This window comes from Apteryx rowi, unplaced genomic scaffold, assembly GCF_003343035.1.
Source record: "Apteryx rowi isolate R43461 unplaced genomic scaffold, aptRow1 scaffold_146, whole genome shotgun sequence".
NCBI lineage: Eukaryota > Metazoa > Chordata > Aves > Apterygiformes > Apterygidae > Apteryx > Apteryx rowi.
Window position 1 is genome coordinate 109,474 of NW_020447708.1, and position 52,368 is coordinate 161,841.

At 37.6% G+C, this 52,368-nt stretch overlaps 2 protein-coding genes across 6 annotated transcripts in view; both read right to left on the bottom strand.

The window, feature by feature from the left end:
• The window catches only part of CUNH3orf38 (chromosome unknown C3orf38 homolog), a 13,531-nt gene extending 7,892 nt beyond the window's left edge, over positions 1-5,639 (bottom strand). Inside the window, exons 1-2 of the mRNA XM_026058335.1 lie at positions 5,474-5,639; positions 3,337-3,557 (exon numbers count right to left, since the gene is read on the bottom strand). Coding sequence (XP_025914120.1) covers positions 3,337-3,557; positions 5,474-5,606 — 354 coding nt within the window. The 5' untranslated portion in view covers positions 5,607-5,639. The remainder of the gene's footprint in view (positions 1-3,336; positions 3,558-5,473) is intronic.
• A 6,024-nt stretch (positions 5,640-11,663) lies between these two features.
• ZNF654 (zinc finger protein 654) lies at positions 11,664-40,251 on the bottom strand. Of its 5 annotated transcripts, none has more exons than XM_026058344.1 (8): positions 40,110-40,251; positions 33,691-33,772; positions 30,128-30,263; positions 25,666-25,868; positions 24,747-24,886; positions 19,648-19,789; positions 15,565-17,875; positions 11,664-15,135 (listed from the first exon to the last, which is right to left on the bottom strand). In XM_026058344.1, the coding sequence occupies exons 3-8, from the start codon at positions 30,228-30,230 to the stop codon at positions 15,128-15,130; spliced, it is 2,907 nt and encodes a 968-aa protein (XP_025914129.1). In that variant the 5' UTR covers positions 30,231-30,263; positions 33,691-33,772; positions 40,110-40,251; the 3' UTR covers positions 11,664-15,127. The 5 variants fall into 5 exon arrangements, with proteins under 5 accessions (XP_025914129.1, XP_025914126.1, XP_025914127.1 ...); XM_026058341.1 differs by lacking the exon at positions 40,110-40,251 and adding an exon at positions 34,449-34,467; XM_026058342.1 differs by lacking the exon at positions 33,691-33,772 and having other exon boundaries at positions 40,110-40,191.
• Between the last annotated feature and the right edge of the window lie 12,117 nt (positions 40,252-52,368).

The window sequence follows — 52,368 nt, forward strand, 5'->3', positions numbered from 1 at the left end:
GGGCACAAACTGAAACACAGACACTTCCATCTTAACATGAGGAAAAACTTTTTCACTGTGAGGGTGACAGAGCACTGGAACAGGTTGCCCCGAGAGGTGGTGGAGTCTCCTTCTCTGGAGATATTCAAAACGCGCCTGGATGCAATCCTGTGCAATGTGCTGTAGGTGACCCTGCTTGAGCAGGGGGGTTGGACTAGATGATCTCCAGAGGTCCCTTCCAACCTCAGTGATTCTGTGATTCTGTGATTCTGTGATTCCTTATTGCACCTTTTAAACTTGCAACTTGTGTTGTTCTCTGCACCCTTATATAGCTGGGAATAACAAATAGTACTTATCAGGAAGTCACCTTTTGAATATGCATATCCTAATACCTGAAGCTGACAGGATATTTCCAATTTACCTAGATATTTTACCCATGTCAGTGCAATACGCTAACAAAACACACAACTAATCCAGGAAGAATTGAAACTTAAAGAATTACTGTGTTCCATACCTTTCTCACCACCAGATCATGTGCCTGAATTTATCTCAGTTTGGTGGTAAAACTGCTGAAATTATCCAAAAGATGGTTGGTCGCTTTCATGAGTGATGTTTGTAAGTCTTCACCACATGTCTAACAGAAGAAGTGCCCAAATAAAAGAAAATTATAGCTAATGTTATCTTTGCTACTGAAAAAAGTCTTGGGCAATCGCAGATACTTTTCTAATTCTACAACTGATTGTTTAAAACAAACAGTGGTAATACRGTGGGATAGGAAGGTTGCAGTCATTTTCACACAGAAGCATAAACTTACTCTGGAAATAAAGAAAAACCTCATTCAGATCATCATAAAATCCTTCCTTCAACACTGAATCTGCCGAGAAAGTATTTTACAGTAGTGAACCAAAGCAAATGTTAGCATGAGTCAGCAAAACCTTCAAAGAACAATCTGCAAAGGCTCACTCAGAGATTCTTTGTGTCTAGAAGCCTTGGGAAAGAATGGGCCCATGAAAGAAAGCATTAAACTGTTTGAAATAGATCTCCCACTAATTGCCTAGAGACACGGACAAGCCACTTGTGCTCTTGTTTTCTTGTTTTACAGAAAATGACACAAACACACCTATATAATACAGCTAAGATATAGGGACAAGAAATACTTCAGAGTAGTATTTAAGGTTAATGCTGGGTGGCTGAGGCTAGCAACTGAGAGTGAAGGGTGCCAAATTTTGAAGCCAAATTCACAGCAAGTAGCAAGGGCAAATATAAGTGAGGGATTAATGATCATATTATTAAATATATACCAGGCAAGGATGGCAAACCACCTTAAGAAGGTCTTGTTACTAAATATGTATTGCAACAAAGTAAACAATAAGAATTTTTAAAGATTATTTATTATGGGTCAAGCTAAAACAAAAAATATATTCTTGATTTGAATTCTTGTTGTGAATTCTTGAATTGAATTGGCAGTTGTATTCTTGTTATGTGTACAACTAGATGTAGAAGAATGGCAAAAATTAAGCAAAAATATTCAGGAAGCAAGTTGTTTCGCACTTAAATATTTGAGAAAGGCTTTTAACTTGCTTTTAAAAATGAACTTGGCTTAGAAGACACTTCTTTCTAACAAAGGAAGTGTCACCATGTGAAAAGCATGCATGCAACCTGGTGCCCAAGTAACAGTCCTATGAGTCTATTTATTTCCTACATGCGTACTTTGTTTATCCTTTGCTTTCTCTTACAGTAGATAAGATTTAAGTTACTTAAGACACACCATTCAAGCTTTCCCACATAATGTTACCTGACCTCYAGCTGTTGGGTGAAATGTTTTTTGAACAGAAATTAGATGTGCAGGCTTTTTTTTTTTTTGTAAGCATCATCAATATTTGTTACTTTACAACAAGACTTTTAGAAGCAAATCAAACAACATCATGTTTGCTAGCATCAAAGTCTACTTCTGGAATCAAGTATTAAAAATGTGGAGACTTTTACACAGAAGTTATGAATTATAGTTTACTGCAGAACAAACATATCTGTGCTGGTAAGTGGATTCGCACTACCTATTTTTTCAAAATGGAGAGGGCCACAAGGGTTAAGGGAAAATAAAGGCAAAGAAATATRTATGAGATAAGTAAGGCAGTTGAACTTCTTATTCTTTATGAATGTGTTTCAAGTACTTCAGAAAGTTTAATTTACTTACCTTTGGTCTCGGAACTTCAACATAGGTTAATACTTGAGAAGTATTCTTGCAAGAACAATTTTTTTTTGTTCGTTTTCCCCCCCAAAGTATACAAAAAATAGTTTAAAACCAATTTGTAGCTAAGTCATACAATCCTCATGTATCTCAGTTAATACCCGAGAGAAAGCTCAATGCAATAGTTTATGCAAAACTATAAGAGCTGCAAAGCTCTGACAGTCCAGCTGGTGGGGCTGTTGCCTATTTATGTCTCTGAGCACAACACACCAAAAAGCTGAGGTAGCTATTTAGAGTCATATGGTGAAGAACCAAGACTAATAAAACACTGAAAGTTCATTACACCACTATAATTTTGCTAAATGTCATAACTTTGAACTTCAAAATAACCCATAATTGACAAAACACATCCAGTTACACTGCTTTAAGCAAAGAGTGGAGGGAAATGGTAAATGGCATGAAACTGGTACTGCTACAAACTTTACATTTCAACTTTATAACAATGTTTAAAAATCCATTCTGCACCATACTAGCTACAAGGAATAAGAATGAAAACGGTTTACAGAAAGTGCTATTTTGATTGCACTGTCTCTAAAGGTAGACCAAGGCCCTTTACAAAAGGGCAATTTTTTCTCCACTTCCTTCACAACATTTCAGACCAAAGTCTGGCAGGCTTTTTTCCAGATGATCTACCACCAGCACCACACCTCTGCTCTGCACTGGGATGCTCCCTGCTAATGGTACTGTTAAAGGTATGCCTCCTATGGCTGGAGGAAGACTGGTAATCCCTGGTCCATACCAAAACTTCTAAGAAAGTTCACCGCACTGAAAAATGACAAGGAGCTACTCTGAGTTTCCATACCATTAACACTGTTGTTTTCAGTTGTCTTTGAATCCACAGAATTATTCCAAACGCCTTTGATTTTAACTTACAGTACAACTTAAAAATTAAAAGCCTGAAGAAGACCCCACACATTAGGAGTTCAAGTGCACTAATATACTTTATCAGACAGCAGAAGACTGTCCTGCAGTGATGCCTTGGCATAATATGCTTCTAAATGGTGGCACTAAGAGATTTAGCGTCTTCCTAAACAGCAATATTTATCACACTGATTAGCCTGCAAAGAGAATGCTAAATATTCTCAGGTCTTTCAGAAAGTAGCACTCACCGCTCTGTGTGTTTTTTTGTCCTCCAATTCTGAGGAGCTTGCTGTGAGCTGCCCATTCCAGTATTGTTTTGCACGATCAATGAGTTGGTGCTTCTCTGAGGAAGGAGGCACTGGAATTCCTTGTATTGCCAAATACTTAAAAATTATTTCTCGATAGACTTTCCTTCGTTTCAAAAGTTCTTCTGCACTTTGACTGTAAACCAAAATTGCATGAATGGCTTCTGCAAGTGAAGAAATTACAGTTAGCAGCTGCTTCTCTCATGATTCATAGCCAAACTTATACCATTTCTTACACTTCTGACTAACGCCTCCTGATGCTGCACAAGATTAAGTGAAATGCAAAGAGTTAAAAGAATATTTGTAAACTGAAGTCTGATCTATTTTCTGCCAAATAAAATTAATAATATTCTCCAAGTGGGTTGAAATGTTCAAGCTGCTTAGAAACTCCAAGTGCTTCAAGAAGAAGAAAGACTCTTGTACACAATACACTTGTACCCATACTCCTTGACAAGCAGCTAAGTCTTAACTTCAAAATAAACTGATTTGGTTTTAACGTGAAATTGTTCATAGCTTTCTACTTCCGTTACCTTACACCAAAAGCAAATCTGAGCTTGCTTTCTTCATTTGAAAAGCTCTGGGATATTTCAAAACAGGCCAGAGAGAGGCTCATCTTAGAGGCAAGACTAYACTGGGAAAGAAGAACTGCACAAATTCTTTATGGTCCTTCTGAATATGGAATTTTAATCTAAATTTTTGAATCAAATGGGTAGTTTGTGTGATTTCAGACAGAAAATGTATTGTTATTTTCAAAAATATGAGGTCTTCTACGTTTGCTGTGAACAGAAAATTGACAAAAATGCAGATAGAAGATATTTAAGGTAACAGCCTGATTTCTTGTATGCTAAACAAAAATTCTAGAACCAAAACTTGGCAGATTTTAGACAACACATAGTTATTTGTCCATCCAGGCTTCTATAGATTGATGGAAATAGAATTAAATCCATTTAATCTCCACAACAACCACCTGAAAACTCCCAAGTTCATAAGGAAACACCATGCACAGTAGTATGAAGACAGTGCACTGAAACGTAACTTCGGAAAATCTTCAAATGCAAGGCTCTGTGGCAAAATTAGGAAACATGATAAGATGAAATTCAGTTTTGAAGTAGTTGCGATAGCTAATTCGCATTTGAACAGAGGTCAGCTGCCTAACGTTTCAGCTGTAGAAACTGTAGGCTTAAACAAGAAGAGACTAATAATTGGGGTAGAAAATAAATACATCTTTTAGCTTATTCTACAAGCACTACAAAAAGCAGATTAAAAAAAAAAACAAGAAAAAGTAGAGACTATTTAGCGCATGAACTTTCAAAGAAGTGCATTTAGCAAATGCTCTGAGTTATGTCCCATATGAAACATATTCAAGGTTTTGTATGAGTGTATTCAAGGCGATATACTGAGTGGCCTCAAGTAATACACGTGCAAATTTAAGTTTTATAGCACAGATCTCAACACCCACGAAGGCCTGGGGGATGGTCACACCAAACGGCGTTACCGTTCTACAAACGAGTAAGCTCAAGACTGGATCTGCATTTTACCCTCTCAAAAGCTGAAAGCAGAGATGGTTAAGGTAGAGAGCAGCAGACGCTCAGCTTCTACATAAAGTTGTAAGCACGAACGAGATATAGCACCGCATGAAGTTCCGGGGGGGAGGGGGGGAAGGAAGGAGGAAGAAGAAGAAAAAAAAGGCGTTTCGAGGAACTAAAAACCTAGCAGAAGGCACTAGTAGCCGCACGCTCCTGCGCCTACACACACGAAAGCGCTCAAGAGCCAGATACCGGCGCTATGCGGAGGCTACCAAGCCCGACAGCCCCGCAGGAAGATGCTCTGACCGGGCACACGCGAATAAAAGGCAGCTTCCGATGCCGCCCAGGCCGCTGCCCTCGGGCACGGCGCCGCCAGCTCGCCGCCGGCCTCCGGGGCAGCCCCGGCAGCTCGCACCGGTTGCAGGGCGGCCTGCTGTCAGCAGCAGCGCCACCACCGCCCCGGCCTCAGCGCCCCCGGCCAGGCCGGGGGGGAGGGGAAGGCGCCCCGGGCTGCCAACGGCCTCGCCGAGGTCGGGCCCCCGGGCCCCGCGCACCTTGGCGGCTCTCGGGGTGCACCAGGCGGTTGGTGATGGTGTCGGTCAGCGCTAGCAGCTCCTCGGTCTCGAGAAACTCCAGGAGCTCGCGGCAGCCGGCTTGCTCCCGCTCGCTCAGCCCCAGCGACGCCATGGCGCGGCGCGGCCCTTTCCTCCTCCTCCTCCTCCTCCTCCGCCGCCGCCGCCGCCGCCGCCTCCTTCCTCACTGGCACCCTAGCAACGGCGCGCCCTGGCGACCGCGGCTTCCCGCGCCACGCCGCCAGCGGCCCCTCCGGGAAACAGCGCCCGGCACCGAGGTTCCGGGCGGGAGGCGAACGCGAACAAGCAGCGCGCCTCAGCATTTCATAAGCAAATACCACCATCGCCCTTCGTAAGGTCTCGCATTAAAGGGTTGTGCTAATGTCCCAACATAATCGTGACCAGCCACGTGTTTTTTATGCTATGGAAGTATTTTCTTGAAGCTACTCCACCCTCATCCATCATTTTCTGTTGACATCCAAGCATAGCATTTGGAGCCTGTTTCCTTACTTATCCTTCCTCTTCACTCACTGCCATCTTTTCTCCATCCTCCATACAGAGTCCATGCACTCTGGTAAGGCCAAGCAGCTCTCCAGCATCRCAGTTTACATGGAGATGGTGCCTTTACGTGAATAAGGTTCCTGAGCAGATGGTGCTGAGCGCAGTAGTGACTGCGGGCATCACAGCAAGGGCTCAGTGCCTCTGCCGAGCTCCTGGCAGCCACCCGACGGGGAGTCAGTCCTTGGAAAGTGGCTGACGTGCCCCAGCCTTTGGTAACGTGTGCCATAATCGGGGTCRGGTGGCCTGCCTGACCTTGGCCAGCCTCCCACCCATGACTCAAGGAAGTCTTTGGCACCCTGGGAAACTAATGCTACGCTACACATTTGCAAGAGTGGGAATCAGACAGGGCAGCAACTGAAATTACTAACGCTGCTTTTCCACCACCATGAGGCTTGAAGCACCTGCTGCTCCTGCACTGGGCAGTTTTCTCTGCCTCAAGGGCAAAATAACCAGTGATGGTTATGGGTGAGGGAGAAAAGAGCAAAAAGGAGAAAGGAYGAACAAAAACAAAAGGAAAAAGAAGCAGAAGGCTCAGGTGAGATAAAGACCATAAGGCCCAGTGAGGCCTGGTGCTGAGAAAAATACAGATACAATGAGTGCTCGATCTCACTGTGGCAGAAAAAGCAGGGAAGAGGCACTCATCAAACCCATGCTTTAATATGGATAGCTTTTGGTGCTAAAGCTGTCTCTGGTTTCAAAAATTGGAAAACCCAGGTTCTGTAAAGACTCAGACTGTCACTTGAACACAGAAGTTAAAAGCACTAGTGATGTTTTTGTCACTGAACACCTTCATGGTAGACTCTGTTCAGATCTATGGTAAAGAAGGCCATCCCTGAAGATCTTTTAGATCTAAGACCAAACAACTGAATGAACAGAGAAGATGGTCCTGCCCCTCATACCATGCATACAATTAATGTTTTAGATGTTCATTTGCTCTTTCAGGTCTGGAAAAGCTGTTCTTCAGATCTCCCAGGCTGATTAGGACAAAAAAAAAAAAAAAAAAAAAGGCAGCTGGAATAATGACTCTTCTCTTAAGCTAAACCAGAAACAGCTGAACTAATTTTGCTCACAGATTTTCAAGTTCAACTTTCAGATAAAATTCAGCCCTGATTAAAGCACTTGAAGAGATTCTACACAATAATGCTTACTGTATGCTGTGCCAAATTTCCCCTTAAATGTACATCCATTTAAGATCCTTTAGGCAGCTAGAGCAACATGTAAATACTTCATCAAGAACAATCACTCTACTGTATAATATATATGCCCTCACCATAGAGCTAGTATACATTTTGTTAGACTACTTAATTAYGCACTTGCCATGTAAAAGAAAGACCTCCCACCACAATATTAAGTGATTCACTTTGCATATCTATTAGAGTTTACAAAACAAAATTGGACGACAAAAACAGGACACCTTACATGCCACCGATGTAATTTTGTTGCTGAAATGTAGTTTTTTGCATTTCTTAAAATTAATTCTGCAGACTTAAAATTAGAAAAAGCTCCCTAGAAATATGAATGGCCTTTGCTTCAATTTGCTGATGTTTCAACATGCCTAATTAGTTTTGCAGTCTTCAGGGGAACAAGATCTAACTCAATATTATAGAATTCAGGAAAAAAAGGTTAAGATGCCATTTTTAAGATTAAATTTTGTTGAGAGGCTTGCTGTGTTTTCACCGAATGTATTTTTAAAGTAGATTGCTTTAGCATCATTACATTCCTATTCATCCAGAGAGAGAAGTGCATCGTCACCATAGAGATTGAAGAGCTTCTTTAATATTCAGAACTGATCACAATTTTTTTTTCTCTCTCTTTTTAAACCAAGGCCAGCACTTCTAGTAGGATTATGCCTATAGCTTGTTTGGTACCTGAGCTGGTTCCCCCCCRTTCTGTAGCCTTTTAAAGTAGGTGCTTCGTCGAGGTGGGGGGAGGCAAAAGAGTTGTGGGTCCCCCCTCTTCATTTCCCAGAACTCATTGCCTACAGGGCTCAAACTTTCAGTTACAAATGCCTTTGATCATTGCCCAGGAATGCAAACTAGAGTTCCTAAAGGTGAAGGAATAGGAAAGTTATTAAACTATAAAAATAAAAGGAGGTGAATAGAACTGTTGTAACATTAAAATCCAGCTGTAATCCATGGAGTGACTAGAAATGATCCCCTCTCTTTTTCATCAGAATGAATGTGTTTATTTCAAATTATATCCTTAAAATGTCAATTATCCCCTATTTCTATGAAGACAGTGCAAAAGTCAGGCACTGAGACATAGCAGGACTGGGTTTAATCATACTGATGCATATGAATATAGGTTCAGGCAGTACTAGATACTATTCTGAGTCACATATGCACAGCTATAACATCGGGAAGGCAGCACAAAATATATCTGAGGTTATATCACAATATTTGGATAGATAAGAGCCAAGCTTAACTGAAATACTCATTACAGACTTTTTTTTCTCCCTGTCCTTTGAAAACCAAGCAGAATGGATTAGAAATTACTAACTAGAATACAAACATAAGTATCAGTTTTACCATCATCTATAGAAGTAGTTATTTTACAGGTGGGTGCAGTCAGCAACTACAACTTAAGGATACTCATGCTTAACATACTTAAATGATACTGGCCACAGTATTAGCTCTTTTCACCCATTGCTATCCTACACTACGTTTTCCAACAAGTTAGTTTACATAGTGTTGATTATGCTGATTGATGAAGACACCACGTATGAACTGAAACAATGTTTTATAAAAACGGACCACAGCTTAACTAGTTACCATATGAAGCATTTTCATCTTTTAACTGCACTTCCCCTTCAATTATATTTCATAATAGCTTTGAACCGCTATTTTATACCTCCTATCTGCCATCGCTAGTATTTTTAGKTTTTTTTCCTTGCATAATTCTAAAACTTCAGAAATTGTTTCAGGTACAACCTTTCAACTTTCAAAATATAAAATCAAGTGTGTACAATGTCATTTGCGACAGCCCACCCAACACCCTCAGAATTGATATTTGTCTTTAACTTATGTGGACTATTCAGCAAGCACTCTTGAACATTTCTTTGATCTATCCAGCCACATCTAATCATTAGGCGCTTCATTCATCTACACCCCTCAACTCCCTTTTGGGCTCAAAGCTCAATATTTTCCCTTCACAATCTAGATGCTTAACACTGGAAATCAGTCATCAAKTTTTTTCTCGCCCCATTTATCAGCCATACTAATCCATTGTGAGGTAGGCCATTGACAAGAATGCTTACATGATTACATTGGGTTATCAATTAAGGATACCATTCTTTTGAGAAATTTTTACTTCTGCCTGAAATGTCAGCATATCAAGGGAATTAAAACAAATCAGGGCAAAAAACTTCACATTTGGAGTATGAATATAATTTGTAATGAATTTATCAAATGACTTGTGTATATATTGCAAATCGGATACTCATTTTGCCTGCTATGTGTATATGCCACAGTACCAGAGATTTGAGACCCCTTGTCCTTATGTCCAAATTTAGTAATTTTTTTAGTCAAAGACTTTGTCAAAATTATACAAAGTAGAAAAAGATAAATTTGAAGTTTTAAGTTACACAGAAATCACCATTCAAAAAGTTACCAAAGACAGTCAAAACCCAAGATGAAAACACTTAAGAATTTACAGAACTATAAATAATAAATGTAATAATCCAGCATTTTCAGATGACAGTCAGTATTAAGCTTTTTGAAGTAAAAGAAACAGCAATTAGATTATCCTTAATCTTGGGACTATAGAATTCAAAAAAGTGACTTAAAAAAAAGCAATGAAAACAAGTTTATCACACCAGAGGTGTGACACTCCATTAGCAGTATTATACTCCATTAGTAGTATTATCAGAAATGAACATAAGCTTATAAACTGCAACAACTGAGACTCAGCTCTCTATATTAGCACACATCAACCTTCATATGCAGTCTAAACTAACACTTGTTACTTGTAACACAGAGCCATTGAAGAATTTTGACAGCTGCGTGATGGAGAAAGAGTGGACGCAGCGGTATCTTACTACTCCTACATCCAGACCAGCTCATGGTCCTACATTTGTATTTCAAGCCCTACACAAATGGCTAAAGAGTGGTTAACACACACAGCATTTTCAAACCATTGTCCCCCAGGGCTAAATATCATACAAGCCATTAAAATGATCATGATTTGGCACATTTCTTTAAACACCGCATAAAATCTTTCTTTGCGAGCCTTAATACATTCCTTCCAACACTACTATCTCCATCTCTGGTTTGCCAGCTTTATGCTATTCTCTCTGCATGTTATTGAAAATTCTTAGAAAATGCTACATTAACTTCCTCTTCCTACCAGGTCAGTAGCTTTGAAGGCCTATGAGTCCCCTGAGATCCTAGACTAACTAACTTAACAAAATCACATTTTCCCATGCTATTGTTTGTTTGTACTTTTTCTGATTGATTCCCTGTATCACACAGTATATCACCCAAATGATACATGATGCTTTAAGTTATTTATGTATATATAGTAGTTAAGAAGTCTGGTTCCCAAGGGATTTGGTTGACTATTTAAATGACTTAAAAGCTGCCATTGTTTTGAAGATGGTTTGACCCAGTCAGCTCTGAGGAGTGGATTGCCTGGTGTCTTAAGTGTCAAATGCCAACTGAAGCTTTTTCTGTGTAGGTGCGTTCATCATGCATCTCGGGCTCTGATGACCAAAAAAGCTATTCCTCCCCTTGACATACACACATGCTTCTTTCTCCAAGAGATTATATATTTTTAAAGAATTTGTAATAATACCATGACTTTTTGAAGATTTATTGAAATAAATAGTAATTAAGAGGTCCCAAATTTACTGGAGTGGGTGATTAACAGCTAGAAGGACAAAACAGACAGGAAGTCTATTTTAATTTCCTTAGGAATCCTGGATAGTCTTGGGGAGAACTGAATAGACTTAGAGTCTATTGAAATCCAAATATCTGCAGACATGGAACGTCAAGAACTGACAGCTTTACACTGGTGCTACGCAACACAATCATATACCCAACACAGCACGGTAACTATTAACACTGCAGCAATATTTTCAGAGTGATCCCCCAAAAGACAAGATCAGTTTCTATTAACAACAAAGACAATGTTTTATTGAACAAATCTATGTACAGTACAAAAAGTTTTCAAAATGAAACACTACTGTTGATTTATTGCAGTTTGATGGCTCAGTTTTTAATTTGTACTCTTATATAAAATGCAAAGTAAAATAATTTAACATTCAACAAGGAAGCACAAATTTCCTTTCTTGCTGAACCTGTAACAGCTTTTACAAATTAACAGAGTCCCAAAATGCATACACTGCATTTAATCAGAAAGGTGTTATACAGTACCAAATAAATTAAGAAAAAATAACACTACCACCCTGTTGAGTCTTTCATCCATACCACTGGTGTTAAAGAATAAAAGAAATGAGTACAGCTGAACCTTCAATGTGATATTAAAATCACAAAGTTTAATGTTATAAATTATCCAAACTATACAATTTATGTAGTTTTAATGAATATGGCTAAATAACCAAAGTACCAGTGACCTTTCCCCACAGATAAGACCATTTTCAACCTACTTTCGATTTTTTTTTTTTTTTTTTTTTTTTGGTGAAAGGTGCCTTCCAAGCGGCAACTCTGAAAATTATAACTTACATGACCCTTACAGTGAACCATGATCAGGTTAGAGTAGACAATCTTAAAGGCAAAGTCTAAATCCAAGTTATATCCACCTGGAGGAAACATGATTAAAATATGATTATCAGCATGAAATGCACAAACTTTGATCCAACAAAGCTCCTAAGTTCATGTATAACTTTGGGCAACTTTAACAAATTTGCATGCTTACATTACACATGCACTTCAGTATTCATTGAATCAAAGCAATATATCTCGATGAAGTCTTTACAATTACACCATACAATGCTTAATGCCTGGGAAAAAAAAAAACTTTCAATTCTAGACTTGGAACCCTTTTCAGCCCTAAAAAGTTGCAGATTCAGTATAGGATAATATCCTACATACTACAGAATCCTAAAAAAGCATGTAGAATAATCCCACACATATTAGAAGCATCTTTTTGCTCCTAATTCAAGTTGCTTAATACTGCAACTAACTGAGTACACCAACAGGTATTAGAGAACAGTTTTTAAAAAAGATGATTAAAGTCTTTTGAAGTAAAAATCATTACTTAAAACAAAAATGTTATCACCCACTTCCTACTTCAAGTCAATTTAACATATTTCTGGTATCCGTTAGGTGATAGCTAATGTTCACCTACATAAGAATTCAGTTTTTCAGTTCTCCAAAGTACATATACGGAACACGTGTTATAAACAAATGGTGGTGTCCAAGAAAAGCATCTTTGAACAAAAGTGAGTTTAATGCAGGTACAAAAAATTATGGTCACAGTTTATGCATGTACATAGATGCATTTATCTACACACTTTAAACCAAAGAAAATACAAGTTTCAATCATGTTTTAAAGCATCTTCAAACACATGGAGCTCCAGAAAAAGGCAAAAAAGCACCAAAGATTAAAAGTACACTTAAAGATTTTACACATAAACATTTTTGTCATATCTGCTGACCAAGGTTTTAGATTTTTAAAAACTTAATACTTTAAAATTAACCCTTATTTTTTCCAAATGTATTTAAGCAAATTTAATTAGATTAACAATGTTAAGCAAAGAAAGGGGAGCCTGGGAACAGTCAAGATGATAACTGGGTCCTTAAAAATTAGTTGATAACTTCAAAGCAAAAAAACCATGAAAGTGCATTTGGCTGATAAGGTCCCCCTTGATTTCATGTTAAAACAACTTTTAATGTATTTATATATGTAAATATATATGTATGCGTATATATGTGTATATATATATGAATGATGCATTTAAATCTCTTTTTGCAACTGCAAAAAAAAATTCTTTGGTGCCTCAAATGTCATACAGATCTCTCAAAGTGGGCCAGTCATTGGTATTAATGTAATGCACACATACCTGTGATCATAATTTTATAACCCTTTACTTTAAGCCAACTCAAAGTTAAGGCATGATTTTTTAGAATTCAAAAAAAGTACAATTTTGAATCTGTGTTCTTTTTACCTCCTAGGAAGGGAAAAAGAAGCAGAATTAATGCAAATATCTGTTTGATTTCACAGAGGATTATTAGCAGAGGCATTACTGAACTATTATGTTTAAGTTCCAGAAATACTTAACAGCGTATTTTACGATGAAACCCTTAGGTCTGCAAGTGTGAGTCACTGCTACAATGAAGAGATCTTTTATGTACCTCTTGATTTTTTACTTTTTTTTTTTTTTTTTTTTTAACATATCTGTCGATTTAAGCAAGTTCTTAAAGATCATCTTACTATAGCATACACACATTGTCATGAACTATTCAGTAAGCAAACTAGCTGAGCAGGAACAGTTGGTCTTTACTGTCCTACATTTCTGTGATGACTCCATCTGTACACATTGTTTTTCACAACTATACCTTCTGCACCTATGAGCACATTAACATTTTCAGCTAATGGCATAGAACAGGATCCAAAATAAACATTTTTAAGCTGCACAGACAGTATAACATAGTTATTAGAGGGTAAATTAGCACAGCAAATAGACAATCTGTATATTTGCCACACTTCTGTTTGGGGTCGGAAGTCCAAAAAATACAACAGCTTCTTCATGTCCTGTCTGTTAATGTGATATACAGAGGTGAAGGACTGAAATTTCCTATCTTCCCAAACTCCTTCTAGTTCTTTTTATCAACAGCCAGCTGCTGGATAAAGTGCTTAGCATCTAAGTCCAACACCTTCACTAGTCTCTGGGAAGGACTACCTTTTCAAGAGATGGTACTACATAGGGTTGTAATGTTTCTTAAGGCTGAATTGTTGCATGTTTTCTCCCTTCCTTTAGACAGTAGATAATTACTTACAGCACTGAGTTGTGATCTACCACCGCTAAGCAATATCACATAGGTGAAACGGGCTCTTCCTGATCCGTTTTTCTGAACTGGCATTTCTAATTCGACATGTGCACTGGTTTTGTCTGTCTTCATTTTTTTTTTCCTCCACGAAGCCATTTTCCAAGTTCTTTTCAGTCATATCAACAGCTGAAAGACTTCTCTCTGTATCTGCATCAAATTAGCTTAACTCTGCCCTGCTGTGCAAGTTCACCCCTCTTCACACTGTGTATTTGTTTTAGTCTGCTTCTGTTAGTATCCACACAACTTGTGCAGTGTTCTTGCATTAGTCTTCCTGCACCTAAAACAGATGTTCTATATGACATTTCCCAACAGTCTTAAYATATACTTGTACCATAGCCTTGAAAAGGACTTCTCTTGCATGCATCTGATTTCCACTGTGTATAACTTACACACTTAATATCATACCAACACACTTTGCCTTGCATACTCTGTAGTTTTTGGCTATTAGAGCTGCATTCTATCTCTCTTAGATTTCTCTCTACATTCCTCTTTCTGGATTCTCAGTACAAATTTATTGAATGAGTGCCATGCTTTTCAGCAGAAAATGGAATCACATACTCAAACTCTGAAAAAGAATGCCTGGTTCCTCTATCCATGTCTTATATCATAATTACTGCAATACTTTAAGTGATGGATGGATAACCTCTAACCACACATGAAACCGTTCCCTAATTAAAACAGCTTAAGGTATCAGCTGTTTTTCTTTCCATAAGGCAATTACCATATCTGCTCTCTGTTTGCTCAACTGAATGCATTATTTTCCTTAAACTTTCATGTTAGAAAGACTGTGCCGCTAAGCTTCAATCACATTTGAAATGAATGTGGCTTTTCGGATTACTGGTACTTTGGGGATTTTGTAGCAACCTTTCTGGACACAAAACCTGCACAGGTCCTATTATTCCTCTGTGAGTTCTATCTAGAAAATGTGCTTTGTCTTTATCATGTTTCTCTTTAGTAATTTGGGACTGCTTTGTGATTAAGGCCAACTGGGAAACAAACTGATGCTTCTTCATGTAGTGTTTTCTTACACCACTCCTCATTTGATACATTTTCCCACAACATTTAATCAGGCACCTGTAAAACAGAATATGTTGGTTATTCATTCTTCATTTTGATCCCATAAAAATCATTTTTTAAACTGGAACATTGCTTATGTTTTTCAACACTACTAGTTTCAAACATGCAAGGAAACATAGATAATTATTACAATCTGTTTCATGAGAAGTCTTTTCCATTAAAGYTGCCTACCAATTTTCACCACCTCTTTCTTATTCTAAACAGGAAGCATGACTAAACTTATCTTCCAATTTAGAGCAATATTGTGATTCAATGTTCAGGTCCCTAGTGATTTCAGTGACCTTCCTCTTTTTAAAATCTGACATACTACAACTGCTAAGGAGTTGTGTGTGTCACATCTGTTCCATCAGGTTGCCTATTTCAAGAGCCATTTTTGGTTGGTATTTAACTCTAAACAAACACTCCCAAAAGAACCATAAGACTTACTTTCATCATCTGAATCGAATCCAAAGAGCGTCTGACATTTCTTTTGTGCAAGGTGAGCCTCAAGTGCTTCTGAGTTACAGTAGATGGTCAAGCAGTTGCCACATCTAAATCTTTCTGTTGATTTGCTACAAACTTTATCTTGCTCAGAATGAGAATCTACTTTATCAGTCAAAATTTTTCTACGTTTTGGCATGCTAATGTAACGTTCATCAAGATAACTTGGAGGCAATGGTCTGACATAAGGTTTTGTTAAGATGACACCATATGAAGTATTCTCTGTTGTCTGATTTGGTTTAGAAGGTAACTGCGAGGCAGCAGCATTATTTTGGGGTGTATCATGACAATTCTGTAAAACTGGTAACACTGACCCATTTTCTGTCCTTGTTTCATCTGCCACTCTGTCCAAAGCTATTTCTGATGACTTTGATGATGTCTGCTCCAGGTCACTGTGCCCATTGACTAGTTGGTCACTAACAACACTACAGTTTTCAGAATTTGGCTGTAACACAGGTGTCTTTTGGTCTGTTGAGCTTAAAACTGTAGCACTACCCTCAGATGAGCTTTCATTTCCATTCTGAATTACATTATTTGCTTTCTTCTCAACACTTTGAATGTAAGTCTTTGGTTCTGTAGAATCCTTCCTTGACTTCCAAGTTGGAATCGGTAAATCTACAGTTTCTGTTTCGTTAATGGATGCATCACTTTCTTGGTAGCTACAAAGCAGTTCTGAAGAATCATCTGAAGAATCTTTTTCACTTGCATCTTCTGAACCTTCTGGTGTTTTATTTAAATAATGCTGAGCCTCATGTTCATACAGCAAAGGGAGCTCTTCAAATAGCTCACAACACTCTGCAAAATTGCATTGAGCTTTAAAAACACTATGACTTTTTGTATGTTCTGCCAGCTCAGTTGACAGCTTAAATCTCTGATTACAATTAAAGTGTAAACAAAAGTAAACATTCGGATACACATGTCTCTTCAGGTGGTCTATAAAATGTTGGGAATCAGCAAATTTTCTCTGACAGAACCGGCATTTTCCTTTATTCCATTTCATTATATGTTGCTGCACCTTCAAATCAGTTGGATGAGCTTTTCTTGCATGTTTATTGAGGAATCTTATCTTTTTAAACACCCTTGCACAACCATTAGCAGGGCACTTAAAGCTTCCTTCTTGATCCATAGCATCCATGTCTTTTTGAGGGCAAAAAGCTCCATTTACTTTATGAAGGACTGGTGACTCTTTACTGGAGCTTTCATCATCTTCTGGCAAGCTTTCTGTATTTAAAGCGTCAGGGACATTATTAAAACAGCTGTCACAACTGCTGTTTTCAGTAACATCATCCTGGTCACTTAGATGATTTTCTACTATATCAAATATCTGTTCAGTATTCTCTTCTTCCACATCAGCACTTGGAACTATTGCAGTCACTGGTTTGTTATCTTTAGAACCATCAGAATTCCCATTCTCCAGAGAGACAGAAACCTCGGAACATTCTAGTTCATTAAAAACAGGAGTCTCCTGCCTGTCCTCAAGAACTGCAGCAAGATGTTGCCTTTCTATTTTTCTGACATGGTTTTTTAAGTGCTTCAGCATAAGTCCTCTTTGCCTGAACTTTCTGCTGCAAAGTACACAGGAAAAACTGCCCTTTTTCTGGTGAGCTTGTGCATGTCTCACAATATGACCACCAAGAAATTCCTTGTTGCATATCACACAGCGGTGCTTCGGTACAGTATGATCTAACATTTTAGACGTCTCAAGAGCTGCATGGTTCTTTTTGGCATTACCTTTGGACTGGGCTTCAGACAGGTCTTCAGTATCAAGCTCCCCATTACTTACATCTGTTAGGCAGACGTGTTCTTCACTTAAGGCCCTATACTCTGTTATCCTCTCTGTATTTGCAGTAGAGTTTTCCAGTGTACTTTCACTTAAACGAGCAAAGGCTTTATCCCCCAATAATGCTAAGCAATTCTGCTTGATCATCAAGAAATTCCAAAACTCAGGATCAAAAAAMAGACCTTTTTTTAAAATTGGAAGCAATTCAAAACGTACACGGTTTTGAACAGAACTAGTGCACTCATTGTATTCTTCATCTGCACATTTATACAAATGTTCAACAGTGTAGTATGATTCCAGGGTGCGCTCAAGAAAAAAGATTGAAAGTGCACAAATTCTGAGGATCTCCAAGTCATTTGGCAAAAAATGAGCTATCGCTTTATATATGAGACTTTTCATGTTGGGATCTTCACGGAGGTCCAGTTGTAGGGCACATCCACATATCTCAACACATATCTGAAGACCATCTTCACCAACCTGCAGAAAGGAAATTACAGTACATAGTATTGTATAATGTTATTTTCCTTATGGGCTTGCAGAAGTCTAAAGCTTGAAAGTATTTTCCTTATGGGCTTGCAGAAGTCTAAAGCTTGAAAGTCGAATAATAAAAAAAAAGATCAGACCCAGGGAAAAAAAATAACTAGTATAAACAGAGCTCAAAATGTCAACATTCCATGTATCTATATTCATCTACTTGCAAAATACTTGGAAGTTCAGGAAACTTCCTGCTAGTTACAGAAAAATTGTCAAAAGTAAACCCTGTCTAAAAGCATGTATATTTTAAAATAATGCTAAACAAGACCATAAAATACAGATAAGGAAATGCCCACAAATAACATTTGGTTTGCACTGAAGGCTTTGCAGCTACTGTCAACAAAACTAGATATTTTTGCCACGTGCAGCTCTGTAGTTAGAGACAATTAATTATTTGGGGATACCTTAGTGCTTATAAAACAAAACAGCAGCTAATATTATCTGATCCAGCACTATCTTCTGTCTGCATCCTGATTAACTACGCTGTTTCACTATAATTGGACAGTTAATCCAAATTTTGTCCCTGTTCTATCTCATTTAACTTGCATTGCAGAAAAATACAAGCTATAAATAGTACCCTCAATTTTCAGTGATGACCACTAAGGAAAACATAACAACCCACAGCCAAGCACTCCGATTCCTGACTTCTCAGCACTGAGTTTCTCCTTCTGATGAGCGGAATTTCCTTTCTACACTTTCGGTTGGGGGCTCAACCATGAAACTTACAATTGGGAGGAATGGTCACACTGCCCAATGTATCACTGGTTCAAGTAAAAAGAACCACAGCAAAGTTTAGGAATGATTAATACCAACTTATATTCCAATATGCGTTAACAAATATATATATACACAACGTCATATTTAGTGGGCTATTAAAAACATTATCATTCAGATACAAATAAAAGCTAAACTTTTCTAAGACTAATACATCAGGTTATTCAAGTCACCAGAAGTATTTTAGAATACATACTGAAATTAAAGTCTTGAATAACAGCAAATCAATGCATTTACTTATAATTGTACAGTAGCACCTTTGATAAAACAAATTTATGGATTTGTGTAGAAGTCAGTACACTCCTTATATTTAGGGCATAGAATATGAAGGAGCTCCGTTCAGTCAGGTTAATGATGAAAAGCAACATTTGCCTTGAAACAATCAGCACACCTGTGTGTGAAGAATTGCACATTACACTAATTTTTTGCACTGTTTTGTATAGGGTTATAACATGTTAAGCATGAAATATACTATACTTCCCTGAAGCAAAATTGTGTCTTCTATTTTAGTTCAACTCTTGCTTCCTTTATGTTATCTCAGAATATATTGGAATTGGTCAAAGTTCAGAATTTAACAAGGGAGAAAGGCAGATGCAATGGCATTACACAAGTCCTATTTCCTTAAGAAACCAGGCTAAAAACAGCAGGTATCTTTCACATTTACTTCAAACACTTATTACCAATTTCCCCATTTATTTATACAGGATGACATACTCAAACTTACTGCAACAGATAGAAAGAAAAACTTATGCACAACAGAACAAGGACTGTCATAACATCGAAGCTCATTCTGGAACTTGACAAAATTTCAACTTCTGTGTCCTTCCCTGCCCCCTCTTCACTTTCCACAAAAATGGCAACTATACAATATAACCATTACTTCTCTTCAGTTTTACTAGTAATAAAAAGAAGAGGGGGGAAAAAGAAAAACCCAAACTTACTTCATCCTTAATGACTTTCATGAAAGGGAAAATTACTCTGACATTTGTAGCAATTCTTAAAAGCTGGTAGCATTGGTCAACAAATACTTGTTTTGATGGGTTAGATTTAAGCTGCAATTTACTCCAAATGAAGATCAGGTCCCTATAAGTGCAGAACAAAATATTTTGATTAGGTTGAGTTTTAAAGAACTCTATTGCTAAGCAAGATGCATTCTTACAAACAATTATTTGCATTTCTGTAACTAAGATCTTATTTTTGATATGTGATTAATACCAGTCTAATTAACACCACAACTGTACACAATGTGCACAATGGAAAATGTAACATAAGCATTCAGGGTATCTTCTATCACTGAGCCAATTAAATATGCAACTGAATATTAATGGATTTAGTTTAGTATCAGAGAATGGCATAACAAAAGCAAATGCTACAGCATCTAGCCCTTAACATCATGTGCAATAAATGGCAGACTGAAGAAGCAAGCACTGTGTGYACTCCAAATGTATTTTGGGATTAAACTACTTTCAGTGCCATGAGGAGGAAAAGAATTCTCTGAATGTGGAAAACCAGAGCATAGTAGAAAATTAGTCTCTGATACATTCTATTGATAGGAAATATTGATGTTTTCCAGTTATACACATTACAACACAATTGTCTTTTTTGACTGCTGATATCATTGAGCTTTCTAGTCCCAGCAATTGTATGAAAGTATTAGCCCCTGCTGCTAAATACTCATATATCTCTACGATCAAATAACATTTCTGAGTGATACAAGGAAGCATAAGAGAAGAATGGATTGCTAGCCTCCTGCAGAGGAGCACCTTGCGCACAAGTAATGCATTTAGTTTATAAAATATAGCTGATAGAAGTCTACAGCCTGTAAAAAAGTTCTATGCTCTTTAATTCAGAGATTCTGCAAGGTAACTGGACCTTTATTTAATTAAAACAATGTCAAGATTTGCCACCACATCAAAGATTTTACTCAGAAGTAGATATGGTCAGGACCAGGCTGAAATCCCACCACAACAATACAATGCAAGCAGGGGCCCACTCAGACTTTCATCTTCTGAAAGAACACACTTTTTCTTCCATCAGTCTCCTCCCTCAGAAAACCCAAACCCAGTTACTGAAAAAATATTTGGCTGACCTTCCAAAATCTCTAGTCTGTGCCAGGTACAAATCAGGCAAACCTTTTGTGACTAAGCTTGTCTAGTCATGYCAATGTCTGCATGAAGAGAAATGACAGAACTGACTGTGTCACAACACCAACTTCACTTCTAAATTTAGGACAGCTCAATAATTCCACATAACTCTAAGTGCTAATTGGGCCACATATGAGATCTTGATTGTTTTCTTTTATTCAGAACCCAAGAAAACTGAAGTCAGGAGAAGCCTCAAGCTTACATGGGGCAGACAGTTAAGAAGGGAAGCGCTACAAGCCACTCTACACATAGCAGATTAGTCCTAAAGGTTTTCTACTTTCACCAGGTTGGAAAACTAAATGTTTGAAGGCTCTTTGCAAACTTCATGTGGAAGTTTGAAACTAACCAGTGTCTCCATGCACCCATTCATTTAAACCATTCATAAAAATCCAATACAATTTTCAGCCTAAAGTATGAAAGAAAGAACATTTTTGCTAAGGATGCTGTTAAATAATACAGCTATTTGAACTCACTGCATGCTGCCGTTGAACAGAATAGTAGATACTGCTCTTTCTTTTATTCTGCTTTGTCTCATACTATTTCAGAGCAAGCTGTTTCAATGCTAACCCCAGAGGAAACTCAAATTATTTTCCTGTTGGATTAGCAGCTCAGTGGCTTACCATGGGTTCAGACAAGTGCAAAGGCTGGCACAAGAAAAGAGCAGAAAAGAGAATGGGGAAAACTGAAAGCAGAAGGAACAGCTCCATGGGTGAAGAGAAAGCCATTAAATCACTTTAACCACTATCTGACTAGACCCTGAAGTGAAATGTTTTAGTCTTATTCCTCCATGTAGCCACTGAGGCTCCTCCTTCTCAGGAAGATTTCTGACTGATAATCATTAAGGGTTAAAGCATTTTCAAAGAACTGATTAGATCCCACTTTAATCATTTACATGCTTCAGATACCAACTTTAATTACCATTGAAGTCACCTGCATTTGGGACATTTGTGTGTCACTCACCACAAGACAGATAATATTTGAGATGATATAGCCAGGGGTAGCTTTCTAATTGCTAGCATAGTATGATATAGAAGTGTACTGCTCCGTGACGTTTACTCAACTTCTTGAATAGAATAACTTAGTTTGTACTCAGCCCTGTGCTTAACTATTATTGACAGGTCGAGGGCAATTTATATTGGTATGCTAAGATCAGAGAATTGGGTACCTCTTCATCACAGGCAACCACATAGTCCAGCCTGTTAACTGCCCTTCCCTCTCCCCAAAATTGCCACAACATTGTGTGCCTCCATCAGCAAACTATGAAGATAGCTTAGTCTGTCCTACCTTACCCTAGATCTAAAATTTTTGCTATTATTGAAAAGGAAAAGCCTGTCTTTCCTTAAATATAGATAGCACACTACCAAAATGCACATGCTGAATAATTATCCAAATCAATAACACTACCTAAAAAACAAAGACTGATCAAATTTGTGGGAAAAAAAGTTCTTGATTTATTGACATAAGAACTACCTGAAAACAGCTAAAACTGCATTTAAAGGCTGCCTGGCACAGAAGGCAAGCCATTCTGCTAAGCCTGTTCCATAAAAATTCTTGTCTTTCTGAAGAGAGTTGACTGACACAGGAAAGTCATTAATCACATCATTATGGACTGATCTCCTATCAATACCTGTTACACATATTATTTATATAYGCACAGTATTTCTAGCAAGACTAAACACAGCTTTTTTGTGATGCAGGCGTAAGGGGGCTTCACTTCAGAAAAACAATGATAATTTGGATCATCTGAATCTAGGATTTATTCCTCACACCAATGAAAAGAGCTTTGGAACAGAGCTGCTCAAAGTCCATCCTTCACTGAGATAACATGAGAAGTAATGGTTTCAGTTCAAAGAACTACTTAATATAGGCTGCTTCACATGAAGAGATAACAACTATCTACTGTTTGCAGCTTCCTAATCTGTTATCTTTGCTGGTAGATTTTGACTTAGCAAGTCTCTGCTAGGTCTGCAAGATCCTCAGTCCTCAACAAGGCTACATGACTTTTGCTGTGCATAGCACTGAAGAAAAAACAAAACAAAACAAAACAAAACCACTTCTCTGGGGAAAAAGTCAAAATTTGTGCTAATTAAACCTGACTCCAAATTCTTCCAAAACTTGAATGCTGTTACAGTCATTCCTTTTTGCTTCATAAGATTTGTCCTGATTTGCTTTATCTTAAGCATTATGCAGATTTCTCCTCTTGCTGCATATGTAATTGTGACTGCTAAGCATCTGCAAAGAATCAAGCAATGATTCTAGCTGCACAGACATAACTGCTCTAAATTCTTTAAAAGATCCTCAAGTTTTATATTCTGAACAGAAATTAAATATTAAAAGATAAAAATGCTTCCATGATGAACAGATAACTAACAGTGCAATAGGCATGTCTGGAATTTCATTGTTGACATCCATTTTGCCAGAATATTAGGACAGACATCTTGTTTTTAATAACAGTTTTTTACATTGGATAACACAGAACTTAACGTTATCAACTGGATAACAGCAAGATTAACATGCATGTTATTACTGCAGAAGGTATAAAAAGCAAGCTTTACCTCTAATATTTAAAATGCACTTCTTAAAAGACTGAGACCCTGAAGCAGAAAGAGCTATCCATATAACTGATTTTTGTGGGCTACATCTGGAAATTTCTTGCTAGATAAGAATTCAAGTGATACAGCATTTGGGCAGGAATCAGCAGAGCTGCATTCCAGTCTGAAGTTGGTCCCTGGGCCTCAGACAAGCCATGTACCTTCTAATGTTGAGCTTCTTCACCTGTATTATGGGCACAGTCATGCCCACCTTTTTCTGGGCAGACTATGGATGAAAAATGCTACAGAATAACTAGGTATTGCCAATACTCTGTATTATAAGTTTATTTCATAATCAGATTTCCAATGGTTTTCATTCAACAAAATCAGTTACTCATCTAATAGCTAAGACAATTTTATTAGAGGAAACAAAACATTGTGTCCAACCTTCATTACTTCCTCTTAAAAAAAGTGAGAGAAGACATCTTACTTTTTGATTCCCTGAAACTGGGGAACAGGGAAATGCTTTCTAGATTCCAAACTGAAGTTAGTTTTAGAACTAAGCAGGTCAATAATTTCATCTCAAATAATTGAAAAAAATTCAAAGCTTTGCTGACTGAGCCTTTTTGCCTCAACTACATAATTAGACCACTTAAGCATACTTTATCAAGGCAGGTATACATTACTTTACGTACAAAAGTTATATCAACAGAAGGATTACCTTCCTTAGACATCTTTCAGAAGTCAGAATGAAGCTTGTTCTGACAACTCGCTTTAGAAAATATGTATTAAAACCATAAAAATGTCCAACTATCTGTTTGACTGTGTGTACAAAGACAGTCTCATTTAAATCTTTTCTAGAGAGATACCATTTACCTTGTGGCTCTGTTTATGAAGTAATAATTCACATAATTCATAGCATATATTCAAAAGCATAAATTCTCTTTCTAGATACATTTCTAACATGAAACAGTTTGGTTATTATGAGTACAGCCATCTAGCTGCACAGCAAAATATCTGCAGTGCCAAAGAGTCTACAGGCAGCTTATTGTTACACTTTGCTAATAATAATTACCATATTTATAGGCATTCACAGCCTAAAGAATCTAAAGGCTCACCCTTCTGTTACTTTGAAACAGTTAAGTGTCGAAACAGTTAATRAGCACTATGTAGGCTGCCACTGTACAGGATTGTGTAAAAGGTAACAGGCATAACAGATGTATTAGGAACATTTAAATGTCATGTTAGAATGTTTTTATCTGGTATTTTAAAGTTCAGCTACATCTCAAAGTTAAGATTACTTTCTTTTTTGGCAATAAGCACTTATTATCTGCTAAACTGCTTCACCAGAAAAAAAGTATTTACCATATACAATACATGTCCCCATTTTGGAGCTGTGGGACTAGGAACGATTCACATAGTTGTAAGGCTAAGGTAGTCTTCCCTTCTTTTTCAGTGTTGCAGATGATCTCAATTCCACTCTTGCAATCAGTCCTCAACAAGTGCTATACAATTAAAATAAAATCAACTTAGATAAATTTGCTAACATGAAATAAAAAAACCTATCAGACATTGCTATATTAAAGAAGCCACTGAAAACTTTAAAAATTGCTAGTAACAGGACTTTCTTTGGCACAACTTTTGTGTAGGTTTGTAAATAGATACTTTGGACAGATGAAGAGCTCTTCAGTATTTCTTAGACTAATGACAATCAGCATAATTGTCTGAGAAATTAAACACTAAGCATACACAAAAACCTTTTTTGTACAAAGGTAGCCTGTTCTTAAAACAAGGTTAAGAAAAGCACTGTTTTGCAGTAAGTGCTATCAATGATAAAAGTATGACCACATTTAGCTATAGGGTGCCATTTTACATACTGGGGCAACATTAAAGAATCTTTGTTTAAGGCTAACAAGACTAAATAGTGTACAAAACACTAGACTGACATCAAGTATGTTTAAGTGCTTTTGCTAGCCCCATTGTAAAATAATAGTCATTACACTGAAGTTAGAAAGTATCAGTGACTTAAGTTACTTAGGGAATATACTCATAGGCAAACTTGACCAAAAAAATTGCATTTAGGTCAACAAGATTTGTACTTACTTACATTTATCTTTCCAAAGCTTAAGTGAGCACTGAGTTAAGCAATACCAGTCTAGTTGCCTGATTTTACGACATTTGGTGCTACAAAAATAGAGTTCCATATGCTCCTCTTGACAATTTGTATACAGTAAGTATAATGTATCACTTCATTAAAAAAAAAATGTATACTGACAAACAATACCTCCTGGAATAGCTGATCTTCTAATGGTGACATATAAAGACAGGTGAAAAGAGCTTGATGGAAATACAGATCTTTACTGATATCTGGATGATTTATGCAAGATTTGATAAGAGCCATTGCCTCAGGGATGCGTTCACAGGCAATAAGGTATCTGGCACGTAGTTCAAAGAACAGTGGATTTTCAGAGCTTAAATATTTGTTAACTGTACAGAAAAGAAAGATTTAAAGGCAATTAGAATATGAAGTCCAAGCAACAAATATACTTAAATTTAATGTTGTTTTTATAGTGTAATGTCAACAAATAATATATAAAACAAAAGTCTCTGCCAAAGAAGCTATCAAATATTTAAATAAATACCATCATCAAGAATCTGTCTTTCTGCTTGGAAACAGAAATTGTTATTTTTCTTACACCAGTCATCTAACTAATTCAGTATTTTGTTTCTAACCGATCAACAAAAGATGCTGCAAAAGATTAGTAAAATAAATACTATTTAGAAGCAGATATGAACAATCTTCAGAAAGAAAGTCCAGTCCTTTCTCAGCACTGGAGTCTGGCTGATTGTCTGAAGTATAGGATCTACATCGCTTCCAACACTATAGACACAGATGTTCAAAACAGCTCAGGATACTCCTTACCCATTAGAATGGAAGAACTCAGAGTGGGAAAAGTTATCTACAATTCACATGCTGTTGTTTTAAGTAGCATTGAACACCTTGATTTTGCTTGAATAAGAGGAAAGTGTCTCCCCTGCCCCCCCCAAATCCTGCTGGATACACTTCTAAATCTTAAATACCTAAATATCTTTAAATTCTAGCCCCTGGTTTTGGAAATCTGCTTTTCAGATCTACAAATTCTAATCTTAAACTTAGAGCTAGAATTTTAATGAAACTGTTGCAACTGAAAGATAGATGCTCATAAAATACTTAGCAATATTTATGTAATTGGGAAGTAATGGACTATGTAGATGATGATATGCTTTAGATCTCTAGTTGAAAAGAAATGATACAGATTCTAGTATCTCTAAGGATTAACAGCTAAAATATAACTCAAGGCTATTAAATTTCAGGATGATGCTTATATTTTGAGAATCATTTGCATCCTGTCAAGTAAACGCACACTCTAAGGTATTAATAATGTGTTAATATTTATGTAATGCATTGGACAATATGGCCTGATCTTCYGCTTATATTCTCAATAGCTACCTCAAGACAGAAATAGTCAAAAAAGACAATTTTTAGTGTATACACTGAAACATTGTGTAAGTGTTCCATATGCAAAAAAGGAGAGATTTCGATTTAAAGTCAATGAAGGCTAGGAGCAAGAATGTGAAGTTTATATGTTAAAAAGAACCTGTATAAAAAAAGTTCCAAGCAACTGAAAGCGACAATTAAAAGAATTCAAATAAAATAAATGAAAGGGGTTATTGAAAACCATAATTTGAACAGCCAAGAGTAAAATTTCCTCTGAAATAAAGAGATTACTTGTGTAACAAGCTTTTGATTAAAAATGTATATCTATTTTCAGAGGAACCATGGCTTGAAAGACATTCCCTATACTCAAACAGGATTTGTCTCTGTGCTGTCTGTATTTTTATGATGGCTAACAATATGATGTGCAAGTGAGAACAGGGAATATTATTCAAGGTGATACAAGATTTTAGATTTCTTAATGGATGTACCACAGACTCCACCGTAAGAGAAGATCTTATTTCCCACTATCCACCAGCACTTCTGAGTACAAACACAGCAAAGAGTAAGACTAAAAGAAAAGCTAGCATTTAACAGCCCCTCCTTTTTTGAATTAATATACTTAGAATCATAAACCCAATCATCAGTTTCATAAGAAAACTCTATCCAACAGTTTATAGGATATTCATATCATTAAATTAGGCCAAGAATATTTATCTCTTGTATCTGTTAAGGTTTAAAAAGCAGTACATATAACAGTTGACTGTAACATCCTTTTCCCTTAAACGAAGAGGGGAAAGACTGCAATTCACAATACTGCTTGACTTGTTAACTTATTTCCATTTTCTGGGTTATAAACTCTTAGGACAATATGCCCCTTCACTCCTTAAATGAGAATTCCACTTCTGACAGCATGAATTTCCAGTGAATGGGTCTCCTCTACACTCCAAAACTGTTTTTAAACAGACCTTGAGTTTCAACTAAACAGCTCGCAGGATTCTGCTCCCTCTATAGCGCAATGCTTTCTTTTTCCAAAGAGACTTTTACAGCTCTTCTAACCCTGCAAAGCAGAAGACAACTTCCAACTGTAGTAGCACTTAGACAAATCTGCTGTACGTTAAAAACATCTTGGGGAAAACAACATCTATTCTTGTCCTGGTAGAGTGTGCAGTGCTTTGCTTTAAGGTAATAGATATCAACCATCAACTCGGAAACTAATTAACTGCTTACATCTGAATTTTTCCTCAGTTTACTATATTTGCTTCCTGAAGTTCACAGTAGGCTCTCGCATGATGTATTCCCCCTAATCTGTTAGAAGTTTATTGTTTCTATGTTTCAAGAAAATTAAGGGGCACATCAAACCCCGATATTTTCCTTTAAAACCAGACTGCCTTCCTTTCCAGCCTTCTCAAAATATGCTGCAATTCATGTAAGGACAAGCTTTGTCTTGGCCTAGCCTTCTCTGTGTAACTAATGAATCTAAGATAGGATAATGTAGTTCATACGGTACATATCATCAATCTGACTTTCACAGGTAATGGTTGGTGATTCAGCAATAAGTTTTCCTCATTTAAAATAGCATCCCTGAGAGAACAATATGGCCAAGTTTTAAAATATACACCAAATACTGTCAGCTGATAAAGCAGCACAGAATATTTTCTCTGAGTCCAATTTCACAAGAATCACATTTTAGAGGAAGAGACAAAAACAAAGCTTCCAAAAGATATCATCTATAATAAAATGTTTGTCATCACAGGTGAGATATGACAAAGGTGCGTGTGTGCGGAAATCTGAAGATAAAAGGAGGAAGAATACCTCAGCAGAGGGGAAGGAGATGTAGCCTGCAACAAAAGGAAACAGAACGATCATCTAATGATTACAGGTAGTCTCATTCTTACTCTGCCAGGTTAAAACTAGGTAAAGATCCTCAAACTGTTACTCCCTGTATAGAGGCCCCATGCTGATCAAGACAGTCAACAGTCACAAGGAAAAGGACTAAATTACTCCTTGCTGGAGACATGGAGACTGAACAGAACAGTTCTGTTTACTACCGAGTCATAAGTACTTTCTTTCTTTCCTGGGACATCCTCTCATTAGTCTTTTTGGATTACAACTCAATCTTCCATTTGAGACCCAGCTTTAGAACATAACCACCAAAACTTCTAGAGTTAATAGTGTGACATAGAGCAAGACAAGGATGATCTTTGTTTTCATTGTGATTCTATACGTATTTGACTCAAGTTTATAACATCTACACAAAAATACACAGGCAAACTGTGTCGCTTGGGTGATTACTCCACAAGAGACACAAAACAGCTATCAAGGATTTCCCACTTAATCATGTTAATTTGTTATTAAACCACATTCTGTAGTTAAGGAGGTGCCTCATTAAGCTTTTCTGACTTYATAGGCCTCTTCCTCCCACTGTAGCATGAACACGTTGTCATAAACGCACAGTAATGAATTTGAATCATGCATTATACAATGCTAACTAGAGGAGAATAGTTCAAAAAAAGTATTTTCTGTCACTATCGAGTGGAGACAAATTTAAAGAGGTCCTCTGTTAACATTACTAACCTCTCATAATATAAATCACTAGCAAAGACTTATTTACTATAGTTTGGTTATACACCATTTTACTCCTAGAAACTTCCATGAACAATCAGGCTAGCTTTATTTTAGTGCACTGTTAAAAATACTGTTTTACGCTGAAGCCCTAACAGAAAATTAAGAGAGCTCCTTCTCATAGTCCCAAATGTAGGAATTACACATACTATAGTAATAACAATAATAAAAAACATGCCAGATGCAGTCACAGGCCTCATCCTAAATAGACCAGGAAAATAAAAGCCCCGAACGCAAGTATTTACAATTTAAAAACAAGAAATAAATGAGTCAGAGTACCATGAGACAAACTTAAACATCAGGACCTTCACTCACCACAATACTTCAGCAGCCTAACCACAGTCAAGTCTTTCTGTGTACTCTTTCAGGGGGTAAATACCTTGATCTGGTAATTCATTTTATAAGTGACAGCTCAATAGTCTCTTGTATCGTAGTAATCTTATTGCTATTCTATAAAAGTAAATTTAAACTACTGGCAAAAAAAATTTAGTTTCTTTTTAATAAAAAAGGGACTGGTAGCTACTACGGGAGGAAAAAAAAAGTTAATGTGCAATGCCATATGACAACACCTGAACCCAATATGAATAATGCATAATGTAATCACATTTTTCAGAACTCTAAAAAATTACTGTGGTAAATGAAGTACCTAATTCCTGTGATACAGGCTTTGCTTTAAGAATTGCTTGTAATACTGGATCCTCCCATGGTCCACCATCTCGGATAATTCGAGTCACTAGTTCCAGGTTCATATTTCTGTATTTATTTAGAAGATTCTGACATTCCTATGAGTGAAAAGAAAAGTATGAAGTTAGAAAAGAAAGATGCCTAACAATAAAGTTAGCCCACACAAAAGACTTTAAACAAGAAAACCCACATATGTTTACATATTTCTCAGTCAACAATTCAACATTTGAAGTCTTAAATTGATTAGGTCTATAAAAAGTCCTAAAGCAACAACTCACATTCTCTAAAAACAGTAAAATGCAAACTCCTCTCCTTGAATTTGGAGGTATTATTGGCATACTCTGTAGGAGAAATCTTTACCTGATGCTAGTCTGCACTGATTTACGCATATTGACATTGGGAATTGGGATCTGGTTACTGAGCCCAAATTCTACCAGGTTTTAAGGGGAAAATTTGAATTAATCCATGTGAGTCACCAGGCCTCAGGCAATCTTTTATCCAAAGCTCTACATAACATAAACCACATATGCCTTCCAGCGCTTGCTTAAAATAATCTGGAAGCAGTTCTATATATATATATATATATATATATATATGTACACACACACACACACATATATATATATAGTGTGTGTGTGTGTGTGTGTGTGTAGATATATATATAGTGTGTGTAGATATATAGTGTGCGTGTACACACAGTGCGTGTATATACATAAACAGTGCGTGTATATATACAGTGTGTGCATGTATATAAATAGTGTGTGTATATAGTGTGTGCGAAATAGTGTGCGTGTTCGAAATACAGTGCATATATATATATATATATATATATATATATGTACACACACACACACACACATATATATAGTGTGTGTGTGTGTGTGTGTGTAGATATATATATAGCGTGTGTAGATATATAGTGTGCGTGTACACACAGTGCGTGTATATACATAAACAGTGCGTGTATATATACAGTGTGTGCATGTATATAAATAGTGTGTGTATATAGTGTGTGCGAAATAGTGTGCGTGTTCGAAATACAGTGCATATATAGAGTGTGTGTAGTGCGCGTGTAGTGCGTGTGCATGCATATATTTGTGCATATATATAGATATAGTGTGCATGCGTATACATAGCGTGCGTATGTATACAGTGTGCGTATGTGTGTGTATAGTGTGTGTTTGTGTATGTGTGTGTATAGTGTGTGTTTGTGTGTGTATAGTGTGTGAGATATATATAGTGTGTGTGTGTGAGACTGTGGGGGGTGATATATAGCGTGTGCATGAGAGATATACAGCATGAGCGCGTGAGATACACACAGCATGAGATACACACAGCATGAGAGATATATAGCGTGTGCACGCGTGAGAGATATATAGCGTGTGCGAGATATAGCGTGTGCACGAGATAGTGTGCGAGAGATATATAGCGTGTGTGCGCGAGATATACAGTGCGAGATATACATAGTGTGTGAGAGATATATACCGCGCGCACGAGAGAGACATAGTGTGTGTGGGAGAGATACATATAGCGTGCGATAAATAGCATGTGCACGAGATAGTGTGTGAGAGATATATAGCGTGTGTGCGTGAGATATACAGTGCAAGATAATACATAGTGTGAGAGATATATATAGCATGTGTGCGAGAGACAGCGTGCGCGTGAGATATATAGACAGCGCGCGTGAGAGAGACAGTGTGTGTGGGAGAGATACATATAGTGTGCAAGATATAGCGTGTGCACRAGATAGTGTGTGAGAGATATATAGCGTGTGTGCGCGAGATATACAGTGCGAGATATACATAGTGTGTGAGATATATAGACAGCGCGTGAGAGAGACACATATAGCGTGCGCGGGAGAGACGCATAGCGCATGTGTGCGAAAGTGTGTGTGAGAGTGTGTGTGCGCGAGAGATACAGAGCGTGTGCGCGAGAGATCTATAATGTGAGAGAGCGAGCGCGTGTGTGAGAGAGATCTATATAGAGTGCGTGTGTGAGAGAGATCTATATAGAGTGCGTGTGTGAGAGAGATCTATATAGAGTGCGTGTGTGAGAGAGATCTATATAGAGTGCGTGATACACACACACACACACAAAGATTTCTTCTGTTGTTATTTGCTGGTGAACGTGTCAACATTAATGCTAATCAACAGCAGAATTGTAATCAGCACAACCTAAGTTTCAAAGGGAAATAAAATAGCGTTTTAATTTTGTTTTAATTGTTTCTTTTCGGTTATTTTAATCTGTTCTTTCCAAAAGGGCTAAAATGACTGCTTCTATTCACACACAGCTTCAGATACCCTTTTTTGCTGTAAATTTTTACCTTTGATTTCTTCTCAATTTCTTCTATTATGTTCAGATGAGTACAATTGATAATAAAGGCTGGTTAAGTAACTGAAACAATGCTTTTCACTACCATTTTGGTTATAAAACAGATTCAGAAATTCCTTATTAAGAAAATCTTGTAAAGACATATTTTAACATATTCATTGTTTAAAAGGCAAGGCAGTTGAGTTATACCACAAAAGCAGAGAAGCAAGTACTATACATCTCATTTTTTCTTAGTTCTCTGTCTGGTTCATACACTGTCTTTGAAAAGCACTTGAGACTGCCAAGAGGGCCCGTAACACTTGTACAAGATACCATACCTACTCCTAGGGCTTGCTAAAGCCACTCCTTGACCCCATTCTTCAACTAATTCTAATCAAGCATATAACTGCTGCTGTTTTGATAATTAACATCAGTAGTGCTGACATATTAATTTGAAGCAGCAATAGCAAACAGGTATCAACATAAAACAGCAAAGGGATAGCTGTTTTTCAAACTGCAGTTTTATTATCAGCATTAATAGAAGAAGCACCCTACTTTTCACCCTTTCTTTCCAAACCACAAAGCTTCATTTCTCATGCTGGCACAAGCATTTGTCTTTCCATGCAATGAACTCAATTCCACATTGAAAAGCTTATCTGGCAAAAAAAAGGTTAAGTTTCTAAAGCCAGGATCAGTACTCTGATGCAGTTGTACCTAGCCACACAAAAACTTGCCCCAGTCCAGGCAAGAAGTCTTAAACAATGCTAGCTTATGCTGATCTGAAGAGTTCATTGAAGCTTAGCTTTAACTTCAAGGTTACAGTTTAAAACAGCAGAGGGAAACTTCAGGTTTCATGCTGTGAACTGGTACAAGGCACTGGATGACACTAATCTCCAATTAGATAAAAACCAACGGAAAGCTTCCCATTTCTGTATGGGAAATGCATAAAATATGTCTTTAATAGAAAGGCTGGTACCACAAAGAAAGTGAATTGCATTTTACTTAGTCCAGACAGATTCAAATATAAATAATGACAATGAATACAAGAACAAATGGCTTCAAATACCCTATGTACTTTTGTATGCAAGTAAAGCAACTATCTTCTTTCACTATAATGGCTTCTTTCATCCAGGTTATATACTTTAATATTCACAAAAAATGTTTATGTGCTAAAATAATATTACCAAAGATTTATATGAAAGTAGGCAACACTACCTGGATAGAACCTAAAATATCTTTCAAAGGATCTTCATAGAACTCATCCTTTCCAAAGAACAGCAGCAATTCAAAAAAACTCCTAAAAAACAGAAGTAGCAACAAGTCAACCAAGCTAAAAAAAAAAGTTAATTCAAAAAGAAAACAATCACAATTCTATTGTTTTTCACAGCACTAAGAATAAAATAGAACTTTTATAAGCTCTAGACCCTTGCCCATCCCAACACAAGTCACTGAAACGTTTGGCTAATGCCCAGGCTCTCTGAAATGCTACTCATTTCATAAGCTTTAGGTTGGTCTCTTGAGCTGGATTTTGGCAGCGACTTTTTTCCCCTCGAGCAAACTTTTCATCAAGCATGAAATCATAAGTAGAATACATTCACAGCTATAGATAAGCTACCCAAAAAGTCCAAATCAACAATAAAATATATAATACTTAAGCATAAGTTTAACCCAGCCACACCTTTTTCATAACCTCAGGACATCTAGACTCACAGTACCTGCCTGCTTTCCTCCCCCAACAACCACAACATCCTCCACACTGTTGTTCTCCATTCTCTGTTCCAAAAAGGAACCTTCCTCAAAAAGCTAAAGAATTTGTCGGATAGGCAGTAATTTTACAGAAGAAAGAGGACAGCTGTAAAACTACTAGAGGGTGCACCATATATAAGGAATAACATTCAAAGAACAGTAACTTTACTTAAGTGCAAATTCCCAACAATTCATGTTTTCAAGTATGATAAGCAACTTTTACTGACACATTTTATTCCATTTCAATCTGTCCTGATGTAATGCCCACTGAAGTCTCTCTAGGAAGAAGGGAGAAGAAGTTTAAAGGTGCTACTAATTTCATATATCTCAACAAAAGCCTTTGAAGATTATTTGCAAAAAGACAGATTTGGTGGAAATATGCAAGTGAACTATGTTCACCTTCTGCATGGCACTCAAATGAATTGGCAAAACTTCAACTTCACCACAGACAGTTTTTAGGCAAATCAGCTTCATGCTGCAGCAGCATGAACTTGCATGTGTCACTTCAAAAGAGGCAGAAGATAAGGGAGCAGACAGGATTTAACTGTTCAACATCAGACTAGACTCAAGCTGACTGAAGCATCAATCTAACTATGGCTTCCACGTTTTCCACCATCTTAAAATAATTGTGTGCCCCCCCCCTTTTTTTTTAATTTTAAATTAATATGATGACAATGACAAACAATCCTGATTGTGAAATCAGACTGGTAAAAATTAGCTTTCCAGAGCTGAGGTCAATTTTAGGTCTTCACTTTTAGAAGTATGTTTCCAGACATTACTGCAAGTCAGTGAATTCTATCAAAATCAAGGTAGTTGCATCTTACACATCTGCAGACATCTCCAGTGCACCTGCCACTGCTCTTGCCTTCAGCTTGAAAAGTTTTATTGCTTTTTGGAAAAGAGGTAACTACCAAGCATTCCACTAACACAACCTGCAATTGCTGACTGGGACAGTTATGAGCAGCAGGCAAAAAACAAGCGAATGTGAGGGGGAAGTGATGATAATTCAGAGTTGAAGGAAAACACAGTACTGAAAACACAACTGCTTACATTGAGGGTGTTTCTGAAACACGACTGAACAGCAAAGGCTTTCCACCTCATAACAGAAGAAAACATGAATTTTCTTCTTAACAGTATTCTAGACATTTTACAAAATGAACAAGGAGAATAAGGAGGCAGAGAGGAAAGGAGAAGTCCTGAAGAAGTTTCAGCACTCTTCCACTTATAGCTTTTGACCCAAAATCCTACTGATGGCAATTTCTTTCCTGACTAGAGCATTTAGCCTTTTGTTGCAACATCTGTTGAAGTATAAAAGGCAGATTTTCAAATAGCTGGACTAGGGATTAGAAGTTTTGCATAATAATTAAATTCACTGTGCAATTACCTCTCAATTTAAAGTCAATCTTATACCCTCAGTATATCTAAGTAACACCCAAAGCACTCTTACAAAGCAGAACACCTTGTTTTTAAACACAGCAAATCCAAAAACGTTTAAGAGCAGATTAAATTCAGGTTTTCTCTCAAGAGCATTTTCAGAAGTACTGTGGATTAAAAGATCTTAATATTTATRTAAATAAAAGGAAGGTTTCTATGGGAAATAATTATGAAAATAGTGGAAAATATAAATGAAATTATGCTTCCTTTAAATTATACTCCATTAAGTTCTTTCTTAGCCAGTAGTAAATTATATTGAAAACAAACCTAGTAAATTTAAGATACGCATTAACTTTTGTAGTCTTATGTTCAATGACAAGATTTTTCTCCACATGAGGTCCTTGAATCTCAACTCAAATAGAGAATTAAAAAAATCAGTTCCCAAATAAATACTTTGTTCTGAAAACACATTATCTCATTTCATGTTGATAAACAGAATTATGCAGCATATTTGACTCTCAGTAAAGGTCAGGCTTGAGTCATGTCATGATTTGGAAAGCTGCCAAACTGGAACTTAAATAATAATCAGTTAAGATGAAACTAGTTCTAGCAAATGATGCATGCATTGTTTTGTGTTTTGACTGATTTAAAGAGGATAAGATTTTGACAAAAATCTGCAGTGAACTACAAGTGTAAACTATTTTTTTTCCAGTAAATTCAGTAATTTTTTTTTTCCAGTATCAGTGCACCTGCTTCACACTGTTATCAAACTAATAAAGGAAGCTATCAAAATATTGAAGTTTCCTAGTCACCAGTTTCCATTCAGTCAGAATTACTGTAGCCAATTCCAGCATAGCTCTTTTGCCTTAAAACAGTCTGCAGCACTACACACCCCCATTTACATCTACCTGCTTATAGCGACAGTGCTTCAATTTGYCACATCGTCTCTACAGACATTATAGGCGCAGAAGATTGCCCACGAACACTAGTATACTGGCATCATTATTAAAAAACACTGAGGTTAATGCAAGTACAGATGCTGCTTCATTTGTGATGAACAGCATGGCTAACAAGTATAGAGAATGCAATAGTGCCTGCTGTTAATAGTTTACTGTCTGGTTACCAAGGAAACCTTACTTGACTATGACAATATGGGGTCAGGCAGATTCTTGTTCTCTAAGAACTAGGACTTAATAAACACCAAATTTTCAAAGGCCAGATCTGAGTAAGGTTTCCCAGGTAACTGCTAAGTCCCAGGATCACTTTATGATAACACATGCAAAACTAAGCCAAGCAAGCAGATTCAGAAGGAAAAATAAGCTTGCTACTCCTTAATACTAGGATGGAAGGAAACTTTCAGTAAATAAACCCAGTTCCAAAACGCAGGTACACAAACTGAAGACAAAAGGAGACAGAGCTCAGTGATCACAGAATCACAGAATCGCTGAGGTTGGAAGGGACCTCTGGAGATCATCTAGTCCAACCCCCCTGCTCAAGCAGGGTCACCTAGAGAACATTGCACAGGATTGCATCCAGGCGCGTTTTGAATATCTCCAGAGAAGGAGACTCCACAACCTCTCTGGGCAACCTGTTCCAGTGCTCTGTCACCCTCACAGTGAAAAAGTTTTTCCTCATGTTCAGATGGAAGTGTCTGTGTTTCAGTTTGTGACCGTTGCCTCGCGTCCTGTCTCTGGGCACCACTGAAAAGAGTCTGGTCCCATCCTCTTGACACCCTCCCTTCAGATACTTGTACACATTGATAAGATCTCCTCTCAGCCTTCTCTTCTCCAGGCTAAACAGGCCCAGCTCTCTCAGCCTTTCCTCATAAGAGAGATGCTCCAGTCCCCTAATCATCTTTGTAGCCCTTCACTGGACTTGCTCCAGTAGTGCCACATCCCTCTTGTRCTGGGGAGCCCAGAACTGGACACRCTACTCCAGATGTGGCCTCACCAGGGCTGAGTAGAGGGGGAGAATCACCTCCCTCSACCTGCTGGCAACACTCTTCCTGATGCASCCCAGGATACCAYTGGCCTTCTTGGCCACAAGGGCACATTGCTGCCTCATGCTTAWCTTGGTGTCCACCAGCACTCCCAGGTCCTTCTCGGCAGAGCTGCTTTCCAGCAGGTCAACCCCCAACCTGTACTGGTGCAGGGGGTTATTCTTCCCCAGGTGCAGGACCCTGCACTTGCCTTTGTTGAACTTCAGGAGGTTCCTCTCTGCCCACCTCTCCAGCCTGTCCAAGTCTCTCTGAATGGCAGCACAGCCCTCTGGCGTATCAGCCACTCCTCCCAGTTTTGTATCGTCAGCAAACTTGCTGAGGGTGCACTCTGTCCCTTCATCCAGGTCACTGATGAAGAAGTTGAACAAGACTGGAACCAGGACTGACCCCTGGGGGACACCGCTAGCTACAGGCCTCCAACTAGACTCTGTGCCACTGATCACAACTCTCTGAGCTCTGCCATTCAGCCAGTTCTCAATCCACCTCACTGTCCACTCATCTAGCCCACACTTCCTGAGCTTCCCTATGAGGATGCTATGGGAGACAGTGTCAAAAGCCTTGCTGAAGTCTAGGTAGACAACGTTCACTGCTCTCCCCTCATCTACCCAGCCAGTCATTCCATCATAGAAGGCTATCAGATTGGTTAGGCATGATTTCCCCTTGGTGAAGCCATGCTGACTACTCCTGATCACCTTCTTTTCCTCCACATGCTTGGAAATGGCCTCCAGGATGAGCTGCTCCATCACCTTTCCAGGGATGGAGGTGAGGCTGACTGGCCTGTAGTTCCCTGGGTCCTCCTTCTTGCCCTTTTTGAAGACTGGGGTGACATTGGCTTTCTTCCAGTCCTCGGGCACCTCTCCTGTTCTCCATGACCTTTCAAAGATGATGGAGAGTGGCTTAGCAATGACACGCGCCAGCTCCCTCAGCACTCGTGGGTGCATCCCATCAGGGCCCATGGATTTGTGGGTGTCAAGTTTGCTTAAATGATCTCTGACCCACTCCTCCTCAACCAAGGGAAAGTCTTCCTTCCTCCAGACTTTCTCTCTTGCCTCCAGGATCTGGGGTTCACCTCCAGACTCTCAGGAACTGGATCCACCCTAAATATAATGTAAATATCTGAATTTCTACTTTTGTACATGTTCTGACATTTAAAAGTGTGATTAAAGTGTGATTTGATCTTCATAAAATTGTATTTTTTTTGCTAAAAACTAGTGAATAAAGAGATCATCTGATGTAACTGCTAGTCATTCCCTGATATTTGACCATTCCAGTAAAAAAAAAAAAAAAAAAAAAAAAAAAAAAAAAAAGGAGAGAGAGAGAGAGAGAGAGAGAGAGAGAGAGAGAGAGATATCTGATTCCGTAACTATTCTCATGTTTATGAATTCTTTCCCCATCACGGAAGAGTAAATCTCTTTGGTGAAATTTCACCAACCATATTAGATATACTGACAAAGGTAAAGCCTGGAGTTCTATGTAATTAGCACCAATAGCTCAAGGCCAGTAAAAAGAATAAGCAATCCAGTCCTCTGACCAAATAACCAAGAGAGAAAGGTTAGGAAGCATTCATCTCTGATGACTAGATGACTGAGAGTAAGTCACAAGATTCTGAATTGAGATACCAAACTATATTCAAAAGCAATGCTCAACAAGAAAGCTGTTTAACCTGCTGGACAAATAAATCCAATTTCCTCAGACAGAACAAGCAATAAAACTAGCTTTCAGTTTTTTGTCTCCATCTGCTGATGAGAAGATAAAACACGTTCTATCTGGGCTAAGGTTCTATAACTCACCAAAAGATTTATTTTTAGATTTTTATTTCAGATTTTTATAATAAGTAAAAAAAAAAAAAAAAGGAATTTTAGTTAACTAGTGATCATCACTCAGACACTTTTATCCCTCACGTGGGAAAGGGACAACTGCCATTGCATCAAGAAAAATCAAGATGCATGATCTAGCACTCTACAGTTCTTTGTCATATTGAACATGATTTTCAGTCAATTAATTGTATAACAAGTCAGTTTCATAAGCATATTAAGGATTCAACCATAAAAACCCATTTTTAAATTGATTAATTTCTTCAATACTACAGTAATCTTATGTTATTACAGCTTATTACATCATTAGAGGTGGAACAGCAAAAACATTAGATAACTTTACTTRTAATTATGTGTCAAAGGTTGGTCTGCAAATACTCCAAAATGAGATTTTTCCAATGAAAAGTCTGTAAGGGGATGACTTGACATAATACTTTAGATACTTCATTTTGCCAAAAAACCTTCGTGACACAGTCTTATGATACTCAACCTGAATATTTAGCACGGACATAAGACAACTAAACTTACAGTTTATGTATCCTCATTCAGGAATTTTTACCAAGTGTAAGTTGGTTCCTCATAGTTGAGTAACCTGGTAAAACCACTCTTGTAAGTTCTCTTCTGAGATCCTATTGCCATTGTAGAAATACAACATTGACAGTCTACATTGAAAATGAAATAGAAAAAATAGATATACTTACAAAGCTAAGCTACTCAAAACATATTGTACGTGCTCACATTCAGCTGGGAATGATACACAGGCAGACGTAAAACAGCAGAGAGCTGTCTGAAGCACCTGAAGCTGAGGCAAAGGAACCTGACATCTTCCAGCATAGTCTTCAACAACCTAATGACAAAAAAATTATTACAATATTACAGTATTACAATAGAAAACAAATCTCTTTAGTCAAAGATAATGCATAGTTAATATGGTACCTGCTTTGTCTCCCCTCCTTCTCCCTCGAAAATAGGGTTTGTACAGAGTTGCCAAAAAGTCCCATTCCACAAAAACAATCTTGACTAATTTCTTTTTCACCAAACCAAAAAAATACATAGGAAGAATTTCTTTATGTCCTACAGTATAAAAAAAATATATACACCAAAAAGGACCTTCAGCTGATTCTTTTCATAGGCTAAGGTCAGGAAATAGTTTCTTCTGGTATAGTATCACAGTAGTTATTACAATCTGGATTTAAACACAAGTTATTTTGCAACAGGATACAAATTAGAAAGTCTACAACGAAATGCAGACATTCCATTCTCAAACTTTCAAAGAGGAAAAGGACTAGCTTGTACTCTTCTCACCTTTGTATCAGCAAAGAAAGACACAAACATACAGTCACTGTTTGTTACCTGATCAAATAAGTAAGTTCTAAGGCTAATCACATCCTGATCCACAGTTAAAAATGGTGATGCCATTCCATAAAGGAATACAAAGGTGAAATATATGTATTTGAACAGAGAAATCTATTAAATCCTTGCCTGGTCACCTAGTCAATCTTGTTCTCATTAATAATTGCATGAATACCTACATTTCTGGTACTGCCTAGGCCCACACTGGGAGATGTTCAAGGACCAGGCACTATCTGATATTCTTAAACAGGTGTTCCCATACTTAAGTCCTCTGAAAGGCCCCCTCCAGAGGGCTTCACATTAACACCACCCCCCCCCAAACACACACAGCACTGAGTTCAGGACGAAGCACAGCTGCCACAGCTATGAAACAGGTGTTGGTAGAGGCACCCACTAGTTCAGTAAGTTGTTATACTGCACTCCTCCAGCAAGGGGGAGGGAAGGGCTTTGGGTCCGCTCTCCCGTTTTAATCAACAGCTGAGATGTGACTCACAGGCAGCACTCTGAGCAGACACGGAAAAGCATGTTTCTTCCACTTTCCGGCACATACCTCATCTCACTGCACTGTAGTCAGGCTCCTTTTGCTCACTTACTGTTCTCGTATTTTTTCAGCACAATGGCACAGCATCAACAGAAGCAGAAGAGAGCAGCCTAGCTGTCCCCTAGTGCTTTGGGCACTCTTTCAGCAGACGAAACCTAACTAATCCTGAGAAAGTGAGAACCAGGCAGGCAGTGAAACATCATGCCATCAGCCATGTTTCAAAGAAAACACTGAAGCACTCCATAGCATACAGAAAGAACAGATAACTGATGCTAAGAAAGCTAAAAATTGCAAAACCTAGTTACACTTGGGCATCTATCTCGAGAACCAGGCTGACTAACAAAGCATAGATTAAACAAAAAAACACAAACAAACAAAAACCCCACAGCTATATTCCTCTCCAGGATTTCTTTTCAACTTCTTTAAGTTCTGTGAATCCCTCTTAGATTTGTCTAATTCCCCATCAGCTAAATGCAGGATTTAAAACCCAGGTTAAGGGGCCTACACTGTTAGTTCCAAAGCTTGGTGCCCAGCTTTAAGGCTCATTGCAACATGCAATAACACAACACTGTCCCATTTCTAAAAGAGATTGGTAATAAGCTACTTCAAAGTAAAACAGTTATGGATAATGGGACCAGTAAGTTTTTCCTCCTTACTATCAACAGTTGAGACTGATTTATATTTGGAAATCATATTTTGCYTTTTTACCAAATTTTCTTTAATAATTGCTGTTTGAAAATCTATTAGTTTTAATACAGCAAATACCTAATGCCACTGAGAACAGAATTAGAAGCCTTGTAGATAAACTCTCTTCCACTTACAGGGAAGAGGAAACACTGCCTCACACATCTACTGCAATTTCTCTACAATACTTTTAACAAAGTCCCTTTGGCAGGAAATCAAAAACACCTTAAGAGAAACTAAGCAGACTGAGAGAAGGTCCTTTTTGGTTTTAGCCCCTAATAGGCTAAAAATGAAGGTAGCAACAAACCATCAGTTCCCACCATGGCATTCTACAACACTTTGGGCCAAGAGTCACAGTATAGGTATGTTTATAAATGAGAACAACGAGGTAACATTCTGTGGTGATACTAATACTTTTCTTGGTAGCATAAAGCGCTAACTGTAAAGAACTGTAGAAAGGGTTTACAACAGTGAGCRATGAAGTTCACTGCAGATAAACGTACAGTGATACTTGGAAAAAACAATCAAAACATATTTAATATGATGGCCTTCAAACTGGCAATTACCACCTAATAGCAAGACTGYGTGGTTATGGTAGATGTTTTCATGAGTCAATCATGCGGTGCTTACCAGCAGTGGTCAAGTAAGCAAGTCAAATGTTAGGAGAGGTTAGCACACCCCTCTGTCTTTAAAACTGCATGCTGTTCTGTTGCCTACCGATTCCTGTATTAAAAGGGGATACAGAAAGACTGGAAAAGCTTTAAAGGCAGCAAATGCTAAGTAATGGAACAGACTTTGCATAAAGATCAATGAAGCAAACAAGGTCACTTCAGCTTATAAAGTAGTGACAAGTTTGGGGGGCGGGGGCATCAAGGCATGTGGCAAGCAGGATCAAAATAAATTACAGGAGGTGGTTCTTCACACAATGCGAGATTAAGCTGTGGAGCTCCCTACTACAGGGAGTTTGCAGATGTTGAAAGTTTACATGAGTTGAAGGAGAGACTGTGTGAGTTTAAAAACACATCCATGGAAATTAACTACAATATATTAGCTGAAYTGAAATTGCCCAGGGAGGAGAAAGTTACTGTATTTGCTCACCTCATTCTTTTGTCGGCATTTATGACCTTTTGATAAGATTCTGATCCCAATGTCTGTGTATTGCTCCTGCAACTAATGAGTCCTTGAAAGCAATATAATGAAAGGAATATTCATACTAAGGATCAAGTTAGACATAGTCTCTAAAGGGTGGAGGCCTACTGCTCATATCTTAGCAAAAGATGCACAGTCCTGCTGTTTGTTCTTGCTGCACCAACAGCACTCATCTGAACCCAAGGTAAGCTAATTCAGGAACTACCTGGCAGAGGACAGCCTCCTCTCCCAAAAATCTATCAGTCACTGTCTGCATTAGCTCCCTGAACTGGCCTCACCACCCTTTCAGAGAAGTACCAAAGGCAGCACATGAAGGAAGACATCACAACACCAGCACTCAGATAGTTTGCAACTCAAATGTATCTGCTAACTGCCTAAGATTCAYGGCAAACTCCTCCCACCCCTCACCCCCCACACACATACTTGAAGCTAGTCAAGACGAATACCAGTGCCTTACTTCTAAGTTTCAATATCTGAAACCATACATTCATCAGGCTCCAAAATTTACCTGAAATGAGTCAATTCTCACCAGACTTAAAACAGTTGTCAATAAAACACAGTGAAAAAGCTATGCTAAACTAAGTATGAGATAAATTCCAAACCACATGGCGCACACATTCTCTTTGGAAGGAAAAAAAAAAGTTTGTTTTACAATTATATGTATACTTCAATGTGTGCTTTTAAACACTCTCACTCAGTAGCTATTTCTATATTGCAAGCACCATTTTTTATTCAAAATACTCAATGTGCCATGCTTTGAATATTTATCAGCTGTCAAGGTAGTATGCAATATTACAAAACAGAGAATGGTAACTCAGTATAGAGTCAAGGTTTATAATAAAAAAGAAAAACAAAAAAGAGAAAAAATCAAATTAATTTTTCTTAAGTATTTTTTAAAGGAAAATAAAGACGACTAAGGGGCATACATATGCTCACCTTCATGGGTAATGTTGCCCCACCAGAGCATTCCAGAAAATCAAGTAGATTACTCCGAGTCCTAAATGCTTTTTTTTGTTGCTGTTAAGTGTAAAGCGTATGTGTATCAGCACATTTTTAACAAGCACAATAACTTCAAAATGATGAAGTTAAACATACAACTGAAGAAGCACGAAACATTGTCAAAACAAAGCAGCATGCTTCTTGCCAGATATACAGTGCAGAAAGCCAGGGAACATTTCAGAACAGTGCAGAAAGGAGGGAAAATTTTCACAGATTTTCTTCTGCAACAACTCCCTTCAAGAATTCAGCTGGGCATGCAGTTTGTCATATTCTTATAAGCTCTTCACGCTTTGTTCCCCATTTCCACCATTTTTTCATTACCTAGTTTTTACCTTTTAAGTACCATCATTCATGCACAGACTGTGTCTTTTGTCATCTCTTTCTCATTCAGTGCAGATACAGATTACTGAAAGGGAGACTGAAGCATCTTTCTTTTTCCCTAAAACTATTTATTTCAACTCCACCATCTTCCTGTGTCACTACACTACTACCCCTTCTTTAATATGTTTGAATAACTCAGAGGAAAATGTATACATGATTCAAATAYATCCCATTGAGGGCAAAATGTGACCAGCCTCCTATTAAAAAAAAAAAAAAAAGTTTCCCAGAGTGTTTTTACAATGTTACATTAGAGCACACTCCTAAAGCAACTAAACCCCAAAACAACAAGGAAGTAATTAAAGACCTAAATCAATGCAAAAAAATCATTTTCCCTGCCTCCCAGGTATACCAAACACTTAAAACAAATTATACTGTTGCAAATAACTGTAGACTATTCTCAAATATGTAGGACACAAGAAACAAAGTGTTATGCAATGTTAGGCCTGAGGTTGCTACAACTTTTTACAAAACACACACACACACACACACACACACACAAAAAACCCAAACCCACACAACACCCAGTTTTAAAGTTTTGTCATGACTAGGACTTAAATGAAGCTGCTCCCATAACTTTTGTAAGATTTAGCTGTAAAGAAAGTCACCATACGATAAAAACCACAACCCTTCTGTGAATGCTGCTGCTTATATAGTTATCAAAAAAGCACACAGAGTAAAGAAGTATCATGGTAGGCAGAATAGAACCAATTGAAAATATGTTTTAAAATGTCAAGTAAAAAAAAGAGGGGGTGGGACCTAAAAAATGAGTTGCCTGAAAATTAAAAATCATCATAATTAAAAGCTACACTTAACATGGTTGTCCGTCCAGCAGAAGTACCAAAGCAGCTTGGATATTCAGTTCTAGAACTTTAGTTCTAGAAGAGTACGAGTAGAGCATGAGAAATGTTAAATTCACTCTATCGGAAACTTCTGAAAAAATAATCAAACCTTTTTACTGTCTTTTTACCCTACTTTGCATAGGAGCAGCACTTTGTTCTGTTTCCACGTACAATCAAGTTAATTGCTTCTTTATAAAAAAAAGATTTAATTATCCAAATAAAGGGCAGAAAAGATCCTAAGGCAACACAAATCACTATTTAATAGATACATCATCTAAAACCATTTTAAATTAATAACTAAAAAACAGTTGTAGGCAATAGCTTCCCTATTTTTACAGTTCACATGCAAATATTACATAAGGAGTAATCAAACATCATCACACTTCTGGCAAAAGAAAAAACATCACCCAGCAACAGTATGACACATCCTATAAGACAAGTTTCTGCCAAAGCTCTACCCTTAAAGCTAAATGCTTCCCCCCAGTCTGCAGTCACTGAAATCTGACTTATTTCCTCTGCTAACTTGAAGTATGAACAATACTTAAGATAGTGTTTGATATATGTATTCCATTTAGCTACCCAAAGAGTCCATTTCCATACATATTTAYATTTTATGGATGAGACAGTTGACTGTCCTGTAATTTGACACATGAATACACATGCCCAGATCACAAGTGATATCAGTAAAACAAAATTTGAGTTTCAAGTAAACAAACTATAAGTTATTTCCCTCACCTGAATAACTGCTAAYGAAAAGGTCTTTAATAATTTGATCTTTTGTTATCTAACAAGTATCTGTTCATCCTGAACTATACAGCTTACTTCAGCAAGTCTGCCTTTTCTAACTTGAAAGAGTCTGAGTAACAAGCAGCTCTTATATGCTGTCAAATATAGACAATGATACAGAGGCATCATTCAACAGAGATCCCACTTTTTAGGTGCAAAAAACCTGTAACATTTAAAAGTTAGAGGAATCTTGGCACATTTTTTCCATGCAAAACTCAAAATGCTTCTTTTTATACAAAAGTTAAATGATAAGAAAAGGCACTAAAAACTGCTGAAGTAGCAATACAAACAAGAAGTTTGAGAGTATACTCACAGAAAAGTTCCAAAGAAGTGGAAGAAAAATAACACTACAAAGATCCTGAAAAGTATATAAATACGAAGTGGAAGACATCTTATAGCCTAGGAGGAAGGGAATATAGAATGAAGCTGGGTAACAAAATAAATAAATAAATAAATAAAAAATAAAAAAAAAACAGCCTAGAAGTATTCAGCTGTATTCCTTTGACTAACTACTTCAAGCTGAATAATCAGTATTAGCACATACAATATTTCTTACCCCACGTAACAGGGCTAGCATAGAAGAGCAGACAAAACAAGCAAGGTGGCTACTCTGCAGTAACATCAATAAAGATGTGTGCGAATGGAGTAGTTTGCTGTATCTGAAGCTGAGCTACCATCTGAAAGACAGTAACTGTTTAGGTAATCTCTGTAACTTTCTGTATCAAATGCTACTAAGTAAATAGTACAATTGGAACTCTCCTCCAAGCTTTGCAAATACACAGTAATGGCTTTGGTTGAAAGGCATGGCACACTAATCTCTTCAAAGAAACTTTTGCTACAAAAGGATTTCCTTTCTTAATGGAAAGAAACAAGCTCTGGGCATCATTCTCTTCTCTGCTACCACCATTATTCCCATCTCTGATTTGTGGAAGGCTAATCCATCTGCTGTACCAACAGACAGAGCTCCTTCTTGCTCACTAGCACCAGCATTACTTTTCTGACCTGAAAAAGCATGCTTAACAGCATCCCACAAAACTTTATGGTGGAAAACAGCAAGTCCCCTAAGGGTATCTAAGAGAGTGAGAGGAAGAGGGAAGGGAGGGAGGAATGAAGAGGCATATGATTAAAATCCCCCAAATCTCTCTTTTTTCCAAAAGTGGAAGGAAGAAACTTAGTATTTACGGCAGGCAGATAATTTCTCTGAATAAAGCTAAAAGGACAACAGGCACAAAAGTTAAGGAGAACAGACATACATGGATTGAGTACATGAATAAGAACACAGACTTTATAATGTTAATGGAAAAAACAGAGCACTGATTCCTTCAGTCTACTAGTCTGCAGATAAAGAGCTTGTTAATCAACTGCTACTATTGTGAATTCTCCCCAAAAAACAGACTGAAAATAGACAAGTATGCTACATACATATACCATAAGCTAGTTTTGCATTATAGTGGCTTAGAAAGTTTCCCATCAAGTGGGAAATGAAAGAGTTCCACCACCTAAGCCATTACACTGTTCTTTGCAGACATATAATCGTTAACAGAACTGAATGCATAAATTTGGCACTAAGCTTAGGAGTAAACAAGATTTGGTGCCTACCACTAGTAATTCATAGGATCTTTTTCAAAATATGGTTCAGAAGCACTTTAATCTCAAGCAGCACAGTACTAAATCCAAGAGAAAGTGCCAGCTGACAGTAAATTGAATAAGCCCCTTTTCACCACCCAAGCAGAGAAAGACTCAGTAAATATGGAACATAATGAAAGGTTTATTTTTAAATTTAATCTGCTTCAAAGAGTTATGGTTTTCCTTGATTCACAGGTAAATTTAGTTACTACATCTTGCGATTTGCCCTTTAAAAGCTTTCACATAACTAGCAACATTAGACATTTTCAAAAACATAACTAAAAATGTCTGTCATGTAGGACAAATTGTGATCTCAATGGTGCTCTCAAAATCTGAGCCATTAATAAAAATGTATAAAGTATATTTATTCAAGCAGTTACACAAACACCCTAGAGCATCACAAACCATTGCAAGAGAAAACAGTTGGTTCAAAATTACAATTTATACCTTCCAAGAGAGAAATAAGCTTCAGGGGAATCTAAGAGATCACATTCTACTACTGGTACTCATGTGAGCAAGATTTCTGCAGCTAAACTTCAAAAGGATGCATGGAGATCAAACACAGGTCTCACAACAGTGCAGTAGTAAAATACAAGTTTGGCATAACCTGAAGTTTTTTGTTTAAAAAAAAAATACAAGCAACTAAAGTAACTATGACTTGAAGAGCAGGGTGAGAATCAGAAGTAAGCATTTTCAAATTTAAGCACTTAAAGAGTGTGAAAAATTAATCCCAAGATTAGAAGAATAAACATCCAAAGATGCACATTTTTCCAACTTTGTCCTTACAAACTGAGGCAGATACCTAAGCAGCTATAGACAGACAACAGTCAAGCCGTACATGTGGATGGCTTTTTGTTTACTCCAATAAATCCAGAAAACACCACTTTCTCTAATGGGTTACTAAATTTAAATTCTTAGCTTTATAAGCCCAAGATTCTTTAAGCAGTCACTCAAGATATCACAAATTAGTTTGAGCAAATACAAAGTCAGATTTCACAGAGAGATCATATTGGCAAGGCTGTAAACTGATGCCACAGTAAGAGGAGATCAACTAGTGTTTAGCCCTCACAGTATTACTTTGCTACTTTAGATTGGAATCACCTTGTGTTTATTTCTGTCAGCACTGAACAACATAAAAATAACATCTAGTACAGTTATGCAGCCATGTGGCCAACTACAGAAATGCTCAGTGTAACTCTGATGTAAAGCTTTATATGAATTAACATCTTCAAAGCACCTCTTAACCTAGTCAATATCAAGCCTTATGAAGAATGCAAAGACACTTATCTTTTTAGCCAGTTACTATGCATAAGATAACATTAAATGCTATGAAAATATTACGAGTTTATGAGAAAAGATTCTGAAGAGAATACATCATTTTAAGCTGGTTGATAAAACTATACCCACTTCAAGTGCAGTGACTTAAGCTATATCCATTTCCAGCTCACTGTTAAGGTTTGTCTTCAAATTAAATAACTTTGGAAGTTCTTTCTTCTAATTTTAAAAGCACTCCCTCCACCCTTTTAGTAAAAAGCAAACATCTACACTGCTTCCTCTGGCCTCCATCATTTGTCTTTCACTCACACAGAACCTCCCAAGGGCTGTGGCCATCAAGGCAGGGGAGGGGTCCCTGAAAACAAACCTGGTGAAAGATTTCAAATTCTGCATGGAACACAACAAGTTAGCTCTTGTGAAGCTTTCCCAAATGCATAGTGTCTGCTAGCTACTACCTTTTAAATTTCTTTAAACCTACAAAACAGTCACAGACACATTCTTTTGCTTGCCAAAGCTGGGAACAGTTGACTTACTTTTCAAAGTATAAGTGGTTTCAATAAACATTTAACTCTACAAAAGGAAGGAATATCAAGTTGGCAATTCTAGAAAGCAACAGAAACGGCTGAAATGGTCACAATACCTTTTAAAAAAGTAATACTGTACTGCCAGTTAATGAGAGGCATAGACCAGACACTTGTTTTCTCATTTTCCAATTGCCTCGCTTCAATCCCACCCAAAGAAATCTTGATTTTGTTCTCCCCATATTATCAATTTCAAGTAACAGTCTAACAGAATGTTTTGTTCCACTTTGCCTTGGAAGATTCAGGTTGTAATGACACTGTATGACCATGCACATCTACAAAATAAAAAGAGATCTCAGAAAACAGATACAGTTTTAGACACTCGACACCATGTTTTAATCTTGTATCACTACATTGTGGTTACTCACATATTTAAGTTCAGCTGCAACACTGAAGGCCTCAGAATACTGAACCTGTCTGGTTACAGCTATGTTTTAACCTTTTAACGTATTTCAACAATGAAAGACATGTGCACACCAATGCTTCTCAAGGGCTATGACAGTGTCTTAGCTTTTAAGATCAGTCAAGAGGTCTTAGCTTCTATCTACAGTAAATGGCTCTACAGGCTTTGCACCTTGCTTCATTTTTGCTGCAGCTCTGAGAAATGTGGTTGTGCACACACTTCAGACAGTTGTGTAACTATAAGCAGTCTTAATACTTACTCTATTTAGCTGACATCAGGCTTCATCATTACCAATTAAAGGCAGATGCGTTAGAAGCTTGTTATTCTGAAAAACAGAAATGCTTCTTCCAGGTAGCTCAGCCTAATGGTATGATCTCTAAGCAACTACCTCTACAACTGCTGTTCAACTTTTGACAAGGAAACAGAAACATGAAAAGCAAAACCAGGACAGTTAGAAGTGCCAAATAACCATTAAGTCAAGCAAAATTGTTTTATCGGCATGGGGTGGAATGAGGTGGAGAGGCATAATCCGCACAACAGCCAAACACGACCTTCAGAAGATCTGGATAGAAAAGCACAAAACAAAGTGCTCTGGCAAAAACTAGAGCCAGAGTGAAAATTTCTACTGAAAACAAAAATGTATCTGAAAAACTCCAATCCTAATAAAGTGATACAGTATTTAAAAGAGAAAATTTGTTTCTTAAGAAGCGTTAAGGAGGTGACCTGAATTTTGTGTGTAAATTTATCATGCTACCTAAAGAAGAAATACAGATATGTTTCATCACTTTTACTGAATAGGCTGAGGGCCTGTCAACCCTCAGTGAGTAAGGATACATACCCCAATACAATTACACCACTACAAACCTGAGGGCAGATGTTCTCATGTGGAACATGCACAACTTCATTTGGTGTCAAATTTTAAAAGGTCACACAGCTACTGGCCTTTTATACCAGTATACTACACTGGTTAAGGTTTTGTAGTTATATAGTTAAACCATTAGAAGAATCCATTATTAAAAAAATATGCTTAAACAAAACATGGAAGACTATACTTTGAGTGAACACATGACTTTGGAACTGCTACTCACCAGGCCATATTTACATCTAAAAAAAAATCCCTGGGGACAAAGCATTAATATATTAATTCGCTTTCATCAGGATAATTTAAAACATGTATTGTTTAAAAGAGAAGAAACATATCTCCTTATATACTCAGAACATTAGCTGCCCATGTGGAGCATTTATAAACTAGAAGCAGAACAAAGTAGTGGAGAGGGCTTGGCAATCTTTCTTGACAAAAGAAACTGCAGGGGAAGCCAAGGTCAAATGATTTAGGTACTCTACCATTAATAGCTGTGATACAACTGTTTTACAGAAAAATTCCTTCTCTGGTCTTGTCATCTCTTATTCCACACCAATGCCTAGCTTTGTGTGGGAAGTGGGATCGGCATTAGTATATAAAGCTATCACCCTGCCTGCGCTTCCTCGTTAAGGCAGTGAACTCAGTACACAGTAAGTGCAGCTAGCAAAATATAAAACTCTCACTCTTCACATAAGCAAGCATATCTTTCCAAACTGTGAACTTCATAAAGCACACTTATGATTTCTTGTGATTATAGTTTATTTTGTACTAGCAAACACACTGACTTTGCTTTTTATTGGCTTCACAGGTTTTTTTTTAATCTATGTGCTAAGATTTCTGCTTATACAAATTGTTAATAAAACACAGAAGCAGCAACAAAACCAAAAAGCAGGCAGTGGACTTACTGAGCAGYATGCTACCTGCAATGATTTTCACCACCTATTGCAGTAAATATTTCAAAAAGATGTTTCGCTGAATTTTAAAAATAGATGAAAATGAATGAATATACAAACACTTTTATTTAAATGGAAGAAAACTAGTGTAGTGGCTAACTAGGCAGTCACGAAGTTAACGAAAAAAAGGAACTCCATACAAAAACAGCAAATAATACGGTTGATTTATACCTAGAATGACTAACGTTTAATCAACACCTGCCCGTGAAAGCGACTAGGAAAAGCAACCTGTTGTCGACCCTTAGTTTGGAGGGAGACTGTACGTGAAAAAGGTTACAAAGAGCACAAAAATTCGGGGCCCGCACGACGAGACGCTGCTTGTCCAAAACACCACCGTGGTCTCATTCAGTCACCGGCACGGGCACGACTTCCGCGGCCCTCCCCGCCGCCGCTGCCCGGTCCGGCCCGAGCGCAGTCACCCGGAATTGTTTTGCCCACAGCACCACGGCCGCCGAAGAGGCACGTGTCCCCGGCGCCGGGGCCGAGCGGCGGCAGCAAACCCCGCCGCGGCAGGACTCCCCCAGCCCC